Source organism: Hyla sarda, chromosome 9, assembly GCF_029499605.1.
Source record: "Hyla sarda isolate aHylSar1 chromosome 9, aHylSar1.hap1, whole genome shotgun sequence".
Taxonomy (NCBI): Eukaryota; Metazoa; Chordata; class Amphibia; order Anura; family Hylidae; genus Hyla; species Hyla sarda.
In genome coordinates this window covers 133,295,356-133,367,444 of record NC_079197.1, presented here as the reverse complement: position 1 = coordinate 133,367,444, position 72,089 = coordinate 133,295,356, and the positions used below count along the sequence as shown (strand labels likewise).

The window sequence follows — 72,089 nt, the reverse complement described above, 5'->3', positions numbered from 1 at the left end:
CTACAGGTGCTAAGTGCCTCACTATTTCATAGTTTCACATTTGCATCTATTACACCATAGCTATATAGCTCTCCATGTTTTATCTGCATGTTCATGTTTCACTTATATCCTTGTGCTGGCAGTGTGCTGCTGCATTCTTCTGTTGCTGTATATCTAGCCTAGTAGCGTGCACCTGTAGGCCAGGTCCATATAATAGTTTGGTATCAACTAAAGTGCTGGCTGACTTATTCTTTGTCTGTATTGCACATACGGGGGAGTGGCTTCCTCCATGTTGGCCTTGCACCCCACCCACCTCTATCAGGTGTGTATATAAGGTGTCTTGGATGTTCCAGACCCTGCATGCTTACTGAATTGTTCACACAGAGGCATATTCACAGTGTAGGGTCCGTCCCAATGAGGCCACCTTATCGCGGTGGGACGGTCCAAGCTATTTGACCGCCGGCGGAGACAAATTTGCGAGCTAAGTGCCTCACTATTTCATAGTTTCACATTTGCATCTATTACACCGTAGCTGTATAGCTCTCCATGTTTTATCTGCATGTTCATGTTTCACCTATGTCCTTGTGCTGGCAGTGTGCTGCTGCATTCTTCTGTTGCTGTATATCTAGCCTAGTAGCGTGCACCTGTAGGCCAGGTCCATATAATAGTTTGGTATCAACTAAAGTGCTGGCTGACTTATTCTTTGTCTGTATTGCACATACGTGGGAGTGGCTACCTCCATGTTCGCCTTGCACCCCACCCACCTCTATCAGGTGTGTATATAAGGTGTCTTGGATGTTCCAGACCCTGCCATGCTTACTGAATTGTTCACACAGAGACATATTCACAGAGTAGGGTCCGTCCCAATGAGGCCACCTTATCGCGGTGGGACGGTCCAAGCTATTTGACCGCCGGCGGAGACAAATTTGCGAGCTAAGTGCCTCACTATTTCATAGTTTCACATTTGCATCTATTACACCATAGCTGTACAGTGGTCCCTCAACATACAATGGTAATTCGTTCCAAACGACCCATCGTTTGTCGAATCCATCGTATGTTGAGGGATCCGTGCAATGTAAAGTATAGGAAGTTATACTCACCTGTCCCCGTCGCTCCGGACCAGGTCCTCACCGCTCCCGATGCTGTCCCAGGGGCTTCCGATGCTGTCCCGCTGCTCCGGTGTCTTCTTCGCGATCCTCCGGTGTCTTGCGCATCTTCTCCAGGGTCCGGGCCTCGCTTTCTGGTGACGTTATTACGCTGCTGCGCTGGCGCGGCGTGCGTAGTGACGTAATAACGACGCCGGAAAGCGAGGCCCGGACCCTGGAGAAGATGCGCAAGACACCGGAGGATCGCGAAGTGGACCCGGAGCAGCGGGAATAGGTAAGCGAACCTGCCAGGGATGCTTAAACTGCTATCCGACAACAGCTTAAGCATTTTGCGCTGTCGGATAGCAGTTAATGCGATGGCCCCGACATATAAAAGCATCGTATGTCGATGCTGACATCGACATGCGATGGCCTCTGAGAGGCCATCGTATGTCGATTTTATCATATGTCGGGGCCATGGTAGGTCGGGGGGTTACTGTATAGCTCTCCATGTTTTATCTGCATGTTCATGTCTCACCTATATCTTTGTGCTGGCAGTGTGCTGCTGCATTCTTCTGTTGCTGTATATCTAGCCTAGTAGCGTGCACCTGTAGGCCAGGTCCATATAATAGTTTGGTATCAACTAAAGTGCTGGCTGACTTATTCTTTGTCTGTATATATATATATTAAAAAAATCTATTACATAATTTAATCATAAAAGCGTTGAGGGGTTAAAAATGCCTTTAAAGTATAAAACAAGTAATTTAATCATGAACCACAATGGTCAGCTGTCCCTTCCTCAAAAACACTCAATTTTTCCATTTTCACTCGACCCCTGGGCTGTCGGTTTTTCAGAGTTGAGAAATCACACTTTTTTCAGAGTGATTTCACAATTATTCCGAGTGATTTTTCCATTTTGTCGGGTTAACGCCCATTTTTGAGTAAACCATGCCCATTTTGTAGGTTAAATTAAACTCTCCCAGTGTTTTTGAAAATGTAAGTTGTGCGCCTAAATTTTGGGCGCAGATTTGGTCGCACGCGGGATGCGACCAAATTTTGGGCGCAATAACCGAGAAAAACCGTCAGTTCTCCTTTAGTAAATGAGGGCCAACATGTATAGTTTAAAAGCAAAAAGCTGTGTACCAGGACCTATACTACGGTGAAGTACAAAACACAAGCAGGTCAGAATACATGTCAGGATACAGGTTCAGGTAATGGATGCAAACTAGACAGGATAAAACCGACCATAAGTACAGACAGATCACCAGACAGACAGGACAAGGCTAAAAACTAGATAAAAAGGTACAAAATTAGATATCCATGATAAAATCATGGCAAGTCAGAAATATAACCAACAGGACTAAAACCAGAACAAAGCTAAAAATCAAGAGCAAGAGCCAGAAGGCTGAGAAGGAATCAAAAACCCGCGTCAAAAACCCGTGTCTAAAATGAAAGTAAAAGCTTCCTGGCAGCTTAGTTGGGCTGATCAGGACCATCACGGTGAAACCGGGATGTCCCAATCAGCGAGAACGCAAGCGGAGGTCCCCTTACCTGCCTCTGTCACGTCCGATCGGCGATTGATTGCTCTAAGCCTGAGATCCAGGCTTGAGCAATCGACTGCCGATTACACTGATCTTTGCTGTGTCACGGCAATGATCTGTGTATGAGATCGGTATGTGCAGGGAAATAGCCACCAGGGGGGCTATAACATTGCAAAAAAAAGTGTAAAAAAAAGAAGTTGATTAAGACCATTTAATCCCTTCCCTAATAAAAGTAAGAATCGCCCCCCTTTTCCCATTTAAAAAAAATAAACTGTGTAAATAAAAATAAACATATGCGGTATCGCCACATGTGGAAATGTCCGAACTATGAAAATATATTGTTAATTAAACCGCACGGTCAATGGAGTACGCACAAAAAAATTCCAAAGTCCAAAATAGCGCATTTTTGGTCACATTTTATATCATCAAAAAATGAAAAAAAAAGTGATCAAAAAGTCCAATCAATATAAAAATGGTACCACTAAAAACTTCAGATCACGGTGCAAAAAATAAGCCCTCATACCGCCCCATACCCGGAAAAATAAAAAAGTTATAGGGGTCAGAAGATGACATTTTTAAACGTATTAATTTCCCTGCATGTAGTTATGATTTTTTTTAGAAGTACGACAAAATCAAACCTATATAAGTAGGGGATCATTTTAACCGTATGAACCTACAGAATAATGATAAGGTGTAATTTTTACCGAAAAATGCACTGCGTAGAAACGGAAGCCCCAAAAATTTACAAAATGCCATTTTTTCTTCAATTTTGTTGCATAATTAATTTTTTTTCTGCTTCGTCATGGATATTTTGGTAAAATGACTAATGTCACTGCAAAGTAGAATTGTTGGTGCAAAAAATAAGCCATAATATGGAATTTAAGGTGCAAAATGAAAGCGTTATGATTTTTAGAAGGTGATGAGGAAAAAATGAAAATGCAAGAACAGAAAATCCCTGCATCCTTAAAGGGGTAGTCCAGTGGTGAAAAACGTATCCCCTATCCTAAGGATAGGGGATAAGTTTGAGATCGTGGGGTCCGACCGCTGGGGCCCCCTGCGATCTCTCTGTACGGGGGCCAGGCTTTCCGGCCAGATAGCGGGTGTCGACCTCCGCACGAAGCGGCGGCCGACACACCCCTCAATACATCGCTATGGCAGAGCCGGAGATTGCCGAAGGCAGCGCTCCGGCTCTGCCAGACACGCCCCCTTCCCGCGGGCTGTCGGGGTTCCGTTCAGGAGATCTCGGGGGGCCCCAGCGGTCGGACCCCCGCGATCTGCAACTTATCCCCTATCCTTAGGATAGGGGATAAGTTGTTCACCACTGGACTACTCCTTTAAGGGGTTAAACGTTGGCACTGAGAACTCAGATACCCCCAAGACTTACAGAAAGAACGAACCCTACAACATGCAGACAGTTGAAAGAAAAAAAACATACAAAGTGTGTAGCAGTGCCGGCAGGTACAAGTAACAAGAATAGCAATTCACCAATAGTCAATGGCAATTGATGATGAATGGTTGATGGCACAAAAGAATGATGAAGATGGAAGTCAGGAACTGAGCAAAAGATGTTGAACAAGAACAACTACATAAATCACCTAGCTTGCTTTCCTTAGGGGGTTACTCAGGAATAGAAAAATTGAGATAATTTCCTTCAAAAACAGCTCCATGTCTGTCCCCAGGTTGTGTGTGTTATTACAACTTGGCTCCATTCACTTCAATAGAACTGAGCTGAAGAACCACACCCAATCTGGAGACAGACACTGAGTTGTTCTTGAAAGAAATTAGCTCTGTTTTTCTATTCCTGGATAACTTCTTTAAAGGGGTTCTCCACTGGAAAACATAAAAAAATAAATAAACAGTTTTGTAAATTACAGTGACCCCCCGACCTACGATGGCCCCGACATACGATCATTTCAGCATACGATCACTCTCAGAGGCCATCACATGTTGAGGGCAGCATTAACATACAAAGCCTTTGTATGTCGGGGCCATCGCATAAACGGCTATCCGGCAGCGCAGACTGCTTCAGCTGCCACCGGACAGCCGTTTTAGGTGACCCATGTGGTCCGGTGGGTGTCACTCACCTGTACAGGTGCTCCGGACCGTCCTCTTCGGGATCCCCTGCATCGCCGGCGCTCTCCATTGTCGCCATCACGTCATTGCGCACGCCGTCCTGTCATCCAATAGGAGCGGCGTGCGCAGCGATGTGATGACTGCGATGAAGAGACACAGAATAGACAGTCCGGGGACGCGGCGACAGCGATGGAGGGTGACATCCAGGGCAGCGGTGAGCGGCGGGGACAGGTGAGTACTGTATAACCTCCAATGCCAGTGGTCTTCAACCTGCGGACCTCCAGATGTTGCAAAACTACAACTGCCAGCATGCCCGGACAGCCGTTGGTTGTCCGGGCATGCTGGGAGTTGTAGTTTTGCAACATCTGGAGGTCTGCAGGTTAGAGACCACTGTTCTATACTTTACATTGCACGGATCCCTCAACATACGATGGTTTCAACAAACGATGGTCCATTTGGAATGAATTACCATCGTATGTTGAGGGACCACTGTACTTTTTTTTTCAAGAATCATTTTTATTAAGCATTTTCACAATACAAGAAAGAATCGGGCACACCCGAGTAAACCAAGAACACTGTGGTCAGACAGAAAGGAAATTCGAAAAGAAAAGAACTTCCTCTGTAGTATACAGCAGGTGATATGTACTGGAAGGATTAAAATTTTTAAACAGATGTAATTTACAAATCTGTTTAACTTTCTGGCGCTAGTTCGTTTAAAAACAAAATGTTTTTTTTTAGTGGAGTACCCATTTAATCTTTCCCCAGATACCTGAACACTAAACCTAACACCTGATAACCACTAAGCCTCACTGTCCCAATAAATATCACTATGATAGCCCTGATATGAAAACTAACCATAGCAGAGCAACAAGCAGGCGTTAGGACCCAAAGACAAGAGCAAGAAGAGCAGGAACTAAATCAAAGAAGTGGGTCAAATCAATGAATGCAGGTTGTCCCAGTAACCACAAGGACTTACTGAGCAACAAATGGGATTTTGACATTTTTGATCTGTACACATTTTACGTATTCTTCTTTAATACACATATTCACATTAAGCTCTACTTTTTATAGACCAATTTTTGGTCCTTAGGTATACTTATTTCTCAATTCTGGAGCTTTACATTAATTTTCCTATAGGCTGCCCCCTTGCTGTATAGGGAAGTGCACCTTCTTACATGGACATTAGAAGTAGAGGCTTTGTGTGGTTGCAAACCCACAGTCCAAATATTTTAATATTTCAATGAATGCCTCAACAAGTCAAATGCCCCTGTGTAATGTGATATAAAGCCTGCCACTGTTACGAATTTCTTGAGTATGAAGTATTTATTTAGATCTGTAATAATTTCCTCCTCTGGCTGCTTAAACGTAGAGCATTGTTTTCCAACCAAGGTGCCTCCAGCTGTTGCAAAACTACAACTCCCAACAGTGCTGCGGGCGATCAGATCATTCATTGAAATCGCGCACTGCCGCAGATGCCGGGAACTGTATTGATCCCGGCATTTGAGGGGTTAATGGCGGACACCCGCGAGATCGCGGGCGTCGGCATTGCCGGCGGGTCCCTGGCTGCGATCAGCAGCCGGGATCAGCCGCGCATGACATGGGCATCGCTCCGATGCCCGCGGTTATGTACAGGACGTAAATGTACGTCCTGGTGCATTAAGTACCACCGCACCAGGACGTACATTTACGTCCTGCGTCCTTAAGGGGTTAAGCTTCTTTTTAAAGATCCATGGTTTTTGCAGTATGATGCGGATTTTAGTGTATGCTGTGTGATTGTGTTTCCAGTGTTCTTTGTATCTTCTAGTACAATAATCTATAACAGGGTGTACACAAACGTCTTAAAACATAGCTTTTATTATTCTTACAATAAAGGAAACATGTACAAAAATGATATAAATATAGTGATAAAGACAATGCAATCAGTTACATCTGGCCATATATGTATAAGCCCACCACTGTTTGTCCTATACTCTGACCCTGCTGGTCAATAGACCCCCTACCTGTTACTGCAGGGAGGCCTTCCAACAGAGAGCCAACCCGCATCCGGAACCTCCTACCTCACCCTATATAAACTAGGATGGAGGAGAGGTTGGGTGCGGTATAATACAGAGAACAACAGTGGCCTATTAGCTGACTGAAATAAACCTCCAGTGTAAGCACCATGTGAGTATGGTTCATGCAAAACACATGTGTACATATAATACAGTGATCACATAGAACATAGCAGATACATTATTTACAAATATCCAACGCGTTTCGTTGTGTCCGTTACACAGCGGCACAACTCATCAGGGAGAAGTGCAGAGGGACTAGGGGCATAGAAAAGATAAGCGCCTCTGACTCTCCTCTCACAATAGTATATATCTAGATGCAGTGACAAGGAGGTATAGGATATAATTTGTAAGTCAAGTGCCCTCTAGAAAGACTACATGTATACAGTATGTCCATCAGAACCTTGTAGCTTAGATCATGAGATAGAGTCCTAATATATATGTTTTATATACGGTAGGTAGGAGAGAGGAGCGCAATATACTACAAAAAATACCTATAGCCGAGGGATGTTACAATCCACTTTATATTGCCACTACCAACTTGTGTCTCCCATTACGCCAGGTCCTGATATCTGGGGACAGATATAAAGAAGTGTACAGATGTATAAATGTACCATTTTATCGGCAAGGGTAAAGCAGAGAGCGGATAGAGGCATATATAGTGGCCTACCTACATAGGTATGATTCCTTCTCCATGGCATATTATCCTGGTTATGGCATATTATATTATACACAGTGTAGGGTTTGTTCTGAATGATAATTAACCCTACATCGCCCAGTGGGGGAGAATGGTCTTCTAAGATAGCCCTTGGTTGTCATAAAAAGGGGGGGAGTTTGGAGGCATAGGGATAGCAAGCTAATAAATAAATTTGAGGAAAAAAATGTAAGGTCAGTGGTATTCTATATGGGTTTGGACTATCTAAAAGTATGAATGAGGGCTGGAGTGTAAGCAGGATCCATGTGAATATATGGATACTGTAGATGACCTACTTCAGCATGTGAAGCTAAATAAAACTGGCGAAATTCAGTTGTTCATTAAGACCATTCGGATGTACCGTATCAAGTGTAAATATCCACCCGGTTTCTTTTTGTGTCACGATTAAATCTGTATCTCCTCTTCGAATCCCGGGCCTGACTGTTTCCAATACTTTAAATGAGATGTTGATTGGGTCTACATCGTGTTTTTCGTTTACATGGCATGCGACTGGTTTGGCTCTTGTGTTCTTTATATCCCCTATATGTTCTAGGATAAGTTTTTTTAGCTCTCTTATGGTCTTTCCAACATGTCTGGCTCCGCATTTACATATGCAAATGTATACACATTGCATGTTCTGCAGTTTGCGAAAGATTTTGCAGGGAATGTGCAGTTAAGGTGCATATCCATGTATACTGGGCCTGTACTGATAATTCAACAGACTCGGCATTTCCCGTATTTGAAAGTACCCATTTGTCTCCTGTCGAGCCATGTTGAAGTGGTAGGAGGTTCAAAGTGGGATCCCTCTCCTTAGTGGTTTGGGGTGGGAACTTTCCCATGTTAGGAGGGTATTTCCAGCAGTGGGTTTCCAATATGGAGAGATCTCTATTTTTCCATCCATTCCTTCCACCTAGGAAGGGTAGATTGTTCTTCTGTATTTCAGAGGTGAAATATAGTCCGATGTTTAGGGCAGAGAAAAACTCTCTAAAGTTTCCTTTGGTACTTGACCAGAAAATAAAAATGTCATCGATATAACGTACCCATATTATTATCGACTTTCGTTTTTCGTTTTCTTCGGTAAAGACAATGTTGTCTTCCCACCAGCCAGTAAGATTTGCTTAGCTGGGGGCATATGGGCTCCCCATGGCCGTTCCTCTGAGCTGGTTGTAGAATATTGCTTTAAAGATGAAGATATTGTGGGTCAATATGTATTCAAGGAGATCCACTACAAATTTGTTATTTGGTTGTAGATGTCTGCTCCGGGTACTAAGGAAGTGACAAGTGAGATGTAGCTTTGAGGCCAACTTTATGTGGGATAGATGTATATAAGGCCTCCACATCTATCGAGGCCACATACCATGTTGGTTCTAGTACGAGTCCTTCTAGTTTTAGAAGTAGATCCGTTGTATTGCGGAGGTAGGAAGGGGGGCTGTAACAAAGTTTCTTAGGACCTGATCCACATAGATACCCAAGTTTTGGCACATGGAGTTTACTCTGGAAACAATGGGTCTGCATTTCAATGGATGTAGGCCTTTGTGGATCTTTGGCAGACCAAAAAACATTTTTTAACACGATGGATCTTGGGCAGACCATAAAACACGATGGAGACCTAAGCAACATCTCATTTAAAGTATTGGAAAAGGTCAAGACTGGGATTCGAAGAGGAGATACAGATTTAATTGTCACACAAAAAGAAACCAGATGGATATTTACACTTGATACGGTACACCCGAATGGTCTTAATGAACAACTGAATTTTGCCAGCTTTATTTAGCTTCACATGCTGAAGGGTCACCTTCAGTATCCATACATTCAAATGGATCCTGCTTACACTCCAGCCCAGTCCAATCCCATATAGAATACCACTGACCTTACATTTTTCCCCCAATTTATTTATTGGCTTGCTATCCCTATATCCCCCCCCCCCTTTTATGACAACCAAGGGCTGTCTTAGTAGACCATTCTCCCCCACTGGGCGATGTAGGGTTAATTATCATTCAGAACAAGCCCTACACTCTGTATAATATAATATGCCATACCCGGGATGCTCCTAATATAGTATACCATCCCTCCTCTATCAACATCATATGATGAGTTACTATAACAATTTAACATTTCTTTATCCATTTGGGCCTTGTAGGGTTAATCTTTATCCCTTTTTTTTTACCCGGTACCAAGTTTGAGACATCACTTCCGCCCATTATGCGCTCTATACCATGGAACACTGTCTCTGTGGCTTAGAACGGAAGTGACCTCACTTTCTGTGTAGCGTACGCTACAGCATTAGCCACACACGGACTGTGCTCTGCAGCCTGAATACACGCTTTACCCGCTACCTAGGAATGAAAGTGACTTCCGGTGACTTCCGGTTTAGCGTTCACTCCGGCGTGACGCGCAGGACCCAGATAAATAGGACGGGCCGGCGTCTATGGACACCGTGCAAGTCAGTATGCATCGCCCACACCAGGATCATCATGCCTTCAAGCAAGTTTACTTTAAATCCTTAATGACCTTATGGGGCTTACAGAAGCAAACCCAGGTTGTTATGTATCTAATGGGGCTTTCCTTCTTGGTATAGGTATACTAACTATTAGGCTGCCTTATCCCTGGTAACTAGTGTTGCTTGCGAATATTCGCAATTCGAATTTTAATTGCGAATATCGCATATTCGCGAATATTGCCAATATAGCACTATATATTCGTAATTACGAATATTCATTTTTATGCGCATATGCGCATATTCGCAAATATTGAGTCCTTCCTTATCTAATGGTATGGTGAACTATGACTGGTGCATTAACTCTGTGATTTTTTACCCATTGACACCAATAGGCCCATTGTGGTCTATGGGGATCTCATGGCATGTAAAACAGTAAGATAAGCAGGAGTGTCTTGGCAGTACAGTGGGTGGCAGACCACCACTGGTTTGAGTCCTGGGGTGGGACAGAGTGTTGTGGTTAAACTTTACTTTCCTGGAAAAGCTGCTGAGTTTCCCATAGCAACCAATCAGATTGCTTCTTTCATTTTTCAGAGGCCTTTTCAAAAATGAAAGAAGCAATCTGATTGGTTGCTATGGGCAACTCAGCAGCTTTTCCAGAAAAGTAAAGTTTAACCACAACACTGTAACACTCTGTCCCTCCCCAGGGACTGAAGCCCATGGTGGTCTCCCATCCACTGTGCCACCAAGACAGTCCTGCTTATCTTACTGTTTTACATGCTGTGAGATCCCCATAGACCACAACAGGCCTATTGGTTTCAAAGGGCAAAAAAATCACAGAATTAATGCACTAGTCATAGTTCCCTATACCATTGAATAAGGGAGGGCTCATTATTTGCGAATATGCGCATATATTTTCGCATATGCAAAAAAAACGAATATAACGAATGTGTGAATTTCACGAATATATGAGGAATATTCGTCCATATAGTCGCGAAATATCGCGAATTCGAATATGGCCTATGCCACTCATCACTACTGGTAACCTGAAGACTGGAAGGAATCATACTTATGTAGGTAGGCCACTATATATGCCTCTATCCGCTCTCTGCTTTACCCTTGCCGACAAAATGGTACATTTATACATCTGTACACTTCTTTATATCTGCCCCCAGATATCAGGACCTGGCGTAATGGGAGACACAAGTTGGTAGTGGCAATATAAAGTGGATTGTAACATCCCTCGGCTATAGGTATTTTTTGTAGCATACTGCGCTCCTCTCTCCTACCTACCGTATATAAAACATATATATTAGGACTCTATCTCATGATCACCCTTATACCTATCTTATGAAGGGATATATGTATCCTAATCCATTCATCCCCGATCACTCATTTTAAGCCTACATCAAGAGGTATGTTTTTTTAACTATTGTTCAGGGGTGAGATCCAGATATCCACTATACCAATCTATATCAAATATATTTTTCTTATTTTCAGACAAACCTACCACCATCTTTTGCTGTGTATCTATCTTTTATGGACTATCTAAGCAAGAAGGTTCTGATGGACATACTGTATACATGTAGTCTTTCTAGATGGCACTTGACTTACAAATTATATCCTATACCTCCTTGTCACTGCATCTAGATATATACTATTGTGAGAGGAGAGTCAGAGGCGCTTATCTTTTCTATGCCCCTAGTCCCTCTGCACTTCTCCCTGATGAGTTGTGCCGCTGTGTAACAGACACAACGAAACGTGTTGGATATTTGTAAATAATTTATCTGTTATGTTCTATGTGATCACTGTATTATATGTGTTGCAGCCAACATTGGCCACACTAATATAATTTTGATGTGTTTTTATTATGGACTCGAATATATTGGAATGCAGTGGAATTTTCATGGATGGAATGGTGTATGGTGTCTGCAGGACTGGCTTCAAGAATTGTGGTTGATGCAAACAGCTGATTAGACAATCATTTGCTTTCATCCTGTTTAAAGCCATACGATAAGCCTGACACCTGAGTGATAAGAATGGAGGGGAGCTACAGTTCCTGTTGCCTCAAATAATAAGCCATAAAACCAGCCCCTGCCGTGTTGGATACAATGGACTGCAAATCATCCTGTCAGCCCACCAAGGTGTGGTTCTCAAGGAAACTTGGATATCTATCAACACAGTATGGGACAACAAAGAAGACCCCCCCCCCCCCCCACTCAAGAAGACATCAAAAGGACAAGAACTGATTGCAATGCAAATAAACTGTAACTGTTCTGATTGGCCATGGAGATATCTTGGGATGGGCAATGTATGGGTTATGTGTGTGGATGACTGCTATATATGTGTTACTCATAGGATGATGAGTTAGAGAGCACTTCCTGCCCCCTTCCTTTCACCTTCCCCTCTTCCTTGCACCCCTATCCCTTAATTAGTCAGGTTCCCCCTTTGTATTTATATGTATATGTGTAGCTTGTAATAAACCCCCATAAAGATCCAGTTGTCCTCAATCAATTAGTAAGGCACCCCAAAAACAAAGCAGTTTCTACATTTGGCACCCCAGATGGGACTGTGATTTAAAATTCCACAGAGGATCCACAGGAACGAATCTGCTTTGCTCCAAATTTCTAAGAGGAAAAGATCGAGGAACAAGGAATCTGGATCTTGGATACAAAGGAAATCCTGGTGAGTGTATTGTTTCATTTATGTTATTTGTAAGCTGATCCTAGCAAGTTTGGTGTAAATATTAATCAGGTTGTGTATGACATTTTTTGGTAGGGATTAGTTATAGCTTATTTTGTGTTTTTAGAAGTGAGTTTTACATTGGAGTAGGCCGAATATATGTTGTGTGAGACCATTGTTCTAGATAAGTTACTGGACAGGTGAGGCCTAGGTTTTGCTTGTTGTTGTAGGAGTGGTTGTATTGTTAGTTTTGTTTGTTGTATATTACTGTATTGTTAATATGGAACTTGTGGAGAAGTTTGTGGAGAAGCATGCCTCTGCTAAGTACCAGACATGTGCAGATGGATCTCTGGGAGATCAGTTTATGGCATTGAGGATGCAGTGCCAGGAGTATAATGGTAACATTGGTTGTAAAAAGAATAGCAAGAAGTGGAAGAAAGAAAAGTTAGGTAATGAAATCTTATTGCTTATGAAAATTAGGGAGATAGCAGAAGAGAAGGAGACCAAGTGGCAGAATGAGAGGAGGCAGATGAAAGAGAGTTTAGATAAGATTGCAGAGTCTGTTCTTGAAATTTCAGCAGAGTCCAGTAATGAATTGAGAAATTTAAAGGCAGAAATAGAGGAATTAACCGAAAGAAACAAAGGGCTGGTGGAGTTGGCAGAGAGGTATGAGCTTAAGGTTGGCTCTAACAGGTCCCATTTATTGTCTTTAGAGAATAAGATTAGTCAGATGGAGGTGATGATAGCTGATTTAGAAGGGCAGCTGTCTAAAGTAAGATCCCAGCTAGTCAGCCAAGAGCAGCACATTCGGTCCCTTACATTGCATAAATGTGAAGCAACAAATATCTGCACAATCTCATCTATAGATGGGGGCGAGGTAACAGGCATGGTAGCTGATAGTCCTCCAGCTTTGACCATCCAGGACAGACTCCATTTGTGTAAAGTTATTGGAGACTGTAATACAAGCGAGTCACCCATAACTTTATCCAATAGGTTTGAAGCTGTAGTGAAGCAGTATCACCTAGATAACAAAGATGCCTGGTCTCTGCTCCGAGCTTGGCTTCCAGGGACACTGGCAGCGCAGTTAACATCTGCCCACATAGATAATGACTGTAGAGGTGCAGAATTCAGGAGGAAGGAGCTGCAGCATGTTTTGGGTGGGCGAGACATTAGGGGTGAAGATGCCCTAAGAAAATTGCGGTTCAGGCGATGTGATGATCCGGTCATGTTTTGTAACGATTATCTCTCCCTATATAAGTCTGTTCATAACTGCCCAGAAATGTCTCAGGATGATACCAATTTCCTCTATTCCATGGCGAATAGATGTAACGTAGATTACAGCACGAGATTGGCGCTGAGAAATACCAACTCCCATGAGAAATTTATCAATATTTTGAGGGACTGGTGTGAAGGGTCTGGAGACAGGAATGAGACACCCGAAAACATATCTGTTGTGCATAGACCTAGGAGGAAATGGTGGGTTAGATATTGTTACAAATGTGGGAGACCAGGACATATTAAAAGATATTGTGAGACATCTAATGTGTATCCTGAGCCTATAGACAATTCATCACAGCAGGAGGTTAGCAGCATTCAGCCAGAGGGGGAGAATACCACCCAGAATAAAGAGGTCACACAAAGGTGTGAAGAGATGGGTGATATGGAGACTAACCCTGTTACATTTGCATCAAAATCCCCAACAAAACAGTCGCCTAATGTGAATAAAGTAGAGACAAAGAAACAGAAAGACACATCCCCTTGTGAACAGCAAAAGGCAGGCATTAATATCCCAATGTACAATCCATGGGGAAATCTGCCATTTTTGCTATTCTTGAGTTGGTCACAGATTGCTCTACCCCTATTGCTTAATAGCGCAGCATAGTGTGATAATATGTGTTGGTAAACATTGAGGAACTTTGTTGTGCTAGATATGGACATATTGGTATAGATATAAATGACAGAACTATATTTGTTTTACATGTGTGTTTTTGTATTCTAATTGTGTTTGTGTTTCCTTACAGACTGACCACCATTGTCATGTGATGTTGCAGCAAAGATACTAATCTCTATGCTTCTTCAACAGGTTATAAACTGTGAGATGTCAACAAATGAAACTGGTTATTCTAGGAAATAATCTAGTGTATTTGGCCAATTCACTAATTTAAAGTCCACGTGGTTTTATCAATGAGCTCAAGTGTAGAGGGTCAATTGTTTGCAAACAATTATACAAATTAACATCCCATTGTGATGTGGAGGTGTTGTGCTAGACAAGTGTCTTTTAAGTGTCTTTTGTAGGTATATGTTTGTTTGTTTTCTTATGTCTTTTTCCAAACAGATCACAGACTTCAATCATGAGCTGAAGATTGATAATTGAAATGTATGAAGAGCGACCACTACAAATCTGGGATTCCAGTGTGAATGCTATAGAATTGATTAGACCTTTACTCAGAATTACCTAAAGATGCATCATGAGATAGATAAAAGTTGAGTTAATCTATGATATGTTTTATGTTGTCTGTTTATGTCCTGTTCATTGTGTATCTTGTGTCGGCATTATGTTATTTCTTTTATGCTCCAGATGACCAGGAGTATGTTTTTTTCTATTAAGCATATATTTTTGCTTTTGAAACAGCTGTGTTCATTGCTTAGATTTTTTTATTTATTTTTTTGCTTTTTCCCTAAAAATATTTTTCTTCCAATGCATTCTACCTTTTATTTTTTGATTGGTACCATTTTGTTTTTTCCTTTTGGTACCCAAGGGGCGTTAAAATGTTTATTGGTCCCAAAAAAAAAGTTAATTGGTATTAAAGATTTTAATGATTTTTGTGAAACATTTTTCCCATTTGCATGCATTCGGGTTATATATAAGGGAATTGGTGTAAAAAGCCCAATCAGGGATAAAGCGAGTGCAGCCATTTCAGGAGTTTACCTTGCTTGTTAAATCTAGGAAATGTCTTCCTCCCTGTCAGTTATTTAGGGATATGTCTTAATGTTAGACTAGCAAGAAGGAACCCAGCTTGGATCTGGTTATTAGGACACAATGAATGGAGGAGGCACTATATGGACCATGGGTCAGAATTTTTAGAATTATTAGGCAATCAGTGTACAGCAACTGCTTGACAGGTTCTTATGTAGGAAGTTTTGATGTTATGGCATATATTACATTATACTGCTAAGAATATGATACTGCTCTTGTTCTTTTGTTCCCAGGATCCTTTGTGAAGCAAATACAAGATTGGCATGTGCTGGTTCCTGGATGTGTGTATAAGCCATACATGTGATGGCAACTAAATTAATCCCTCTGTCGGTCAAAGATTTTTTTCAAATAATCCTATTAACAATTAAAAAGCAATGGTCTATCTACTGGTCACCAAGAGAGATCAGCTGGTGCAAACATGGCAAATGACATTCAATGGAAAGTGCCAAAACATGATGTCATGGAACATATACCCATAAACTTAATTTGTTCAAAGAAATGAGAAACCAGATGGATATAGTTTCAGCTTATGAGTTTGTTTTATACATGTAATCATGATATTGTCTTTTACTACTATGTATCTGTCAATGACACAGGTAGCTGTGTGTATAGGGGAACATGATATTTTATATAATTTATGTTGTTGGATACCCATTGATAAGAGTGTGAATGTGAGTGAATGGTGCGATGTTCATTTATGCCCAGTCTCTTCAAAATTGTTACCTCTACCAGTATGGCCCTGAGGAGGATCCAGAAGTTAAGTGGACTTTTGTAATCTAGAGGACTGTGCAGAAGACTGTGGACTTCATTTTGGGTGTGGCTCAAGTGTTTGTGTGCCATTCAGGCCCAAAGGGGCGTATGTTGCAGCCAACATTGGCCACACTAATATAATTTTGATGTGTTTTTATTATGGACTCGAATATATTGGAATGCAGTGGAATTTTCATGGATGGAATGGTGTATGGTGTCTGCAGGACTGGCTTCAAGAATTGTGGTTGATGCAAACAGCTGATTAGACAATCATTTGCTTTCATCCTGTTTAAAGCCATACGATAAGCCTGACACCTGAGTGATAAGAATGGAGGGGAGCTACAGTTCCTGTTGCCTCAAATAATAAGCCATAAAACCAGCCCCTGCCGTGTTGGATACAATGGACTGCAAATCATCCTGTCAGCCCACCAAGGTGTGGTTCTCAAGGAAACTTGGATATCTATCAACACAGTATGGGACAACAAAGAAGACCCCCCCCCCCCCCACTCAAGAAGACATCAAAAGGACAAGAACTGATTGCAATGCAAATAAACTGTAACTGTTCTGATTGGCCATGGAGATATCTTGGGATGGGCAATGTATGGGTTATGTGTGTGGATGACTGCTATATATGTGTTACTCATAGGATGATGAGTTAGAGAGCACTTCCTGCCCCCTTCCTTTCACCTTCCCCTCTTCCTTGCACCCCTATCCCTTAATTAGTCAGGTTCCCCCTTTGTATTTATATGTATATGTGTAGCTTGTAATAAACCCCCATAAAGATCCAGTTGTCCTCAATCAATTAGTAAGGCACCCCAAAAACAAAGCAGTTTCTACAATATGTACACATGTGTTTTGCATGAACCATACTCACATGGTGCTTACACTGGAGATTTATTTCAGTCAGCTAATAGGCCACTGTTGTTCTCTGTATTAGGCTGGGTCCACACTACGTTTTGTCCCATACGGGAGCGCATACGGCAGGAGGGAGCTAAAACCTCGCGCTCCCGTATGTGACCGTATGCGCTCCCGTATGCCATTCACTTCAATGAGCCGACCGGAGTGAAACGTTCGGTCCGGTCGGCTCATTTTTGCGCCGTATGCGCTTTTACAACCGGACCTAAAACCGTGGTTGACCACGGTTTTAGGTCCGGTTGTAAAAGCGCATACGGCGCAAAAATGAGCCGACCGGACCGAACGTTTCACTCCGGTCGGCTCATTGAAGTGAATGACATACGGGAGCGCATACGGTCACATACGGGAGCGCGAGGTTTTAGCTCCCTCCTGCCGTATGCGCTCCCGTATGGGACAAAACGTAGTGTGGACCCAGCCTTATACCGCACCCAACCTCTCCTCCATCCTAGTTTATATAGGGTGAGGTAGGAGGTTCCGGATGCGGGTTGGCTCTCTGTTGGAAGGCCTCCCTGTAGTAACAGGTAGGGGGTCTATTGACCAGCAGGGTCAGAGTATAGGAAAAAACAGTGGTGGGCTTATACATATATGGCCAGATGTAACTGATTGCATTATCTTTATCACTATATTTATATCATTTTTGTACATGTTTCCTTTATTGTAAGAATAATAAAAGCTATGTTTTAAGATGTCTGTGTGCACCCTATTACACTGTGGAAAGCAACACAGGTCTAACACTCATCAGATACTCACTTATACTAGTAAAGTAATCTAGTCAAGTTTTGTTCTATCACCAATTGGTTTTCTGCTCTTCTTTGTGAAGTCCTTATCTGTATTTTAACTTACTGATGTAAACTTTAGTTTAACTTGTTGTTTGGTTCCTGCGATTTAGTTTTCTGCTGAGTCTTGCTTTTGTCTTTAGGTCCTAATGACTGCTTGCTATGGAAAGTTTGAAGGCCAGGGATAACATAGGGATATTTGCAGGGACTGTCAAGTGCAATAGTGTCTAGCGTTAAGTTCAGTGTTCAGGGAAAGATCTGGGGAAAGATTAGGGATAACTATAGTCTTCTCATCCTCTTTTCCTTTATTCCTTGCTGTATCATCATTTGTCTATGAGACTTTCACTTAGTGCGTACTTTTCACTTAGTGGAAAGCAGAAACAAAGGGGCACAGTGGTTCTGTCCCTTCATTCTAGTGATTAGTGGGGGTGCCAGCAGCTGGACCCCCCCAATCACAACTTCTGACAAAAACACCACAATCAAAAATGCTATGTAGGTTTCATCTTTCCCTATTGACTCCCAAATAACATCTGTGTGCTTTGTTTGTACAGGTACACCCTAGGAGCCTGATATTTAGCACACCAGGACATACCTGTACATCCGGAGTCCCGCTGCAGCTATGAAGCGATCAGCAGCCAGGGACTTGCTGGTAATGGCAGACATCAGGGATTGCGCTGATGTCCGCCATTAACCCCCCAGATGCCATGATCAATAGTGATCATGGCATCTGCGGCAATGCAGCAGTTCTTATGGCTGATCAGATCACCCACTGCACTGCCGCGGGGATCAGATTAGCTAAGATGGCAGCCGGAGGTCTCCTCACCTGCCTCCTGCCCTCATCATGGGAAGCAGATCGCAGATAACACTGATAAGGGCTATGCATATGCATAGCACTAATCAGTATCTGCAATCTATGAAAAGGTTTTAATAAATGTGAATAAGCCCCTCCCCATATAAAAAAAAATAAAATTCCCATTCCCCCCCGCAAAAAAAAAATATAGTAAAAAATAAAGTAGTAACAGTCACAGCGGTCGGCACTCCAACCCGATGAATTCCTTAACATAAAGTGAACAGTGGAAATAGCAGCAGTGGAAGCGATATGGGGTGCGTGTTTTAAAGAACACAGTTCAAACATAGTCCAGCAATAAAGAAAAGAAAATCGCACTCATGGTGCATGGTGCCAAGATGAAAAGCCGGTTTATTAAATCCAACAAGTAAAATGCATGGTGCTATGCATGGACATAGACGTGGCTCTCACAAACCGGCTTTTCATCTTGGGATGTGGTGACTGCGATTTCATTTTCTTTATTGCTGGACTATAGTGAAATAATAAATCAACATATTCAGTATTGCCACATGTGAAAATGAATATAGTATATTAATTAAAGTATATTAAAATATTATGTTAATGATTTTGTATGGTGAATGGCATAAAATGTAAAAAAAAATACCAAGTCCAAAATTCATGATTTGAGGTCACATTACATCCTAGAAAAATATAATAAAAAGTGATCAAAAAGTCCTGTATATGCAAAAGTGGTACCGAGGAAAACTGCAGTATTACTAAGTATTTTTTAAGTAGCACAATAATAGATAATCATGTAAAGATGGGTATCATTTTAGTCAGATTAACCTACAGAATAAAGAGAATGTGTTAGTTCTGCCATAAATTGCACTGTGTAAAAACAAAACAAAAAAAGTTGTAAAATTGCAGATTTTTTATCAATTTCCCACCATAAATAATATTCTTTTTGTTACACCGTAGATTTTATGGTAAAATAAAAGGTGTAATTACAAAGAACAATTGGTCGTGCAAAAAACAAGCCCTTCTATGGCTCTGTACATGGAAAAATAAAAGAGTTAGAAGTAGAGTAGAAGGTGAGGAGGAAAAAACGAAAACACAAAAATTTTAATTTCCTGTGTCCTCAACGTCAAAATGATCTGTGTCCTTAAGGGGTTAATGAGATCTGATAAAACGAAAGCTGAGCTGTGATTGGTTGTTATGGGTAAATGAGACAATTTGTGATTGTTCTCTTACTGTAGCTTGGGTACAGACATAACAAATTTAGAAGATTTTGGATGTTTTGATGTAATCATTGCGCCAATTTATTTGTTGTCTCTCTTTCATATATGTGAAGCTGCAGCTGTTATCACTCTGTCTTTCCACCCTATATCCAATTCTATGTGTGTTATGATGAAGGGAGCGGGGTCAGAGGTGTCTGTACTCATAGTAAAACGTACAACTTGTGAACGGCTGTCACGATGCCGGCTGGCAGGTAGTGGATCCTCTGTGCCAGAGAGGGATGGGCGTGGACCGTGCTAGAGGATCGGTTCTAAGTCACTACTGGTTTTCACCAGAGCCCGCCGCAAAGCGGGATGGTCTTGCTGCGGCGGTAGTGACCAGGTCGTATCCCCTAGCAACGGCTCAACCTCTCTGGCTGCTGAAGATAGGCGCGGTACAAGGGGGTGGACAGAAGCAAGGTCGGACGTAGCAGAAGGTCGGGGCAGGCAGCAAGGATCGTAGTCAGGGGCAACGGCAGAAGGTCTGGAACACAGGCTAGGAACACACAAGGAAACGCTTTCACTGGCACTAAGGCAACAAGATCCGGCGAGGGAGTGAAGGGGAAGTGAGGTGATATAGGGAAGTGCACAGGTGTAAACACTAATTGGAACCACTGCGCCAATCAGCGGCGCAGTGGCCCTTTAAATCGCAAAGACCCGGCGCGCGCGCGCCCTAGGGAGCGGGGCCGCGCGCGCCGGGACAGGACTGACGGAGAGCGAGTCAGGTACGGGAGCCGGGGTGCGCATCGCGAGCGGGCGCTACCCGCATCGCGAATCGCATCCCGGCCAGAGGCGGTATCGCAGCGCCCCGGGTCCGTGGAACCAACCGGAGCGCTGCAGTGAGAGGAGTGTAGCGAGCGCTCCGGGAAGGAGCGGGGACCCGGAGCGCTCGGCGTAACAGTACCCCCCCCCTTGGGTCTCCCCCTCTTCTTGGAGCCTGAGAACCTGAGGACCAGACTTTTGTCCAGGATATTGTCCTCAGGTTCCCAGGACCTCTCTTCTGGACCACAACCCTCCCAATCCACTAAAAAGAAGGTTTTCCCTCTGACCTTTTTTGATGCTAAAATTTCTTTAACGGAGAAGATGTCCGAGGAGCCGGAGACAGGAGTGGGGGAAACAGATTTGGGAGAGAAACGGTTAATGATAAGTGGTTTAAGAAGAGAAACATGAAAGGCATTAGGAATACGAAGAGAAGGAGGAAGAAGAAGTTTGTAAGAGACAGGATTAATCTGGCGCAAAACCTTAAAAGGACCAAGATAGCGTGGTCCCAACTTATAGCTAGGGACACGGAAGCGGACATATTTGGCGGAGAGCCATACCTTGTCTCCAGGGGAAAAAATGGGAGGAGCTCTTCTTTTCTTATCCGCGAATCTCTTCATGCGTGAAGAAGCCTGTAAGAGAGAATTTTGGGTCTCTCTCCATATGATGGAGAGATCACGAGAAATTTCATCCACAGCGGGCAGACCAGAGGGCAAGGGGGTAGGGAGGGGGGGAAGAGGGTGACGGCCGTACACCACGAAAAACGGGGATTTGGAGGAAGATTCAGAGATTCTGAAATTATACGAGAATTCGGCCCACGGTAGAAGATCTGCCCAGTCATCCTGGCGGGAGGAAACAAAATGTCGTAAATAGTCACCCAAGATCTGGTTAATTCTTTCTACTTGTCCATTGGATTGAGGATGGTATGCAGAAGAAAAATTTAATTTAATCTTGAGTTGTTTACAGAGAGCCCTCCAGAATTTAGACACAAATTGGACGCCTCTATCCGAGACGATCTGCGTAGGCAACCCGTGAAGACGAAAAATGTGTACAAAAAATTGTTTAGCCAACTGAGGCGCTGAAGGAAGACCAGGAAGAGGGATGAAATGCGCCATTTTGGAGAATCGATCAACGACCACCCAAATAACGGTGTTGCCATGGGATGGGGGTAAGTCAGTAATAAAATCCATACCAATCAGAGACCAAGGTTGTTCGGGGACAGGCAGAGGAAGAAGAAAACCAGCGGGCTTCTGGCGAGGAGTCTTATCCCGGGCACAGATAGTGCAGGCTCGCACAAAGTCCACCACATCAGTCTCTAGAGTCGGCCACCAATAGAAGCGAGAGATGAGTTGCACAGATTTCTTGATGCCCGCATGACCTGCGAGATGGGAGGAGTGACCCCATTTGAGGATTCCGAGACGTTGGCGTGGAGAAACAAAGGTCTTTCCTGGAGGAGTTTGCCTGATGGAGGCTAGAGAAGTGGAAATCAGGCAGTCAGGAGGAATGATGTGTTGCGGAGAGAGTTCAATTTCAGAAGCATCCGAGGAACGAGAGAGAGCATCGGCCCTAATGTTCTTATCAGCAGGCCGAAAGTGAATTTCAAAATTAAATCGGGCAAAGAACAGAGACCACCTGGCCTGACGAGGATTCAGCCGTTGGGCAGACTGGAGGTAGGAGAGGTTCTTGTGATCGGTGTAAATAATAACTGGGAATCTTGATCCCTCCAGCAGATGTCTCCATTCCTCAAGTGCTAATTTAATGGCTAGAAGCTCTTGATCCCCGATGGAGTAGTTCCTCTCCGCCGGAGAGAAGGTCCTAGAAAAAAAACCACAAGTAACAGCATGCCCGGAAGAGTTTTTTTGTAGAAGGACAGCTCCAGCTCCCACTGAGGAGGCATCAACCTCCAATAGGAAGGGTTTAGATGGGTCAGGTCTGGAGAGCACGGGAGCCGAAGAGAAGGCAGACTTGAGTCGTTTAAAGGCGTCTTCCGCTTGAGGAGGCCAAGACTTGGGATCGGCATTTTTTTTGGTTAAAGCCACAATAGGAGCCACAATGGTAGAAAAATGTGGAATAAATTGCCTGTAATAATTGGCGAACCCCAAAAAACGTTGGATGGCACGGAGTCCGGAGGGGCGTGGCCAATCTAAGACGGCAGAAAGTTTATCTGGGTCCATTTGTAGTCCCTGGCCAGAGACCAAGTATCCTAGAAAAGGAAGAGATTGGCATTCAAACAGACATTTCTCAATTTTAGCATAGAGTTGATTGTCACGAAGTCTCTGAAGAACCATACGGACATGCTGGCGGTGTTCTTCTAGATTGGCCGAAAAAATTAGGATATCATCAAGATATACAACAACACAGGAGTATAACAGATCACGAAAAATTTCATTAACAAAGTCTTGGAAGACAGCAGGGGCGTTGCACAGGCCAAAGGGCATGACCAGATACTCAAAGTGTCCATCTCTGGTGTTAAATGCTGTTTTCCACTCATCCCCCTCTCTGATGCGGATGAGGTTATAGGCGCCTCTTAAGTCCAATTTAGTAAAGATGTGGGCACCTTGGAGGCGATCAAAGAGTTCAGAGATGAGGGGTAAGGGGTAGCGGTTCTTAACCGTGATTTTATTAAGTCCGCGGTAGTCAATGCAAGGACGTAGAGAGCCATCTTTTTTGGACACAAAGAAAAATCCGGCTCCGGCAGGAGAGGAGGATTTACGGATAAAGCCCTTTTTTAGATTCTCCTGGACGTATTCAGACATGGCAAGAGTCTCTGGGGCAGAGAGAGGATAAATTCTGCCCCGGGGTGGAGTAGTGCCCGGGAGGAGGTCGATAGGACAATCATAAGGCCTGTGAGGAGGTAGAGTCTCCGCTTGTTTTTTGCAGAAAACATCCGCGAAGTCCATATAGGCCTTAGGGAGACCGGTTACTGGAGGAAGCACAGAGTCACGGCAAGGGTTACTGGGAACCGGTTTTAGACAGTCCTTGGAACAAGAGGGCCCCCAACTCTTGATCTCCCCAGTGGACCAATCCAGGGTTGGGGAATGAAGTTGAAGCCAGGGAAGTCCAAGGAGAATTTCCGAGGAGCAATTGGGGAGGACCAAAAGTTCAATCCTCTCTTGATGAGATCCGATGCTCATTAGAAGGGGCTCCGTGCGGAAACGTATGGAACAGTCCAACCTTTCATTGTTTATACAATTGATGTAAAGGGGTCTGGTGAGACTGGTCACTGGGATGTTGAACCTGTTGACGAGAGAGGCCAAAATAAAGTTTCCTGCAGATCCAGAGTCCAATAAGGCCACAGAAGAGAAGGAGAAGGCAGAGGTAGACATCCGCACAGGCACAGTAAGACGTGGAGAAGCAGAGTAGACATCAAGGATTGTTTCACCTTTGTGCGGAGTCAGCGTACGTTTTTCCAGGCGGGGAGGGCGGATAGGACAATCCCTCAGGAAGTGTTCGGTACTAGCACAGTACAGGCAGAGGTTCTCCATGCGGCGTCGTGTCCTCTCTTGAGATGTCAGGCGAGACCGGTCGACCTGCATAGCCTCCACGGCGGGAGGCACAGGGACAGATTGCAGGGAACCAGAGGAGAGAGGAGCCGAGGAGAAGAAACGCCTCGTGCGAACAGAGTCCATATCTTGGCGGAGCTCCTGACGCCTTTCGGAAAAACGCATGTCAATGCGAGTGGCTAGGTGAATAAGTTCATGAAGATTAGCAGGCATTTCTCGTGCGGCCAGAACATCTTTAATGTTGCTGGATAGGCCTTTTTTAAAGGTCGCGCAGAGGGCCTCATTGTTCCAGGATAATTCAGAAGCAAGTGTACGGAATTGTACGGCATACTCGCCAACGGAAGAATTACCCTGGACCAGGTTCAACAGGGCAGTCTCAGCAGAAGAGGCTCGGGCAGGTTCCTCAAAGACACTTCGAATTTCCGAGAAGAAGGAGTGTACAGAGGCAGTGACGGGGTCATTGCGGTCCCAGAGCGGCGTGGCCCAGGCTAGGGCTTTTCCAGACAGCAGGCTGACTACGAAAGCCACCTTAGACCTTTCAGTGGGGAACTGGTCCGACATCATCTCCAAGTGTAATGAACATTGGGAAAGGAAGCCACGGCAAAACTTAGAGTCCCCATCAAATTTATCCGGCAAGGATAGTCGTAGTCCAGAAGCGGCCACTCGCTGCGGAGGAGGTACAGGAGCTGGCGGAGGAGATGATTGCTGAAGCTGTGGTAGAAACTGTTGTAGCATAACAGTCAGTTGAGACAGCTGTTGGCCTTGTTGCGCTATCTGTTGTGACTGCTGGGCGACCACCGTGGTGAGGTCAGCGACAACTGGCAGAGGAACTTCAGCGGGATCCATGGCCGGATCTACTGTCACGATGCCGGCTGGCAGGTAGTGGATCCTCTGTGCCAGAGAGGGATGGGCGTGGACCGTGCTAGAGGATCGGTTCTAAGTCACTACTGGTTTTCACCAGAGCCCGCCGCAAAGCGGGATGGTCTTGCTGCGGCGGTAGTGACCAGGTCGTATCCCCTAGCAACGGCTCAACCTCTCTGGCTGCTGAAGATAGGCGCGGTACAAGGGGGTGGACAGAAGCAAGGTCGGACGTAGCAGAAGGTCGGGGCAGGCAGCAAGGATCGTAGTCAGGGGCAACGGCAGAAGGTCTGGAACACAGGCTAGGAACACACAAGGAAACGCTTTCACTGGCACTAAGGCAACAAGATCCGGCGAGGGAGTGAAGGGGAAGTGAGGTGATATAGGGAAGTGCACAGGTGTAAACACTAATTGGAACCACTGCGCCAATCAGCGGCGCAGTGGCCCTTTAAATCGCAAAGACCCGGCGCGCGCGCGCCCTAGGGAGCGGGGCCGCGCGCGCCGGGACAGGACTGACGGAGAGCGAGTCAGGTACGGGAGCCGGGGTGCGCATCGCGAGCGGGCGCTACCCGCATCGCGAATCGCATCCCGGCCAGAGGCGGTATCGCAGCGCCCCGGGTCCGTGGAACCAACCGGAGCGCTGCAGTGAGAGGAGTGTAGCGAGCGCTCCGGGAAGGAGCGGGGACCCGGAGCGCTCGGCGTAACAACGGCATCTGTTGCATTAACACGTGTTCATATAAAGTGAAACCATATATCATCTAATGAGCTCTACCACAGGTGATGACACAAGTGCTGTACAAGCTAGATTTATACAATGAGACTGTAGACTGCAAGTAATACTATAATATTAAAACGTTTAAAAAAGCATACATATTTGTACCTGAGTTGTACCTGGCCCTGGTGTCTATGGGGACACCAATATTATCATTTGTCTGGGTAGTTCGTCGGTCAGTCCGTCGGGAGGACAGGAGTTGAGCGTAAAAAACAATATTGCATGTCCTATAACTCCTGTAAAATATCAGACACCCGACAGACCCCATTCAAGTCAATGGGATCCATTGGGACCCAGAAGTGTTAGTTGTGCTCCGGTAATGGGAACTTTGTCGGTCAGTCTGTCGGGAGGACAGGAGTTGAGTGTAAAAAAATAAATTGCATGTCCTATAAATCCTGTAAAATATCAGACACCTGACAGACCCCATTCAAGTCAATGGGATCCATTGGGACCCGGCGGTGTTAGTTGTGCTCCGAGCTGTTCCGGGTCGATTCGGTACAAAAAATATATAAAAAGAAAAAGCCAAATGGACCCTGAACGGGTCGAGGCACAATTGAGTGTGAACCTAGCCCTAAGCTATAACCATATCCTAAAGGTTCTAACCACAATCCATTATCTAGAATTAATATACATTATCATTACTCACAAATCAAAGATAATAAAGAAATGGAAGTTGGCACTCACCAGGTTTATAACAGAGAATTTTCTTTATTCAAATACAAATGGTGCAGTGCCAAACATAAAATTCAGGAAGACATGGACTCCGGGTCACCCGGCATCCATGTCTTTCTGAATTTTCTGTTTGACACTGCACCGTTTTGTATTTGAATAAAGAAGATTCGATGCTACGTACCTGGTGAGTGCCACCTTCCATTTCTTTATCATCGCTGCATTGTGGATTTGCCTACTGTCCAGGCTGAGCACTCTATGGTCGACACGAACATCCACACCGGTATCCAGTGTGTACAGGTCCCTAAGAACAGTAGCTGTTCCAAACGCGGTTTCTTTCTCCATGTGTATTATCATTCCTCATACTACATAAAATGATTATAATGTTGTAGGGTGGCAGCTCAATAGTATGGATCTCTATGTGTCACCATATGATGCTTCTCCTGGTTTGTGTATGTTAGAAATATTTTCCCCTAGATATGGAAACAATGGAGTAGGTCGCTATTATTTTGGATGCGCACAATATCGGAAGACTTCAAAGGTATGAAAAGGCTCCACATGACCCTAGAAGTGCTCTGTTATGGCTCTAGTAAAGAAAAAGAAGGGGGAGAAAAAAAGAGGACAGAGCCTCGTGTATTACCCAAGGTACCAGTATCAACAGGGACAGGGTAAGATCGGCTCTTCAAGATGGCCGCTCACCTGATAGGAGAAGAATATACACATATGACCCCAATGGGGTACTGTTGATCATCTGGAGACGAACTGCTGAGCCCAAGGTGAAATGGGAAGGAAGAGAGCTTCTCCCATACAGGATATAGAGAATGTTGCGGAAAAAAATACCTTTTGCGGGCGCTATTCCTGGTTCCAGTAAATTCAAGCAAGATGCTGGAGTATGGTTCAAGTGCTGCAGAGCAATATGTTTATTAAATATTAAAACCAATGACGCATTTCGGAGGGACAGACCTCCTTCCTCAGATTGGCCGATCTGAGGAAGGAGGTCTGTCCCTCCGAAACGCGTCATTGGTTTTAATATTTAATAAACATAGTGCTCTGCAGCACTTGAACCATACTCCAGCATCTTGCTTGAATTTACTGGAACCAGGAATAGCGCCCGCAAAAGGTCTTTTTTCCGCAACATTCTCTATTATGGCTCTGTCTTATAATACAAGCAGATGCATAAATGAGTTATTAGATATTAAGCCATACATTCTTAGTTAGGGTGCTCTATAGAATTAATATAGTAATAATAATAATGATTATGGCGCTACGTGTTTCCTACCATGTGACTTTGTGTTGCCTTCCCTCTACAATGAGCACATTCTAGACAACTGGGTCATTTCCATGCAATTATTTCTGTTATTTTCCTTAAACAAAAGGGCCAATCAGTTCTTGCTTGGATGCCAATAATAATAATAGACAAACCATTGTGAATCCTGCATAGACCAGTTGTTGTAAGCCTCAGCTGTGTGCCTGAAAAAGGCCATTCTATATATGGAAATGTAGAAGCCTACAATTAGGGACGCTTCGGAGGATTGTCATTACGTTGGTCTGTGCCGGGGCTTCAAAAAGCAGCAGCTGATGTCTCCATGTGACCAACATTCGCTCAACTTTGGAAACAATGCCAACATTTCATGCTGCCCTGTGCCTGGTATATGGGATATTTGTGGGGTTTGAACTCTGTTACCTTGATGGACACCTTGATATGCAAGGTCTTAAATCCAGCAAATTGCTTCTAGTGCAAACCACTTACAGGAAGAGTAAAGATAGAAACTTCTTCTGAATGGATTCTACTTCCAGGAAATTCTTTAACAATTGAAGTGTTGCAAATCTCTGCCTTTGATGTTTTATCATTTTAACCTAAATGTGTTTCCACATACACATGTGCCCTATAAATTCTGATCAAAAGAATAACTCAGATCTCCGAGTAGGTTTCCAGAAGTAGCCTGTTGTGTCCTTTATGGGGGATATCATACATGTCAGTGGGGCACTGTCCATTGTTCTATCTATCTATCTATCTATCTATCTCATATCTATCTCATATCTATCTCATATCTATCTATCTATCTCATATCTATCTATCTACCTCATATCTATCTATCTACCTCATATCTATCTATCTACCTCATATCTATCTATCTATCTCATATCTATCTATCTATCTCATATCTATCTATCTATCTCATATCTATCTATCTATCTATCTATCTATCTATCTATCTATCTATCTATCTCATATCTATCTATCTATCTATCTCATATCTATATATCTACCTCATATCTATCTATCTATCTATCTATCTCATATCTATCTATCTATCTATCTCATATCTATCTATCTATCTATCTATCTACCTCATATCTATCTACCTCATATCTATCTATCTATCTATCTATCTCATATCTATCAATCTATCTACCTCATATCTATCTATCTATCTATCTCATATCTATCTACCTCATATCTATCTATCTCATATCTTTCTATCTATCTATTGCACTGATTTACAAAAATAGATAATGTTCAGGTCTCCCAGATTTAATAACACAAATGTATGACCGAAAAAGGGAACCTTAAAAAGTTACTTTTATTATTATAACAGGTAAAATTTAAAATATTAGAAAAAGGCCGCTACCAGAAATCACAAAAATAATGAAAGAAGTGCACAAATAAACAGATATCCCTACTAGGCTATACCACATGTGGGATGAGAATGCACAGATGAGGGCTCATCAGCATGTACGGATAACAATATCACCCATGCATAATAACTCCTCACCAATACCTAGAACTACCCCATGAATATAACTATATGTATTACACACTATTAGTCATATACACACAATGCAGGTAGATTACGTTATCAACACCTATAGCTACCGCATCTGATCAAAAATCATGCATTTAGTGCACGTTTTCAGTTGGTTATGTACACACAAATGTGATTCAGTTGCATCATAAGACATTGACCACGTACGGCCAGACTTAACTGATAATTGCATGGACCACAAATTGTGCGCATTCCAACCATCTGAACTGCTAATGCACAATTATTGCGCTGTTCTGATTCAGATTACCACCGTATCACTAAACAGTTAAACAGTTTTCGCTCCAAGATAGTGGGCCCACATCTGTTCCACCTGAATAGTAAGTTAGTAAGTGACATCAAGGGTCTGTACGTAGCAGTTCACATTGCAGTAAGATACATCTCACGCTTTTACAAGGTATGTACCGTTGGGTTACTTTCTCAAAGTGTCTCCGTGTATACGCTCTAGATCACAAGGACATGTCCATATATGTATTACTCCATATATGTATTACTCCAAACACACAGCTTCCGTATATAATAACACACTCTTTTTGTTATTGCAATCACCTATGGCAACCGTTTTCCACAGTCAATATTAAGGCAGCAATTTTGTTATCATCCCGTTCCACATGCCGCCTATACCGCCCAGAGCACACGTTTCATAACACTTGGTATAGAATATTCAGCTCTGTATGTAATTTAAGTAGTCCTGCTCTTAGGACGTTGCCCAGGGATAGCCAGGTGGCTGCACTTAAGAGATAAAATTGTGAGTCTAGTAGACATGCAGCAGTTATATGCGATCACTCTAGGCAATGATGTCACTGCACATAGCGTTTTGTCTTGTATATGTGACACTTCATTGCAGTATTGCAAGGCATATATTATGTTCTCTATTCACACCGAGTATATTAAACAGCAGCTAATAGTGATGCATTCATACAGGACTAAGATGTATATAGTTCTCTGTCCATAGGATATATCGGATATGCTCCCAAGGTGTGCATAGTGCCTTCAGTTAGTACTAACTATTACCGCTGCATATGAACAAGTCCATATCTGATATCAGTGTAAGTGTGCATACAGTACTTAGCTGGGAGTTTCTGAAGCTGTGGTCGGGTCTCGCTGGGTCCGGGGTAGATGATCCGTTGGGTCCAAATTTACAGGGTCCAACACGTTTCAATAGCCAATATCATCAGGGACCTTTTAATAAAGCTTGGTCTCCTTTCTGTCATTCTTATGCATAAAGCACCTTAAGTGCGGCTCTGATGGCGGCCGTACTGAACTGACCTATCTATCTAATATCTATCTATCTATCTCATATCTATCTATCTATCTCATATCTATCTATCTCTCTCATATCTATCTCTCTCATATCTATCTCCTATCTATCTATCTATCTATCTATCTCATATCTATCTATCTATCTCATATCTATCTATCTCATATCTCTCTCCTATCTATCTATCTATCTCCTATCTATCTATCTATCTATCTATCTATCTATCTATCTATCTATCTCATATCTATCTATCTCATATCTATCTATCTAATACAAACACCTTACCGTGGTGGGACGGTCCAAGCTATTTGGCCGCCAAATTTGCAAGCTAAGTACCTCACTGTTTCATCATTTCATATTTTCATTTATTGCACTACAGCTGTATAGATTTTCATGTTCGATCTATATACTCCTGTTTCATCTATATCTTTGTGCTAGCAGTGTGCTGCTGTATTCTCCTGTTGCTGCTATCTATCTATCTATCTCTCTTTCATATCTATCTATCTATCTATCTTTCATATCTATCTATCTATCTATCACCTATCTACCCATTATAAGTGGCATTTACTTTTATATGGTAATTGCAGACTAATGTTGCTGTCATTTAAAGTAGGGCTACATATCAATATCAATGCCAATAATCCCCATGAAATAGCTGTCCTACATTTTCACTTAGAACACCTACATTTTGCAGCCCCTTTCCCACTGCCATTGTGCCCCATCGGCAATCATCCGTCAGGCACTTTTTTTTTTCTTGTGCCTTAACGGGCGTTATTTTTGATGGGGTACAACTGGAAACAATGGGTCCTGACAGATCCCATTTACTAATAATGGGGTCCTTCGGGAGCCGCTGTTTTCTGGCAGGAGTAGCGGGAGGATAAAACGTTGCATGATGTACAGTATATTTCCCCAACGGACGTCACACTGCCGTATCACAACAGCAGTGGGAAAGAAGCCTTAGGCACCTTTACAGGCCATGCTACAGACCGGGGCTGGCACTTGCCTGTACAATAATTACAGATGACAATTGGACTTGTCAATTTAAATAGTGGACAGGCCAGGAGCAGTCTGTAGTTATTGGTGAACTGTAAGAATAATTGTGAGCCACTATTTAAATAGGCACGTCCAACGACGGTCCCATCTGCAATGCATGCAATTAGATACAGGGAGTACCACATGCTAAGAGGACACTTGTAGCTTCTGGAAATGTGTGAAATATTTGGTAAAATGGGTGTTACTATTCCCATTGGGGGAGATTTATCAAAACCTGTGCAGAGGAAGAGTGGTGCAGTTGCCCATAGCAACCAATCAGATTGCTTCTTTCATTTTCCACAGGCCTCTTTAGAGGCCTGTGGAAAATGAAAGAAGCAATCTGATTGGTTGCTATGGGCAACTGCACCACTCTTCCTCTGCACAGGTTTTGATAAATCTCCCCCCATTGTCTCTTTGATGAGATTGAGCAATTTCAGACTGTGCTGGAGAGTGGCTCATTAATAAGGAGAACAATGAAAGGTTATTAGTAAATTTATTTATACATTTCCAGGAGGCATAACAGAGGACCTGCACAACACAGAGTTTGGGGAAAAACGATACTTTTGCATTGATAATTCATGCAGGGACTTGATATGTCAGGAGAGAAAACAGAACCTCTTTAAAGGGGTACTCCGCTGGGAATTATTATTATTATTATTATTTTTTTTAATCAACTGGCGCCAGAAAGTTAAACAGATTTGTAAATTAGAATAAAAAATAACCAACCCCTCAAGGTTAGTATCAGACAACCTGATACATAAGATAAATATACTACAATAAAGATTAGGATCGTGCTTCAATTTGATGATATAGATATTAAATATTTATTAAAATACACAATTAGTACAATTAAACCTCGTAATACTGGGTAATAAGTGTTAAATAAAATATAATCTAATAAAACATGTATCATAACATAATACACACACCGATATATAGCATCACTATGAGGTATCAAGAGTAATAGATCCTTTGATGCTCCGGCATCAGAAAATAGACTGGTAATCCACAATAGGATATAGTTCCAAGGAAATATATAGTAGATGGGTATATAGTTACCAGCCTGTTGGTGACCCAGCAGATGTTAACACACGTGGACAAATGATGAGGTCCGCAACCTCATTGGATGGTACGGGATGCTGGCATGCGTCGCCGCGGCTGGTTTGCCTGCCACAGACCCAGTTGTAGTGAATGCCGCTTGCAGGATATCCGCTGATAGATGGTGGTATACAGCCTTTGTGTGCAGACCTCGTGGTGTCCTATGGCGTGTGACCTCACGGGCAATCGGCAGCAATGCCTGGATGTTGGAGCTGGATACAGGACGGCTGGTTGATGCCGAGCTGTGGTTGCAGCCCAAATAACTGGCTTGGAGTCCTCATGTTAGCGTGTGGATATCGGGGATGCGGTATTACAACACCTAGACGCGTTTCAGGGCACTAGTTTGTCAAAACGGCCCTAATCTTTATTGTAGTCTATTTATTTTATCATGTATCAGGTTGTCTGATACTAGCCTTGAGGGGTTGGTTACTTTTTATTCTCTTTTTTCAAAGAGGTGTTGGTGTACAACCATCATACCTCGGCTAGTTCTTTTCTTTTTGAATTTATTTTCTGTCTGACCACAGTGCTCTCTGCTGACACCCCTGTCCATATCAGGAACTGTCCAGAGTAGGAAAAAAAACCTCGTAGCAAATCTCTTCTGCTCTGGACAGTTCCTGATATGGACCGAGGTGTCAGCAGAGAGCACTGTGGTCAGACAGAAAGGAAATTCAAAAAGAAAAGACCTTCCTCTGGAGCATACAGCAGCTTATAAGTACTAGATTTTTTTTAAAATAGAAGTAATTTACAAATCTGGTTAACTTTCTGACACCAGTTGATTTAAAATATTTTTATTTTCCACCGGAGTACCCCTTTAAGTAATTCTGAACACTAGGGGGGGACATTTCAACAAAAAGGCTACAAAGCTAAACTCATCCAAAACATAACAGAGCCTTGTGACCTCTTCCTAAGCAACGGGTTCACCTGAAAAGGCCTGAGTGGCTTCTTCTCCGGACAATGGATGGTTGTCTACGTTAATACTGACATTCCAGGAACTCACAGACAGTAAGCGGCTTTTGTCCATGATTTACACGGAAATAGGAACCGCGCTCCCATCATTTCCGCCAAGCCATATAAAGTTGTTACAACTACAGAAGAAAGAAACAGACAATGATTTTCTAGTAAATAGTTAATCGGTCATATGACTTTAGTGGAATTCAGCCTAGAGACATTTTTATCAGACATAGCAGACGTGGAAATGAATTAACATGATTATTTCGGGGCAAATCCTTAGATACGGGTGTTTCACAAGACAAAATATTGTGAATCTGCGTGTGATAAACAAGAGAAGGGTTGTTCTCTCATGTATGATTCATTGGGTAATGTGACCTGTCTTATACTTTAAGTTTATTTCCTCTAATTATACAGATTGGGGATTTTAATGACGTTTTCTGAGACAGAATTTCCTCTGTCATAGAGTTTTTCAACTTTATGATGTACCCCTTGTCTGTACAGTGGTCCCTCAACATACGATGGTAATCCGTTCCAAATGGACCATCGTTTGTTGAAACCATCGTATGTTGAGGGATCCATGCAATGGAAAGTATAGGACAGTGGTCTACAACCTGCGGACCTCCAGATGTTGCAAAACTACAACACCCAGCATGTCCGGACAGCTGTCCGGGCATGCTGGGAGTTGTAGTTTTGCAACATCTGGAGGTCCGCAGGTTGAATACCACTGGTATTAAAAGGTTGTACTCACCTGTCCCAGCCGCACCGGACCGTCACAGCTGCCCTGGATGTCGCCCTCCATTGCTGTCGCCGCGACCCCGAGGTGTCCCCGACGCTCCGGCAAGGCCTCTGCTTCCCCGGCATCCTCGCTCTCCGTCGCCGCCATCACATCGCTACGCACGCCGCTCCTATTGGATGACGGGACGGCGTGTGCAGCGACGTGATGACGACGATGGAGAGCGCCGACAATGCAGGGGATCCCCAAGAGGAAGCGCCGGAGCCCCGAGGACAGGTAAGTGATCGTCAGCGGACCACACAGGGCACCGTAAACGGCTATCCGGTGGCAGCTGAAGCAGTCTGCGCTGCTGGATAGCTGTTTATGCGATGGCCCCGACATACAAAAGCATTGTATGTTGATGCTGCCTCTGAGACGCCATCGCATGTTGAAATGATCGTATGTTGGGGCCATCGTAGGTCGGGGGGTCACTGTATTAATACATTCTTCTGAAGCTGTACATGGAGTGCTGTACTAGCCAGAGCTAGTACTAGCCAGGAGGCCACGGGGTCCCAGCTATCGGAGACCTTCAGGATCAGATACTTATCCTTCATCCTGTGGATAGGAAATACGTTAATTTTCACTAGACAACCCCTTTAAAGGGGTATTCCACTGGAAAAAAAATTTTTTCCAAATCAACTGGTGCCAGAAAGTTAAACAGATTTGTAAATTACTTCTATTAAAAAATCTTAATCCTTCCAGTACTTTTCAACTGCTGTGTGCTCCACAGGAAGTTCTTTTCATTTTGAATTTCTTTTCTGCCAGACCACAGTGCTCTCTGCTGACACCTCTGTCCATTTTAGGAACTGTCCAGAGCAGGAGAGGTGCTCCTACTCTGGACAGTTCTTAAAATGGACAGAGGTGTCAGCAGAGAGCACTGTGGTCAGGCAGAAAGGACATTAAAAAAGAAAAGAACTTCCCGTGGAGCATACAACAGCTAAGTACTGGAAGGATTAATATTTTTAAATAGAAGTAATTTACAAATCTGTTTAACTTTCTAGCACCAGTTGGTTTAACAAAAAAATAATAATTCCAGCAGAGTACCCCTTTTATCTGTGGCTGAAGTTAGCTAAACATATGCAATAACTGTTGACCAAACTTTTGTTCAGTGGAAGGTTATCTATCCCAATTTCCCCATAGACATGGATATTTGGCACACCTGAGCATTTATGTATTGCTATTGGGGAGGGGTAAGCCACAGCCAGACAGGACACCATACATCTTAGACAGTCCAGTCGACTAAAACCACTGAAGGGGCAATCAGTGCAAATTTAGACAAGAATGGCTGAAAATGTGCCAAATTCATAAGAGTGACTCAGTTTGTGCATTTTTGGGACATTTAAGCCATGTTCCCTTTTCTGCTAGGCCTTGCATTCCTTTGATAAGCCACATCCCATTGTCAAGTGAGTCACAAAGGTGTCTAAAAAGTCTTTAAATCACGTGGGAGGTTGTTACTTGTCAATCTTAAATAAAAGCCTCTTGTTTTGACTGATTTATTAAGAAGTCTATGCCTCTTAATACACTTGGCTGACCTCCCCACTGCACTATACCAGCTCTAAGCTGCCACCAGAAACTTTCCAAAAAGACTTATTGCCCTAATGACCCTTATAAAAAAAAAAGTGCTACTTTTTTAGACTTGAAAATCGGCATATTCACCTCAATAAACTGTCACTATTAAAATGCGCGAAAGTCATGTAAGCCATTTTTGTCTGCATATTGCATCACATTTAATTTAGTTTAATTATCTCCCCCATTGTCTCTGACTTTGGCGACCTTTACACAGACAGCTCCGCAGTAAGGTGTAATTCTTCATTTTCCCTCTGGAGGCACTGCAGGAAAAATGAACACTGCTGCAGGATTTTCCTACAGACAAAACTACAGCTGATCATTCATGAGGGGTTGTATAATGCACATTATCTATACGGAGTGCTTCATGGATATCTAAATGACTGTAACTTGTACATAATAGTTCGGAATATCTTGACCTAGATGCCACATTAAGAAATAATGCTAAGTCGCTATAGGTCAGTCATATTTTGCCTTACAAATTATGGCAAAATTATATTTTTGCATCGCTTGTCAATTCAGGGAGGAAATTCCTCTGCACGTTTTTCTCTTGGCACATATCTAGAAGTAAACTTCGTCCCCTATTTTCTCATTTGGATATTAATTTGAGAATGACAAATGCCTCAGAGTGATAAGAACGTCTGAAAATATTTCACGTTCTGAACTTTCTTGCTTTTACAGCAGCAGCTCCTCGTCTGGTTCCTAGTCCCTTCAGCATTTAGTCTAGACATTCGACTGGAAACTTGGTTAAAAAAAAAACAGCCAGTCATCAGAATTAATCTTGTGTAATGAATTCACGGGCGCTGGGTGAAGCAGAAGGGTCAGCTGTAGGCCCAAAATGATCAGATCAACCAACTACATCAAAGACTGTTGACAGCCTGAAGGGAAACTGACAGCCGGTTCAACCACACTAAACCCAATACACAGTGTGGGGGTGAACCGGATTAAAATGAGGTATAACTTACTCTGATTGATGCCGCTGTTCAGGAGATACAAGAAGTATTAGTCTGTTGCTAATATGCTAATACCATCTATTGCTAATATGCTAATACCGTCCATTGCTAATATGTTAATACTGTCCATTGCTAATATGCTAATACCGTTCATTGCTAATATGCTAATACCGTCCATTGCTAATATGCTAATACTGTCCATTGCTAATATGCTAATACTGTCCATTGCTAATATGCTAATACCGTTCATTGCTAATATGCTAATACCGTCCTTTGCGCAATGGAGGCAGGAGCCGGCATAGGGTTTCCCTGCCCTCATCCAATCAGCTCCCATATGCCTTTCAACAGTGTGCTCACATAGGTGAAGGATCCCCCATGAATATTTAAGAGATGGGTGGTGGCTGCTGCTGTGGACCAGATAGTTACATCTGTAGATTGCCGCCAACACACTAGTGTGTAGGGGCACCCAATTTGGAAAGCCTTTTTTCCTCATAGCTATACCTCAACTATGAGAGACATAATGAGAGAAAAAAATCCATAAAATCACATTGTCTGATTTTTAAAGAATTTATTTGCAAATTATGGTGGAAAATAAGTATTTGGTCACCTGGGTAAGTATTTGGGGAACCAGAGTAATAAAGGGAATGGGAGGACTACAGTACCCAGAAAGATTATCAGAATTAGGGTTATTTAGTTTAGAAAAAAGAAGGCTTAGGGGAGACCTAATAACTATGTATAAATATATCAGGGGGCAGTACAGAGATCTCTCCCATGATCTATTTATACCCAGGACTGTATCTATAACAAGGGGACATCCTCTACGTCTAGAGGAAAGAAGGTTTCCACACCAGCACAGACGGGGGTTCTTTACTGTAAGAGCAGTGAGACTGTGGAATTCTCTGCCTGAGAAAGTGGTCATGGTGAACTCTGTAAAAGAATTTAAAAGGGGTCTGGATGCATTTTTGGTGAATAACATTACAGGTTATGGATTCTAGATTTATAGGGACAGAACATTGATCCAGGGATTTATTCTGATGCCATATTTGGAGTCGGGAAGGAATTTTTACCTCTAGTATGAGGGTTTTTTGCCTTCCTCTGGATCAACTCAGTTGGGACTCATTAGGGATATAGGTTGAACTTGATGGCCTTTTTAAACATTATGAACTATGTTACTAAGTTATCATGTTACAAACAAGCAAGATTTCTGGCTCTCACAGACCTGTAACTTCTTCTTTAAAGGGGTACTCCACTGGGAAATATTTTCTTTAAAATCAGCTGGTGCCAGAAAGGTTTGTAAATTACTTCTGATAAAAAATCCCAATCCTTTCAGTACTTATAATACACAGGAAGTTCTTTTCATTTTGAATTTCCTTTCTGTCTGACCACAGTACTCTCTGCTGACACCTCTGTCAATTTTAGGAACTGTCCAGAGTAGGAGCAAATCCCCATAGCAAACCTCTCTTGCTCTGGACAGTTCCTGACAAAGACAGAGGTGTCAGCAGAGAGCACTGTGGTCAGACAGAAAGGAAATTCAAAAGGAAAAGAACTTCCTGTGGAGCATACAGCAGCTGATGAGTACTGGAAGGATTGGGATTTTTTAATAGAAGTAATTTACAAATCTGTTTAACTTTCTGCCACCAGTGGATTTAAAAGAAAATGTTGTCCAGTGGAGTACACCTTTAACCTTTTGGGGATGCAGGCTTACAGGTACGCCCTGCATCCCCGATCCTTAAGGACCCAGGGCGTACCTGTACGACTGTGGGAATTCTGGTCCCCGCCGCTCGTTCACTAAAATGCTGGTGTTAGCCTAAATTTTTCATTTTCACAAGGGAAAATAGGATAAAAGAACCCAAAATTTGTAACCCCATTTCTTCTGACTAAGAAAATACCCCATATGTGGATGTAAAGTGCTCTGCAGGCGCACTACAATGATCAGAAGAGAAGGAGCGCCATTGGGCAATTTGTCCGAAATTGCAGGCCACTTGTGTTTACAAAGTCTCCATGGTGCCAGAACAATGGACCCCCCCCCCCCCACCATGTGACCCCATTTTGAAAACTACACCCCTCATGTAAAGTAATAAGGGGTACAGTGAGAATTTACACCCACAGGTGTCTGACTGATTTTTGGAACAGTGGTCCATAAAAATGAAAAATGTAATTTTTCATTTGCACAGCCCACTGTTCCAAAGATCTATCAAACGCCAGTGGGGTGAAAATGCCTACTGCACCCCTTATTAAATTCTGTGAGGGGTGAAGTTTCCAAAATGGGGTCACATGTGGGGGGTTCCACTGTTCTGGCAACATGGGGGCTTTGTAAACGCACATGGCCCCCGATCCCGTTCCAAACAAATTCTCTCTCCAAAAGCTCAATGGTGCTCCTGCTCTTCTGGGCATTGTAGTTCGCCCGCAGAGCACTTTAAATCCACATATGGTGTATTTCAATACTCAGAATAAATGGTGTTTTGGGGGACATTTTCTCCTATTACCCCTTGTAAAACTGTAAAATTTGGGGAAAAAACTGCATTTTAGTGAAAAAACATTTTTATTTACACATCCGACTTTAACGAAAAGTCATCAAACAACTGTGGGGTGTTAAGACTCACTATACCCCTTGTTACGTTCCTTTAGGGGTGTAGTTTCCAAAATAGTATGTCATGTGGGTTTTTTATATTTATTTTTTGCTGTTCTGGCACCATAGGGGCTTCCTAAATGCGACATGCCCCCAAAAAACCATTTCAACAAAATTTGTTTTAAAAAAGCCAAATGTGACTCCTTCTCTCCTGAGCATTACAGTTCGCCAGCAGAGCACTTGATGTCCACACATGGGGTATTTTCATACTCAGAAGAAATGGGGTTACACATTTTGGGGGGCATTTTCTCCAATTACCCCTTGTAAAATTTTGGGGAAAAACTGCATTTTAGTGGAAAAAAAAATTCATTTACACATCCGACTTTAACAAAAAGTTATAAACCAAAAGAAAAAAGCTAGCCACTATATTAGGATGCACACCACAATTGTACTGTAGAAAGGTATAGAAATCTTTATTAAATCACACAACAAAAGCACAGACATTTAAAACCACTTAAAAACATCAGAAAAAATGGTGGAGGATGATTATCCAAATAACCACCTGCCCCCCCGGGTATACACAATAAGTAAATAGTAAGGGTCCCTGGAATGAAAGCCAGAGAGAAAAAAAAATTCCTGCATCAGTCAAGCTGGAAACAAATAAATAACAAGTATGGCCATGACCTAACATCCGAGTGTACAATGGCTATCACAACCAGCTTATACTGAGCATGGTTAACTAATGGACAATATACATGTGTGCCAGGGGCTACCTCACAACCAAGGGGGGGACACAGCCACACAGCTGTGTCCCCCCCCCCCTTGGTTGGTGAGTCCCTAAGGGGTTAGGAGTTTCCTCTGTCCTCCACTCGTTACCTGTATTAATGGCACCTGTTTGAACTTGTTATCAGTATAAAAGACACCTGTCTACATCCTCAAACAGTCACACTCCAAACTCCACTATGGCCAAGACTAAAGAGCAGTCAAAGGACACCAGAAACAAAATTGTAGACCTGCACCTGGCTGGGAAGACTGAATCTGCAATAGGCAACCAGCTTGGTGTGAAGAAATCAACTGTGGGAGCAATTATTAGAAAATGGAGGACATAAAAGACCATTGATAATCTCCCTCGATCTGGGGCTGCATGAAAGATCTCACCCCGTGGTGTCAGAGTGTTAGAGTTCAATCTCTCCTCCATCTTGCACACTGACCTCTGCACAGGTCACAGCACATGCCTAGAAAGCTTTCCCATAAAAGTCAATAAGGATCCCTCCAGTCTATTGTTTCCCATCAAATATCCATGGGCCTGCTGTAAAGCATACCTCTAAATGCTGTGCAGAAAGCTAAGACTATACGGCTGACCCCTTAATAATATGCAGAAAAAAATTACACTCAAAAAATGGAAACTGAATTAAAAAAATATTATGTTTCAGTTATGGTACTTCATGGTATACATCAACATCACTTTATGCCAGTGGGCCAATGTATACCCTGAAAACACTTGAATAATGTGAACATAGCTGTAGAAGGATACCAAAGTGCTACTCTTAAGATATTAACATCTTAAGAAGTTGTCCGGTTGTAATAAAAAGTGCTCAGGGTGGGGGGACAAATAAAATGACAAGGACAGAGGATAGAGATGCAGGAGGCTTAGTGGAGATGATGTCACTCACATCAGCAGGTCATGTGTGATGTCACCTTGACCTGACACTCATGTTGCTGCCTTTAAAGTTAAATTCTGCTGTGTGCCACTTTAAGCACATGCCCCACAGGTTTGTCACCTAATTCTAAACACTGCGAATAAATATTGTGAATTTCTAAATTCATGGACAATCTTACCCAGGCACCAGCGGGCTTCCATACTTGTCTTTCCTAAATAAATACTTAAAGGATTGCTTCAAATAACTTGCGTGAAGGAATGTTTAAGAAAGTCTAGACATGCCCAAATTTATTTGACTTTTTCATGAGTCATAAGGGCAATTCAAAGCAAGTGATTTGAAATTCCTAAATGTAACAAGATGTAACACTTTTTATATTTCAAGTTAGGGATGAGCGAATCGAAATCTGACCAATCCGAATTTGTTACGTATTTCAGGAAAAATGAATATCGCCATGATTCGATCGCGCAGATTGCTTCATTAAACTCCATTTAGTTTGGTCCAGGCTCCAGGGCATCTAAAATGGCGGATCCACATGTGAGGACATGGGGCAAGGAATCCTGGGAAGGCAAGAACAAGGGTAGGCGGGATGACCCTGAATCACATGCAGCATGCAGCCTATCAGCAGCCAGTCACCCCTGTGATCTCACAGCACTATATAATCAGCAGCCATCTTGCGACCAGTCACTTCAGTCTTTTATTGTAGAGAGAGAGAGAGGGACAGACAGCGCTGTGTGTTGCACAGAAAAGCATTTTTACAGCAGCGATTCACCTCCCAGTCACATCAGCGTTCTATTACAGAGAGGGACAGACAGCAGTGTGTTGCACAGAAAATCATTTTTACAGCAGTGTTTCCCGTCCCAGTAACATCAGCGTTCTATTACTGAGCGGGACAGAGATCAATCTGTTGCACAGAAAGGCTTTTTAACAGCAGCGATTCACGTCGTACTGGAGTGCATTGTCCTCCACCCATTAGTGCAGACCACATACGTACATCTAAATGGTGTACCATTTTGTTCCTGTTAAAGACTTAAAGGAGAACTCCAAAATATAAAAATTGTCTCCCATACTGCCGGCAGTAAAAAAATAAAGATGTACATGCCTTCGTCCACTCCTCCGGGGCCTCCGGTAACCGGCTCCGGTCTCCGCCGCGATCCTCTTCCTGGTTGCTGGTGGTCAGCGAGTCATACTGCGCTCAGCCAATCACCGGTTGCAATGAAGTCCCGGCTCGGCCGGCGATAGGCTGAGCGGCAATGTGACGTTTTCGGCCCCGGCAGCAGGGGCCGGTGTAGTGAAGAATTTTGTGTCTTGATGCGTTCTCACACTGCCGCTCAGCCTATCGCCAGCCGAGTCGGAACTTCACTGCGGCCGGTGATTGGCTGAGAGCAGTATAACTCGCCGACCACCAGCAACCAGGAAGAGGATCGCGGCGGAAACTGGAGACGGTTACTGGAGGCCCCAGGGGAACGGAGGAAGGTACATCTTATTTTTTTACTGTGAAAGGCCAGGCAAAAGTACACACCTGCTGGTGTTGTAGACAAATATTTTTTAAGTGTAGTGGAGCGTATTGTCCTCCCCTCATAAGTGCACACCACATACATACATCTAAGTGGTGTACTATTTTGTTCCTGTTAAAGTCTTTAAGAGTTGACCCTAATTACATCAGAAGTAGAAGGCAAGGAGTAAGCATTCTTTTTACAGTAACAGGTCACAGCAATAAAAGTGAAAGAAAAAGAACCTGTTACCGATACAAGGTGTGGTCATATAGCAGGGATTAAGGGATATCAGATCCTGGGCAGGTATGTAACACCTACACATTTTATGACTTTTTGATCTAGTTTGCCATTGAAGACCACATAAAAAAAATTAACTCAGTGGTGTCGTACTATATCACTAGGTATTGGCACTATTTCCTAACACAGACCTGTAGCAAGGCCTTTTTTTTCATCAAGACCAAATGTTCAGTTTGCTGACCTAGCCCCTTACCCTGGCCAAGAAAAATTAGCTTTTTGGCACTCAAGTACGCCCAGCATGCACGGCACACTTTCTCCCCTAGCCCTTCCCCCCACAGCTCTGCTCATTCCTAATCAGTGAGGGTCTGACCGCTGGAACAACCATGACCCTTCATATAAAAGGTTTGGGGGGGGGGGGATATATTAACCTAATTATGATTTTTAATTTGAAAAAAAACTTGTAATGCTTGTGGTTGGAATCCATCAGTGCATTGTCACTCTTGACACTCACCATTGCCGGGTCTCTGTCCATGCTCATTTCTCTATCCCTAGCCATCGCCATGCTGCTTTCTCTACTCTAAGGCTGCACTTACTTTGTCCTATAGGGGGCAGGTGCCTGTTCTTTTAGCCTGTTTGCTGACTGATTATTGGGCCTATTGTATAGGGCAATATCAACCTGTTGGCCACTGAACAAAGAGGCAGACAAGGAAAAAGTAGGAATAGTAAGCCTTGAACATCTTATCTCTTATTGTCAAGTAAAACACAAGCACTTAAATGCATTCCTGTGGTTGAAAGTAACATCTTTATGCAAGAACTCAAGGAGAAAGACAAGGACAAGTCAGCTAAAATGAATCAAACAGCAATTACAGAGCAAAAATATTTCAGTAATGTAATGATTGTGGTCCAAATATGCTTAGGGAAAAAGCCCAGTGCATTACTCTTTCACCGTATGGCTCCCTTTATCCTAGACCTCAGTTGGGGGCATTTATCGGCTGACTTGGCAGACACAGCACCGAGGGAATAGGTCCAGGGATCAGCCGATGAACAGGCAAATGCTGGATGAACTACCCTACACCAGATGTAAAGTTCATCCAATCACTGCAGGCTGCTCTGTAACCCCCTCCCCTCTTTTTAAAGGCAGAAGTCCGATAGACAAGACAGGAGTGTCCCGCCCTCACTTGCTGGAATTTGTCCCAGACTGTGCTTCAGCTGGGTCAAAAATGATACTACAATCGGACAGGATTATGTCGTTGATGGTATAGGGACCCCTAGTGGTCTTTTTTTTTATAAGCCATGATTTCTGTAAAAAGGAGATAACATGTTTATGAAGTATATTAGAAGGGTTAATGTTTTGCCAAGATGTACGACATATAAAAAGTTTTAGATTCTGCCAGTGCCCATTTTAGATGTGATGTAATACTGGGTGGTAAAAATGTAAAAACTTATATTCATGGACTTTTTGTAGCACCTAGGTGTGTTGTCACCTACTTTCATTGCAGCATCTCCATTAGTTGTGCTATACAGAACCCAGATATATAGTAATAATAATAATATACTGTACCTTGATAACTCATCTCAAACATTGTCTAGATAAATAGTGCCATGTATTTCACTTCGTGCCAAAGTAAAAAAACAAACAAAAAAAAACTGCCACTTATGATGCTGGCAAACCCATGCAGAGAGATTTGCCAATATATAAATATATATACTGCATATATATATATATATATATATATATATATATATAGAACTTACAATGCAAGTGTTGATCTATTTTATATATCCAGTACAAATGGAAGCATAGGCAGTAGAAGAAATATTGTAAGTCTGGAAAGTTTCGTTTTCTGCTACATTTGCTCTACTTTTTACTTCTGTTAAGCACTTTAGTGAAGCCTAATATCTTTTATAGTATGATTTAACTTATACACAATTTAATGTGTGAACATAGTAAATCTCGAGGATTGTAAAACATAACGTATTTTTCGCCGTATAAGACGCACTTTTTCTTCCCCAAAACTGGGGGGGAAAAGTTGGTGCGTCTTATACGGCAAATACGGCGGCGGTCCCTGCGGCAATCAACGGCGGGGACCCACAGCTAATACAGGACATCACCAATCGCGGTGATGCCCTGTATTAACCCTTCAGATGCGGCGATCAAAGCTGACCACCGCGTCTGAAGGGAAAGTGACCCTAATCCAGCTGCTCAGTCGGGCGGTTTGGGACCGCTGTGGTGAAATCGCACAGCTTACAGGACACCGGGAGGGACCTTACCTGCCTCCTTGGTGTCTGCTCCGTGCCGGGATCCCCTGCATGGCCGGCGCTCTCCTTCGTCGTCATCACATCGTCGCGCACGCCGTCCCATCATCCAATTGGAGCAGCGTGCGTAGCGACGTGATGGCGGCGACGGAGAGCGAGGATACCGGGCAGCAGAGACGTTCCGGAGCGACGGGGGCACCCCGGGGACGCGGCAACAGCGATTGAGGGCGACATCCAGGGCAGCGGTGACGAGCAGTGACGGGTCCGGTGCGGCGGGGACACGTGAGTATTACCTCCTATACCAGTGGTCTTCAACCTGCGGACCTCCAGATGTTGCAAAACTACAACTCCCAGCGTTGGCTGTCCGGGCATGCTGGGAGTTGTAGTTTTGCAACATCTGGAGGTCCACAGGTTGAAGATCACTGTCCTATACTTTACATTGCATTCGGTTCAGAATCTTTTTTTTTCTAGATTTTCATCCTTTAAAATTGGGTTCGTCTTATGTGCCGGAGCGTCTTAGATGACGAAAAATACAGTTTATAGGATTAAAGGACTATTATTCATAAAATGACATTTCTTGAAATATTTTTACTTCCAAATTCTTCAGTATTAATTTGTTTTGTTTCTTTTGTAAAAAATTTAATATTACCTTTTCACTTCAGACAGCCCGAGCTCTTGCAGAGACCAAAAAGCTGAGGCAGCTGTAATCTGAGTTCCTATGACACTATTAACCCTGCATATGGACAGTGAATGAGTCAAGTCATCTGCAACAAAAATTCTTCAAGTCTGCAACCTTCATGTTGATTTAGAGCACTACCTCCTCCCTATTTCCACATGCTGAGGAGGGCAAAAACTCCATTATGGGTATGTTTGGTAAATGTTTTGTCTGACCCACTAAAATCTTACTAAGGCTAAGTTTCCACTTGTTTTTTTTTTTTTTCTGGCAGTTCTTGAGCCAAAGAAAGAAGTGTATTCAAAAGGAATAGGACATACAAAGGAAGGACTTATACGTCTTCTCCCTTATGGATCCACTTCTGACTTTGGCTCAAAAACTGCAGTGGCCAGAAAAAAACAAAACAAGTGGAAACTTAGCCTTAGAGCTCATGTACTGTACATGACTGTCTTACAGCTCCTTACCATCTCCAAGTTCTACATGTTGTATGGATATACGTCTACAAGGTTCTTCCATTTACCACTAATATCATGCATACACATACATAAGTCTTTATAAGTTATCCAATAGAAATACAAATATGGCGTGCTCAATTGGATGCATATTTTGTTGGTATTCTCCAGCTTTTGGGAATTAGTAGCTTGGTTAAATGATGCTATACAAGGACATGGACGTTTATGGATACATAATGCAGAACTGAACTGAGTACTTCAGGCATTTTAATGAAGTTTTCTAATGATGAAACCTATTTTTAATTGTCTAATAAATAATCTTAATTTGGTAAATAAAATAGTTTTGCTACCTCTCTGTGGTATTTCATGCTTTCCTTCTATTCGTTTCTTCATTGCCATACTTCCTGTCTGGTCTATATCTTGTAATGAACTTCATTTTTCTGCTGCACACTCTAGCTGGGATTTTAGCCAACTGTTTTGCCCTCCCACTATGTAAGAGTGCTGTGGGTGTAATAGATAGTTATATTGAAAAAAGTGTAGTGGGAAAGAAATATCCCAGCTAGACTATAAAGCAGGAACAGGAAGTTTGTTATAGGATGTACACCAGACAGGAAGTGGGGCAATGGAACACAGCAGTTTGCGTTATGCGCAGGTAGTAAAATCATGTTATCTAACATTATATACTTATTTATAAGACAGTTACAAATAGGTTTCCTCATCGGCAAACCCATTTATGTAAAACTATGCTGGAGTAAGATGTGCCAAATGTATTATGAGGCCCACACCTCTTAATATGTATTGAGAGGCAAATTTATTTGAAAATGAGTTTAGTAAAAAAAAAAAAGTTAAATTCCGAAGGTTCCTTGGTGTCTAACCATAGTGTTTACGTACACCCTTATTGAAGATGCAAAACTGAAAATAAATAGGTGTGAAGGATCCGAAATACATAGCTATACTACAGGATAGATAACTGTATTACTAGGATAGACTATGCAGGGAAGGTAGATGCAAACCATGGCTTAATTATGGCTCACATTATGGCCAAGGAATTGTCAGCTGATCTCTGTATTAAAGGGGTACTCCACCTCAAGACATCTTATACCCTATCCAAAGGATAGGGCATAAGATGTCTGATCGCGGGGGTCCCGCCACTGGGGACCACCGCAATATAGCATGCGGCACCCACCTGTTACTGCTCCGGAAGCGCTGGAGGGTCTGGCTCTCGACCACGGGAACGGAAGATTGTGATATCACGACTCTGCCCCCGTGTGATGTCACGCCCCGTCCCCTCAATGCAAGTCTATGGGAGGGGGTGTGACGGCCCCTCAATGCAAGTCTATGGGAGGGGGCGTGACGCCCCCTCAATGCAAGTGGGCGTGATGTCACATGGGGGCGGAGTCGTGACGTCACGATCTTCCGTTCCCGTGATCGAGAGCCAGACCCTCCAGCACTTCCGGAGCAGTAACAGGTGGGTGCCGCATGCTACATTGCGGGGTCACCAGTGGCGGGACCCCCGTGATCAGACATCTTATCCCCCTGTCCTTTGGATAGGGGATAAGCTGTCTAGGGGTGGAGTACCCCTTTAAGGCATTTCTAGCACACCAAGTACTGGAAATACAGCTTACCAGGTCTAAATAAAACCATATACATTACAGAGGTATGACTAATAGCACTAAAGTTCTAATCGTTCAGAAAGAAAGAAACTGATGATACCATGTTTATTGTGCACCAGTATATTTTGAAAATACGTGAACCATCTATATATCATGGCTTTATTGCAGGATTACAGTCAAAGTTGGGTGAGTGAACTTTTAAAGATGCTGGATGTACTACCCTACACCAGATGTAAAGTTCATATACAGAAGCTCATAAAAGAAGTCTGAGTATGTATCCCTTATGTGATCAGACTCATGTTACGTGAACCATGTGGTTTCTACATTATACAGGACCGTGAAGTGGCTTACACTGCTGGTCATATAGGGCCTCAAACAGTTACCTGGCGCTAGACACTGGCTGAGACTATTGACTCATTTGCCAAGCGCCTGTAAGGTTGAATTACATTCACTAACATAGATGAAAAAATGACTGGAATTGTTACTGCTATGTTCTGGTTTCAATGAACCTTTGCTGTGAAACATTACACTGGCCTTTAAAGAGTACCTCTCAGATCCCACAAAAAAAAAAAAAAAATATATATATATATATATATATATATATATATATATTTATATTTATATCTTATTTGATACTGAGAACCTAATCCTGACCATGTACATCTAATGTTTATGCCTCTATCACCTATATTTATTATAAAAATACCTCTTTTCATTATCTCACAGTGTTACTTATTCTCTCAGGGGAAGGGGGCGTGTCCCTCCCTTGTGGTGGTGGGAGGGGATTGGTGGGTCTGCTCACACAGCCTTGTCCATGAATCATCTCTTGCCCGTGACTCATGGACAAGCCTGATGCTGCTGCGAGAATGCTTAGTGTCCCGGTAGGTATGGGGACCCCTAGTGGTGGGATTTTAAGGAGCTGTTCTCTTTATTAAATATTCAAAAGTTTTAAAACAACCATATTACAAAAGGTCTTTAATTTTCATCAGTAACAACATGTAAAAAGTTATATATAATGACCTATGCAGAGAAACTTTTCCATAAAACCACCCCTCATTCAGATGTTTTTTTTTCTAGTGATACTGTATCTGTATCCCCCCAAAAATACCACTTTTTGGTTCAATAATCTTTGGGTGGTTCACTGTCTAGAATAAGAATGCAGTGCTGTATGTGATTGTAGTTGATCACGATCACCGGGATGTGTCCCCAGCGCTCTCAGTCAGGTGCGCATGTCGTCTGCCGGGAGACGACATGCACTCCATTCATACCTATAGGAGCACCGATGATGCCCGAGTGCTGTACCCGGGTCTTTTCGGCGCTCCCATAGGAATGAATGGAGCGGGTGCTGGCTTCAGCATGTGCTCCTCACTGAGCGCCAGAGTCCCATCCAGGTGATCACAGGGGGCCCCAACGGTCGGACCCCCTGCGATCAGCTACTTATTTCCTATCCTGTGGATAGGGGATAGGTTTTTTTTTTTCACCGGAGATCTCCATAACCTCTGATCAGCTGTTTAAATGGGAAATGTCTATGAAAACGGCATAAGAGGTTCCAAAAATTATAGACAATCTCCTCTATTTTTAGGTAATTTAGAAAGCTTTTTAGTGTCATTAGAATCACGAGTAAAAACATTGTGTGACAGCTGAAGGGTAAGTTCATAGAGATAAATGATGAATAAGATAAAGGGGTCAACACCTGCCCCTGGAGACAGAAGTGCAATGACATCTGGGTTCTGCGCTCACCACCCTTGTACAGCTGTTGTATGTCACTTAGTGAATAAAGTAAACTATACATGCAATATATGCTGAAGACATCAAGGCTTCCTGGTCTGCAGATACACGGGATTTTCTGAAAGTGCTAACAAGGAATAGACAGAGACTACTACTATGCTTCTCTTCCAGAATGGTTATCTAAAATATAATAATGGACTCCACTCTTCTGGACAATTACGAGTCAAAAAAAAATTAAAAATTACTACGTGAGTAGATTTTAGAAAAGTGCTTTGGAATACGCTAAAAAAAAATCTACTACGGAGCTTGATAAATCTCCTTCTAAGTCATTCAGATTGTTTACATGCCTTTTTTTTTATGTGTCTAGCTTCTGTATCTGTCTCACAAAACCCTCTGTTTGATGCTCACTCATTCTGACATACAATGCTCAGGAAGGGGCGTGTCCAAGGAAAACACTGAGCTCACTCTCACTCCTCAAGCATTCACTTCCTCTCTGAGTCTGCTGTGCTGTGTTGGGTTTTTCATCCAATCACTTTTCAACCCCCTCCACTTTGTTTTATTAGAAAGGTTGATATTATACCAAGATGTACAACATATAAAAAGTTTTTGATACTGATAGTGCCCATTTAAGGCTGCAGCTGGTTTTGCACTGCATAGACTAGGTTGCAGCAAAGTCTAACATGGCCCATGGGTATAAAAGCTATCTGTGATTCTATGCAGGGAACTACTGTTCACAGCATTACTAAAGGGAGAATGCTGTAACTTACAGGAAATGTATCGCCTAGATTTATTTTTTATTATTCATTATTTTTTTTATTTTTTTTACAGATACTTAAACATGTTCTTTTTTTCTAATTGGTTTCTATTTTCTGTTTTTTTTTTAATTACATTTCTTGTTATGGGGCCCACCATCCTGCCTGAGTTGTTTTATTTTAATTTAGAGAAATGCTTTACTGCAAGCCCCATAGACATAAGCAATAATATACAGGATCTGTCTCATTGATATGAATGGAAAAGTGTTGGGCATGCTCTGTGACTTTTACAGAGGTTATTCCACTAGGAGAGGGAGGCTGAGCTCTGAGTTTAAGCTATTGTGAAGATACTGCCTTATCTGTATGCTGGTGTCACCTTTTGCGGTAATGATAAACAGAACACTTTCCAGCAGTTTCCTCCTTATCATCACAGACAGAACAGGAGGCCTTAACTTAGTTTTAGATCAGCAATAATAAAGTGAAAATTAAAAAAAACAAAAACATCACCAAAAATTCTTAAAAATAAAGTGTTACTGTCATCACAAACAACTTTTGACATGTTGCTTAGACCGGCGGGGAGCTCAATGCCGCCCGCTTCTTCAGCTGAACTGCTAAATGCAGCAGGTCTCACGAGAAAACTAGTGCAGTCAACAACTTTTGACATGTGTGTGCAAAATGTCAGAAGGTCTTTCTTTAACGATAGTAACCCTTTAATTGGGCACTGTCAGAATCAAAAGCTTTTTTATATATTGTAAATCTTGGCAAAACATTAACCTAATATACAGTACTTCATAAAAAAATGTATCTCCTTTATATAGAAAACATGGATTATAAAAAAAAAGACCACTAGGGGGTCCACATATAATACGGAACATAATTCTGTCAGGCTGCAGCATTATCTTTGTCCCAGTTGAAGCACAGTCTTGGACAAAATCCAGGAAATGAGGGTGGGCCTAGCACACCTCTGTGCTCACTCCTGTCCTATCAGACTGCAGCAGGAAAACCGAGAGGGGTTACAGGGCAGCCTGCAGGGATTGGATGAAGAGACACAGCACCGCACAGCAGACTCAGGGAGGAAGTGAATACATGGTGAGTAAGGCTTGCTTGGGACACGTCCCTTCCTGAGCAGTGGATGTCAGAACGAGTGAGCAGCAGAACAGAGGGATTTTTGAGCCAAATATAGAAGCTAGACACATAAAAAAGACATGTAAAACACAGGTTAATTCAGTTCAATAGAACAGCATTGATCTGTATGAGGGTTACAATGATTTTTCCTGAATGTCACCTAAGGAGACCAATAAGTTCGAAAAAAAGGTTAATAAAGGCTTAAAAAAAAAGTTAACTCTTTCTATGTTAAAAATTTTATTCACTCCCCTTTTCCAATTTTCCATATAAAAAAACATATAAACATAAAAAAATAAACATATTTGGTATCACCATGTGTATAATTCTCCAAACTATTAAAATATACAGAACCCAAGAATTTTGGGTTTTATAATGACATCACATGCCAGAATAAATTAAAGAAAAAGAGATTAAAAAGTTATATGTGTCAGACAATGGCAATCTAGTTTAGAATAATTTAAAATTAGTAAAACATGATAAAAACTATACGAATTTGGTATTATTGTAATCTTGCAGATCTAAAGTATCAAGATAACATGTAAGTGAATGGCATAAAAAAAGAACACCCCCTTAAAAAAAAGAACTCCCCCTAAAATAGCAAACTTTGGTTTCAAAGCATGTGTTATAGAAAATGAAGGAATTCATTGCAAAGTATAATTAGTCCTGCAAAAAACAGGCCCTCATATGGGTGTATAGATGGAAAAAATAAAAGAGCTATGGTTATTAAAGTGCAAAGAGGAAAAAACGAAAGTGCAAAAAAATAAACAAAAAAAAATGGCCCCCGGTCCTTAAAGGGTTAAGACAGCAGAGAGAAAAATATTGCCTGCATTATGGTGCTGTAAAATCTGGTATGTGTCTGGTTACAGAACTTTGTGATGATTGTTATATATCTCTAGACATGTAAAACCTCACGTTTCCAATAGAGTATATTGTCTTTTCATCTTCCTATATGGTCTTCCTTATTATATCAGTACTGATTCATTCCTGCCGTAGTAAAATCATGTGACAAGCAAGTGTCACTAATACAAAGGATCTAGGAGATTTGTCTTGGCATATGGGATCGCACAGTATGTAGTGTTTCATAGTGTTTTGAAATCATTTTCATCTAATAAAAGCATGGATGAGGAATGTGATGTAAAATCTATCTGTTTCTAATTGAGCTATTTCTAATGAAACAAGGCCGGAAAGTTTTCTGAAATCCGTCAATATCTTCAAAGTAATGATTTATGTCAAGACTTTCCATGTGTGCTGTACCTTATTCCCAGCCAAGGTATCTCTTATATCCAAGAACTAATGTTTCCATTTTACTACTCATGATACTGTGGTGTCCCAGTACAGTATTGCATACCGTACCTAGTGTAGAGGTCCCCAAAGTCAGAGTAACTATGTTCAGGTAGGGTTCCTCAGGTGGGACAGCCCCTAGTCGCCTCTCCTCAACTCCATCTTTAATAATAATATATGTGTATATAGTTAATAATTATATATATATATTTTATAGTAATGTCGGTCATGTGACCATGCTAGCCACCTCTATGGCATGTTGGAGGACCTTTGGAGGTCCTTGGGTCATGTGTTACCCACAAATCTCTGTAATAGTGATTGACATCAGTATGGACCAATTAGCATTAGTCCAGCCCCTGCCCATATAAGGGAGCTGCGTCCAATTATCGCTCTCTTGGGTTGCTGCTCTTGTGGATGCCGGACTAACAGGACGGTGCTACACAACTTTCAAAGACACGCTAGGCCTCAAAAACCTGCCGGCCTCAGCTGAACCAAAACCGTGAGTTCAAACCTAAATCCCCGCTAATGCTAGCGTGACTACTGGACCGCAACTAACCCCTAAATCCAGTGGAACAGCACACAGTACTAAAAGACTCTAATGCTAAAGTCCCAACCTTTGTCAATCTCCAAGGAAAGCTGTCGTTATGCTGAGAGACTGTTATGTTATTGAAGCTTGCATAAAACCTTCAGTAAAAGTTAATACTGTTTCAGAAACTCTCCGGTTGTGGACAATCTATTCTTATTATCTACCTTCATATCGCTCTTGGGAAGGGTGGCGGTAGGAAAAGCAGTATTGAGGAGCCCTCACCCTGGCGTCACGAATAGCAAGGGTTAACAAGCACCCTTTAATTACTGCACAGCTAAACTCCCCATACCCTACACCCCCAGGCTATCACAATACAGTCAGCTATTGACTCTCCATGCTCAGTTAAAGGAGTACTCCGCCCCTAGACATCTTTGGATAGGGGATAAGATGTTTGATCGCGGGGGGCTCATCGCTGGGACCCTCGCAAGCTCCCTGCAGCACCAGGCGTTCATTTAAAACGCCGGCTGTTGCATCGGAGGCTCGTGACGTCAGGACCATGCCCTTTGTGATGTCAAGGCCACGCTCCTTCAATGCAAGTCTATGGGAGGGGGCGTGATATCATTATTTATGTTGCACGTAAAGTGATCAGCAGTTATGTTAGGCCACGTTCCCATGTGCCTCCACGGCCGGACTGGGACCAAAAATAGGCCCGGGCAATTTAGATAAAGCAGCCCATTTTGGTCATAGTTTGGTTATAGTTGGGTAAAATAGGGTATATATAGGCATACATAGGTATATATACATAATTATAAACATTAACATAGCTAAGACAATTTCCCATAGTTAACACATGTACCTTTGAATAAATCATATAGTTACCAAATAACAGTATATGAAGAGGAAATATTATCACTATACATATTACCATCATACTGATACTGACTAAATCCTATATACTGAGACCAATATTACCAATAACCAATTACCAACCAGTATATAAGGAGGAATAATATCACTATACATATTACCGTCATACTGTTACTGACTAAATCCTGTATACAGACTAATATTACCAATAATATCAGTATATAAGGAGGAATATTATCCCCATACACATGACCGTCATACTGTTCTGATCAAATCCTGCATATTGAGACCAATATTACCAAAAATACCAGTATATAAGGAGAAATATTATCACATACATATTACCATCATACTGTTACTGACTAAATCATGCATATTAAAAGAAACATTTCTCACTATATAGTGACCTTATAATGGTAGATATCAGCTGTACACAGGCTCTGCAGACCATATAAGTTATTACATACAGTTACACCAGGTGACATCTTCCCTTATTGGAGTCGTTCAGTCTCCCTTTTCTTCTCCATCTGGCCCAGACCGTCATGATGATTTCTTTAAGCTACAACTCCTTTCCACAGAATCTGCCAAACAAACATTTTAGCCTCTGCACTTTTCCAGCACCTATAGTGCTCCATAATGGAATAATAATCCCTTTGTGTCTCACACAGTAGAGTAGATAGATATGTGTGTGGGGAAGAGAGTTAGGTCACTCCAGTAAGTAGACAGACCCCTTTAACAAGTTTTCCCCAATACACAGGTGCCCCAAATAGGTAGGTCCCCCTGTAGATAGTTACTCCTTGTAGATGTAACCCCCTTTAGGTAGATGTAGTGCAGCAGCCCCCTTTAGGTAGTTAAATTTCAGCAGCCCCCTTTAGGTAGTTGAAGTGCAGCAGCCCCCTTTAGCTAGCTTTAGTGCAGCAGCCCCCTTTAGGTAGTTAAAGTTCAGCAGCCCCCTTTAGGTAGTTGTAGTGCAGCAGCCCCATTTAGCTAGCTGTAGTGCAGCAGCCCACTCTAGGTACTTGTACGGCAGCAGCCCCCTTTATGGGCTTGTAGTGGCAGCCTCCATTGTAAAAAACATACTCACCTGGCTCAAGTAGTCCACAGCATGGCCTCTTTTCTCTTCCGTCCTCCGGTCTGTGCTCCGCCACATGACAATGACGTCATTCATGTGCCGGAGCGCAGAGGAAGGATGCACTGCCTCTTGGGGCCGTCCGCGATATCGAGAGTGATTGACAGGACGGGGAGCCAACGGCTCATCGTTCTGTCAAACAGCTAAGCACCGCATTTAACTATAGGCGCGTAGTGCTTTTTTTTTTTTACTTCAGTGCCTTCTATCTGAGGTTTATGCTGCAAAATGCTGCTACATGTATATTGAAGGACAACTGCAGCGGAATTACACTTATCCCCTATCCAGCAGCCCCCATCATATCGCGTCGGTCCCGACGCTCATCAACGGCCGGGACCCGCGGCTAATACCACACATCGCCGATCGCGGCGATGTGTGGTATTAACCCTTTAGAAGCGGCGGTCAAAGCTGACCGCCGCTTCTAAAGCGAAACTGAAAGTGACCCGGCTGCTCAGTCGGGCTGTTCGGGACCGCCGCGGTGAAATCGCGGCGTCCCGAACAGCTGACCGGACACCGGGAGGGCCCTTACCTGCCTCCTCGGTGTCCGATCGGCGAATGACTGCTCCGTGCCTGAGATCCAGGCAGGAGCAGTCAAACGCCGATAACACTGATCACAGGCGTGTTAATACACGCCTGGGATTTGTGTAGAAGATCAGTGTGTGCAGTGTTATAGGTCCCTATGGGACCTATAACACTGCAAAAAAAATGTAAAAAAAAGTGTTAATAAAGGTCATTTAACCCCTTCCCTAATAAAAGTTTGAATCACCCCCCTTTTCCCATAAAAAAAATAAAACGCGCAAAAAAATTCAAAAGTCCAAAAAAGCGTATTTTGGTCACTTTTTATACCATTAAAAAATGAATAAAAAGTGATCAAAAAGTCCAGTCAAAACAAAAATCATACCGATAAAAACTTCAGATCACGGCGCAAAAAATGAGTCCTCATACCGCCCTGTACGTGGAAAAATAAAAAAGTTATAGGGGTCAGAATATGACATTTTTAAACGTATATATTTTCCTGCATGTAGTTATGATTTTTTCCAGAAGTGCGACAAAATCAAACCTATATAAGTAGGGTATCATTTTAACCGTATGGACCTACAGAATAATGATAAGGCGTAATTTTTACCGAAATATGCACTGCGTAGAAACGGAAGCCCCCAAAAGTTACAAAATGGCGTTTTTTCTTCGATTTTGTCGCACAATGATTTTTTTTTCCGTTTTGCCATGCATTTTTGGGTAAAATGACTAATGTTACTGCAAAGCAGAATTGGCGACGCAAAAAATAAGCCATAATATGGATTTTTAGGTGGAAAATTGAAAGGGTTAGGATTTTTAAAAGGTAAGGAGGAAAAAAACGAAAGTGCAAAAACTGAAAAACTTAAGGGGTTAAAACAGCCATAAATTAATTTCTTCCAGGAATCCTAATGACTGCTGCTTTGTCTGACAACACTGACTAATTTCCACAACATTAGCAGCTGTCCAAACAGTGCATGTAAATGTATATAGTTTCAGTATAAGCATAGTAAGTGTTACGCCTAGCGCTCCGGGTCCCCGCTCCTCCCCGGAGCGCTCACGGCGTCTTTCTCCCTGCAGCGCCCCGGTCAGTCCCGCTGACCGGGAGCGCTGCACTGTCTTGGCCGTTGGGGATGCGATTCGCACAGCGGGACGCGCCCGCTCGCGAATCGGATCCCAGGTCACTTACCCGTCCCGGTCCCCGGCTGTCATGTGCTGGCGCGCGCGGCTCCGCTCTCTAGGGCGCGCGCGCGCCAGCTCTCTGAGACTTAAAGGGCCAGTGCACCAATGATTGGTGCCTGGCCCAATTAGCTTAATTGGCTTCCACCTGCTCCCTGGCTATATCTGATCTCCTCCCATGCACTCCCTTGCCGGATCTTGTTGCCTTGTGCCTGTGAAAGCGTTTAGTGTGTCCAAAGCCTGTGTACCTGAACTTCTGCTACCCATCCTGACTACGAACCTTGCCGCCTGCCCCCGACCTTCTGCTACGTCTGACCTTGCCTCTGCCTAGTACTTCTGTCCCACGCCTTCTCAGCAGTCAGCGAGGTAGAGCCGTTGCTAGTGGATACGACCTGGTTGCTACTGCCGCAGCAAGACCATCCCGCTTTGCGGCGGGCTCTGGTGAAAACCAGTAGCCTCTTAGAACCGGTCCACTAGCACGGTCCACGCCAATCCCTCGCTGACACAGAGGATCCACTACCTGGAAGCCGAATCGTGACAGTAGATCCGGCCATGGATCCCGCTGAGGTGCCGCTGCCAAGTCTCGCTGATCTTCCCACGGTGGTCGCTCAGCAATCGCAGCAGATTGCCCAACAAGGACAGCAGCTGTCGCAGTTGACCGCCATGTTACAGCAACTTCTGCCTCTGCTACAGCAGCAACCATCTCCTCCGCCAGCTCCTGCACCTCCTCCGCAGCGAGTGGCCGCTCCTAACCTCCGCTTGTCCCTGCCGGACAAATTTGATGGGGACTCTAAACTCTGCCGTGGATTTTTGTCTCAGTGTTCCCTGCATATGGAGATGTTGTCGGACTTGTTTCCTTCAGAACGGTCTAAGGTGGCGTTCGTAGTAAGCCTTCTTTCAGGAAAGGCCTTGTCTTGGGCCACACCGCTCTGGGACCGCAATGATCCTGCCACAGCCACAGTCCAGGCCTTCTTCACTGAACTCCGGAGTGTCTTCGAGGAGCCAGCCCGAGCTTCTTCTGCCGAGACTGCCCTGTTGAACCTGGTCCAGGGTAATTCTTCAGTGGGCGAGTACGCCATCCAATTTCGTACTCTTGCTTCCGAGTTATCATGGAATAACGAGGCTCTCTGCGCGACCTTTAAAAAAGGCCTATCCAGTCGCATCAAGGATGTGCTGGCCGCACGAGAGATTCCTGCCAATCTGCAAGAACTCATCCATCTAGCTACCCGCATTGACATGCGTTTTTCTGAGCGACACCAAGAGCTCCGCCAGGAAAAAGACTTAGATCTCTGGGCACCTCTCCCACAGTATCCGTTGCAATCTACGCCTGGGCCTCCCGCCGAGGAGGCCATGCAAGTGGATAAGTCTCGCCTGACCCAGGAAGAGAGGAATCGCCGTAGGGAAGAAAATCTCTGTCTTTACTGTGCCAGTACCGAGCATTTCTTGGTGGATTGCCCTATCCGTCCTCCACGCCTGGGAAACGCACGCACCCAGCTCACGTGGGTGTGGCGTCTCTTGGTTCCAAGTCTGCTCCTCCACGTCTCACGGTACCCGTGCGGATTTCTTCTTCAGCCAACTCCTCCCTCTCAGCCGTGGCCTGCTTGGACTCCGGTGCCTCTGGAAATTTTATTTTGGAGTCGTTTGTTAATAAATTCAGCATCCCGGTGACCCGTCTCCTCAAGCCGCTCTACATTTCCGCGGTCAACGGAGCCAGATTGGACTGCACCGTGCGTTACCGCACAGAGCCCCTCCTCATGTCTATTGGACCCCACCTTGAGAGGATTGAGTTCTTCATTCTCCCCAACTGTACCTCTGAGGTCCTCCTCGGTCTGCCTTGGCTCCGGCTTCATTCCCCCACCATTGATTGGACCACCGGGGAGATCAGGAACTGGGACTCTGCCTGCCACAGGAAGTGCCTCTCCCCCCCTCCCAGTCCCGTCAGGCAAGCCTCTGTGCCTCCCCATGGCCCCCGTCCTGGTGTCACACTGCCCCGTGCCAGGCCTCGCCCTCTGCCCTCCCTCCCCATTCCCACTCCTGCTGTACTGCCTTCCGTTGAGGAAACCCTCCATTCTTTCCCGGTGTCCTCATCCCAGGGGAGGCAGTTACCGGACAAAGAGAAGGGGAGACCTAAGGGGGGGGGGTACTGTTACGCCTAGCGCTCCGGGTCCCCGCTCCTCCCCGGAGCGCTCACGGCGTCTTTCTCCCTGCAGCGCCCCGGTCAGTCCCGCTGACCGGGAGCGCTGCACTGTCTTGGCCGTTGGGGATGCGATTCGCACAGCGGGACGCGCCCGCTCGCGAATCGCATCCCAGGTCACTTATCCGTCCCGGTCCCCGGCTGTCATGTGCTGGCGCGCGCGGCTCCGCTCTCTAGGGCGCGCGCGCGCCAGCTCTCTGAGACTTAAAGGGCCAGTGCACCAATGATTGGTGCCTGGCCCAATTAGCTTAATTGGCTTCCACCTGCTCCCTGGCTATATCTGATCTCCTCCCATGCACTCCCTTGCCGGATCTTGTTGCCTTGTGCCTGTGAAAGCGTTTAGTGTGTCCAAAGCCTGTGTACCTGAACTTCTGCTACCCATCCTGACTACGAACCTTGCCGCCTGCCCCCGACCTTCTGCTACGTCTGACCTTGCCTCTGCCTAGTCCTTCTGTCCCACGCCTTCTCAGCAGTCAGCGAGGTAGAGCCGTTGCTAGTGGATACGACCTGGTTGCTACTGCCGCAGCAAGACCATCCCGCTTTGCGGCGGGCTCTGGTGAAAACCAGTAGCCTCTTAGAACCGGTCCACTAGCACGGTCCACGCCAATCCCTCGCTGACACAGAGGATCCACTACCTGGAAGCCGAATCGTGACAGTAAGTTAATATGGTAAGGATCAGAAGGTTATTAGAAGGGACCACTAATGTATAAGACAATAGAAGACCCAATATTTCCCCTATTTTTCCTTTCCCTGTTTCCTATGTTGTACTAGATTATAATGTTGGTCTTTTGTATTTTATATGATTATAAAACTATCCACTTGGATTCCTCATCCTGAGATACTAATCTTCCTAATACCATATAGGTTGATATCTTTGGGAACACGATTTCTGAGTAAAAAGTAGTGTTGAGCACGAATATTCGTAATGCGAATTTTTATCACAAATATCGGCACTTTGTAATTTCATGAATATTTAGAATATAGTGCTATATATTTGTAATGACAAATATTAGTTGTTTTTTCACATGCAAATTGATATGCAAATTTTCCATGCGAATCTTCGCATGGAAAAAAAAGTGAACGAACATAGCGAAAATGCGAATTTTGTGAACATAGGATGAATAATCGTAAATATATTTGCAAAATATCGCGAATTCGAATATGACCCCTGCCGCTCATCACTAGTAAAAAGCAGAGTAAATCCTACAGAACTTCTGGAAGAGACAGTGGGAGTCCTGGTTATCTCGCCCACACACAGAGATTGACATATTTCCCTGTATCAGTGCCTATGTGGTGTCCCGGTATGGAACACATTACACTGCCTGTCCTGTCTGGTAGATGTCGTGCCAGGTGTCCGTTCTGGCCCAAATCTCCAGGGAGGGGAATGCTTTGTGAGGTTGTATTGATTGTGGTTTGATTTATGTTATTTATGCCTTTTGTATAATTAATTTATGTTCATTATGCCTATGTACCAATAATGTATAATTATTTGGACTGCTGTACCTTTAAGAGGGACCTGCAGAGGAGTCATGTGATCAGCTGTGGCCAATAGGGATCTACTGCCCTGGGTTTAGTGACCTGTCTAAGCAGGGAGGAGTCCAGTTGAGTGTGTGTAGAGGAGAGAAGTCAGTTAGTGGAGTGCTGTACAGAGTGAGGCGAGGAGTTGCGGAGTCTAAGTTCTGCGGGGGAGCAACAACACTACCACTACAGGCGTTCCACCATCTAGGAAAAAGTCTAAGTCCTAAGTTGGGGAGAGAAGAAGCAAACGTGCCGACAGGGACCCCCGTAGCACAAGTCAGGAATCAGAGTAGAAAGCCTTAGGCAGCTCCAGTCCAAAAAATCTAAAGTCCAAGCCTGGTGGTAGGCTAATTCCTTTGATGCACTGTAGTGAATCTCAAGTCAGTGTCAGTTGTCTCAAGTCTAACAACCAAAGTCTCCAGTAATTAAGTTCAGTCAAGTCATGTTACATAAAAGTAGTGTATACTACAAGTTCCTGTGTGCCCGGCCATTTCACTACTGACTATCTCAGCATCTCTCTGTCCTACCCTGCTTGGGAAAGACTGTATTGCTATGGCTATAACATCTGCCTGCGACTTTTTCCAGTAAACTCCTCAGTGGTTTTCCATAACCTCGCATCTGATGTCTTTATTGCCCAGCACCTGGCCCAGAAGAACTGCTTCAACTTGGAGCATGGTAAGTTACGCTGCCCTGGCATCACAAGTGATTGTCTGTCTGTCGCTGCACCCCAACACTTACATTACATCATGCCACCTTAGCCCACCACACCTGCGCATGCAGAAAAGATTGTATTGGTATGTTATCTGAGCACCCATAGAAATTGTTGAACTCCATTCCAGAAGCATGAAGGCCTGGAGATTGTTACCCACATTTTCATCTCTTATATGATCTTTTAGAAGAGCAAAGTGACCCAAGAGCAAGGGTTTTATGGGTTGTTATATGCAGTGTATATGGAGTGTAAAGGAATTGTAACCATGTAAGTGTTTGTGCAACAAAGTTATAGGCTGTCCGGATATGCTAAGAGTTGTAGTTCTGCAACAGCTGGAGGCACCCTTGTTTGGAAGCACTGGTTTAGGACTGGTTTAGGTGTCGAAAGATTATAAATGGAGGACAGATATAAAGGAAAGCCTGAGACTTCTCTTCTTTTTACATCTATTCTTGGCTTTTGCTAAAAGAACTGTATCAATAAAAACCTGTAAGCGCACCTTTTCACAATCAGAAGACCAAGGCTGTTTAATATGAATCCGCATCCTTACACAATTTTAAGAGTGATAAAATATAACTTGATTTTTTGCTGTCTCAATTTCATGGTTCCTAAAAACTACTCATACGACACATGACAGAAATACATTTTCCACGGTCAGCATCAAAGAGTGCCGGGAAGTTTATCTGGTGAGTATCGACCATGGTAAGAAGCATGTGTTCTGCGGGTCTCACTGAACAGCTGCTTTATTACAGGGATAGCAGCTGAAGTGTAACACAACCTCTCCTGTAAGACATCATTCATAGAAGAATTAACAATGTAGATCAGACTGAACTGATAAGTAACAAAATAGGAAGCTTGACGTCTTCATAGATACAGATCACATCCACACAGGCAATGCAGATACGATAAACCACCGGAAAACTTGACCCACGTGCAGAATAACACTGTTATAGAGACCATTGGATCCTATGAAAGATGTTCCTTAATAATGAGAACATCAGTTGTTTATAAAAATTTAGGTAAATCAAAAGTTATCTACCAAAATTTATGTACAAAAAATAAAGTAGGCTGATATAGGGAAAGTAGGTGTTATGGCTAGACTGTCGCCAGGTTACCTTCTACCATCTGTACTACAGAATATACACAATACCAATTAGTCTTGAGCTGGACGTCTAGGTCATTCTAGACAGACTGGGGCTGCCGGTAAGGGTAAATTGTCTAGAAAGTACAGCCTTTTGACCTCCTTGACCTATGTTAAGATTTTGAATGCCATGTCCCCTCAAAGAGAATCAGTCACTACGAAAATGCTATCTAACCTATCAACTTCATGTTATAAAGCCGGACGAGCTGAGCAATTTGATATGTAGAGAGAGAGAGAGAGAGATAGGAGATAGTGGAGTGCAGCACGCCTTAAACTAAAAGAAATTTGTCGGTGCAAGCAGCCAAACGGACCGCGGTCACTGATCCCCAAATGTAGGTAAAAAACAAAGCGGTTGCAGCACTCAAATCAAGGGAAAAAAAGATGGGTAGCTTTATTCCATCAAAAAATACAGATGCAATGTTTCGGCTGCCTGTGCTGCCTTTTTCAAGCATGCTTGGTCCCAGTACAGATCCCTGAGGTCCCCACTGGTAACAAGACCTTGCTCTGAATATTTTCCATTGACTACAACCCTCTGTTGTCTGTCACTCAGCCACTGCCTAATACACTCAACAATATGGGAGTCCAAGCTCAATGACTGCAGTTTATTGATAAGTCTTCTATGTGGGACAGTGTCTGAAGCCTAAAAACTAAAATCTAGATATGCAATGTCTACTGCCCCTCCGCCATCTATTATTTTAGTCACCAAATCAAAAAAATCAATAAGATTTGTTTGACATGATCTCCCTGAAGTAAACCCATGTTGTTTTTCATCTTTCAATCCATGGGATTTTAGATGTTCCACAATCCTATTCTTTAGTATCCATTAATTTCCCCACTATTGATGTCAGACTTACTGGCCTATAGTTGCTTGATTCCTCCCTACTACCTTTCTTGTGAATGGACACAACATTTGCTAATTTCCAATCTTCCGGGACGGCTCTTATTACAAGTGATTTGTTAATTTAAAATATAGATCAATCTGCTTAGGTCCTCCTGCTCTATTACATGATGTCAGTAGATCAGACTACATGTACAATGTGACAGATTCCCAAACAAAAACACATGTCTAAAGAACTTCATATTCTTCTATCAGCAAACATCTGGCTGCTGCATTTTGGCAGCAAATCAAGAACACTTATAAAACACCTTGTAAAACGATCCAAATCTGTGCAAATCCAGATACTGTCTCAACATTAAACCCCATTTTTATATTAAGCTTCAGAAAGCCCCTGTGATCAGTTGTTATCACCAGGGACAGCTCTCACTGTCATCATGTGCAGTTTTATATAGCGGCCATTCAAATGTAGGCCTCTACATTTAATACATGGATTGGCCAAGTCCACTGGCGTTAATAGAGGCAGGTCCCAAGCCAGTCCCCTCCATGACATGGAGGCCTGTCCCTAGTGAAAAGCTCAAAGCTCCATGGCAGCCTGTCCCTTAAAAAAAAAAGTTCAACACTGAAATGTCACTGAGCATAAAAAAGAAACAAGAGGGGGGTATTACTGAAGAGAAAAGCCAGCACCACTGTGGATAAGATCTTCTGTCTTCCCTGTTATAAATCTATTAAAATCACATATAATGCAGTATGCAGAACACTCACAGACTGCAGCATAGCCAGGATCAATGAGGCCTGGAACTACTCATGTCATGTTCAGTCTTTTAAGAAATAAAAAAAAAAGGCGCTTCTGGTGTATTATCATTAGGATGGAAAAAAAATAAAGAAATTCTAATTTCCAACATGCTTCCCCATTGTGACTGCACTTACTTACAGAAGTTGGTCGAGCAAATAGCAAAATAAATGAACAGAATCTGGCAGATTTTCAATGGGATTCTGCTGCACTGTGCACACATCGGAATTTCCTCGTCTGAAACGGGTTCATTGTCTCTGTGGATTCTGCTCGGAAATGTATTGCTGTGTATCGAGACATTTCCAATCGGTCCTAGCGCCTACATGCAAATCTGCAGAATGTACACCTGTGTTTTCCGGGCGGATATTTCGCACATTTTCCTGGCAGCTGGGGGCCCCTCTGTTTGACAGGCAGTGCAGGGCCTGGAGCTGGACCTTCAAAAGCTCCAATGATGATTTGCCGGGTGGTCAAGATCTCCAGCACGACGCACCTCCATGTTCAACGAACTGCATGTTGGACACCTCGGTTTAGTACAAAGGGCAATAATGCTAATTTAAATGCTCTATACTTATAAGACACAGTCCATTATACATAAAATGCAATAGTCCAAATAACAAATGGGCAGAAGGATTTTAATGAAAGTCCCATACCCGAAGGATTGTACCAATCTTGACACTTTTTAGAAAAGCCATCGTCTTCTATTTCATGGGAAATACAAATACATACCAAGACATACATATGAACATACATTCTTCTTTCGCACTCCTTACAATATTGTTACTTTTATATTTTCATAGTCAGGTAACCATTAACCAGCCTTCCCTTAGTCTGGTATGTCGTATGCTATTACCGCTATCACATAAAAAAGCAGAACATCTCATGACAGTAAAACCTTTAGAAGAAGTTATTCTCTTTGATTTACAGACATATCAGTTCTGTATTTCTCAATGGAAAAGGGAAGAAGGGAAAACAATAATTGATTCTTCAAATAATAACACATTACGCTAATGAAACATAACATATTAAAGATTAACTCTAAACTGTATTTTATGGAACTGGCCACCCTGCCGGTCAGCTGTGTGGCAAAGTTGTGGCTCCGGCACATACCTATTGTATAGAACATTAGCAGTTGGCTCAGTTCATTATGTAATGATGGTGCCAGGGCTTTTGCCCTGTTTATTGTGTGTATGCCAGAGTCGCGGTACCGCTGAACCTCACCGTGGGTGAGGGGATGCTACGGCACCCTGCAATCAGGGGCGAACTGACCGGCCAGTCCGATTGGACGTTGTCCGAGGGCCCTGCCAGGTTAAGGGCCTGCTGCCGCTGCTACTGAGGACCGGGACACTCATCCCGAATCCCCAGCAGACAGCGCAGCCTTCTCCTGTATGTGCGGTACACGCACATACAGCAAAACGCGTCTCCTCTGTTTGAGCCGCATCTGCAGCTTAACACAGAGGAGACGTGACCTCCCCCCCATGCAACACGCAGTACAGGTGCCGATGATGTCACTCATCGGCACCTGTACTGTGGAGAAGAGAAGACGCGGGCTCCTGCTGCTGAGGAGATCGCTGAGTGGGACATCAGGTGAACATAACATAGTAACATAATAAAATAGTAACATAGTTAATGAGGTTGAAAAAAGACCAGAGTCCATCAAGTTCAACCTATATCCCTAATGAGTCCCTACTGAGTTGAGTTGATCCAGAGGAAGGCAAAAAACCCTCATACTAGAGCATTATTATTTTTTTCTAACCATTCAAGGGGTGGGGGGCTTAACTGCTGCCTATACCTATGGGGGGGGGGGGATTAACTGCTGCCTACTATACCTATGGGGAAAGGGGGGAATAACTGCTGCCTACCATACCTATGGTGAAAGGGAGGGGGGTTAACTTCTGCCTATACCTGTGGGGAAAGGGGGGGGATTAACTGCTGTGCTACCTATACCAATGGGGAAAGGGGGGGGGGTAACTGCTGCCTATACCTATGGGGAAAGCGGGGGTTAACTGCTGCCTATACCTATGGGGAAAGGGGGTGGGTTAACTGCTGCCTATACCTATGGAGGGAAAGGGGGGTTAACTGCTGTCTATACCTATGGAGGGAAAGGTGGGGTTAACTGCTGCCTATACCTATGGGGAAAGGGGGAGGTTAACTGCTGCCTACTATACCTATGGGGAAAGGGGGGGGGATTAACTGAAGCCTATACCTATGGGGAAAGTGGGGGGGGGGGAATTAACTTCTGCCTATACCTATGGGGATAGGGGGGTTAGCTGCTGCCTATACCTATGGGGAAAGGGGGGGGGGGGTTACTCTGCTGCCTATACCTATAGGGAACGAGGGGGGGGGGGTTACCTAACTTTATACCTGGATGCATAGCTGCCCAACTACCTAGCTAGCCCCCTACCTACCTACCTGGCTAGTCACCTACCTACATATCTGGCTTTCTGTTCTACCTACCTTGTTACCTATTTACCTGGCTACTTACCTACCTGCCCTTTTACTGTGCAGGACACCAAGGAGGGAATTATTACAGTTTATAGGCCTATAGATGGGCAGATTTTGTAGAGGAGGGGAGGACACTGAAAAAATGTAGAGTCTGATATGTTTGTCCTGCAGATGTCAAGAGATCCACATAGCGGTCTGATCTGGACAGAAATACGTAATTGTAAGTCCCAAAATGTAACTGTAATCACTTTTATGGTATACACATCCTGTGTACAGCTGATATCTACCGCCATATGGTTCTGTATATAATCACTTATATAGTATACAGATCCTGTATAGTAAACTGGTCTGCATATAGTTGTTTTATTCAGTACAGTATGGCAGTATTATCCAGTTATTGTGTGGTGGTATATATTTACTCCATGTATACCAGTTTTATTGGTCATGGAAATTTACCTACGTTAAAGCATACCTGTCAGATCCAACAACATTTTTTTTTTATATATCACTCAGTACCTAATCTATGTACATAATTTTTTTGTGTCTAGCACCTTTATTTATTTATTTTATTACACTTTTAATTTAACTCACTAGTCTGAAGTCCTCTCAATGGTCTCACTGTGCAGGGGGCCCTTGCCTTTTTTTGGTCCGGGGGCCCATGTGTTGCCAGTGTTGTCAGTCTGCCCCTGCCTACAATCACATATTGATGGCCTACAGATAGGTCCCCCAATATAAAGTGCCCGGAAAACCTTATTAATATACTTCTATTATGTGAATTTCTTCATTGATTGTATTGTGAACTAGTTGGTATATGTAGATATATGTAGATACACAAGATCCTGGGCACCAAGGCTCTTGTGTATCTCCTGTTTTATGCAGTTGTTTTATTAGTAGTATGTATCATTATCTGCATCTTTTATCAAATATTTTATCTATAGTCTATAGCAGTGGTCTTCAACCTGCGGACCTCCAGATGTTTCAAAACTACAACTCCCAGCATGCCCGGACAGCCAAGGAAGGGATGCGTACCTTGTATGGCATAATGATAAATGTCTGTTTAACTGCATCAGCGATTGGTGGGAATATGTTAAAGTCGAGCTTCGTTGTTTCTTTCAGGCAAAAGGCAGACAACAGGCGTGTGAGAAGTGGGACTTCAGGAGACTGCAGCGCAAGCTGATGTCACTGCAAGACCTGCTCCAGTGCAGCTGGAACGTCAAGGAGGGGCTGGAGGAGACCAAAAAGAGCTTGAAAAGGCACTTTGAGGAGGAATCCAAGCGAATTGTCTTTCATTCCAAGGTGGAGGACCTGGAAAAGGGTGAGAAGTGTAACTCTTTCTTTTTCAGGAAGCTCCATGCTGGCCACACACCCCTGACTGAGCTACGAGATGAGACCAAACACATGAGGAGGGGCAAGGAGGAAGTGATGGGGGTCGTCTCAGACTTCTACAGCAACCTCTACGCCCCAAAGTCATCCGACCCCGAAGCCGCCGAGAGGTTCCTGTCAGGTATCACTAACATTGTTGATCCCGCAGGTGCAGTGGCTATGTACGATCCCTTGACGGTGGGGGAGCTGCTCTCTGCAACTAAATCCTTTAAGCTCGGCAGGACCCCAGGCAGTGACAGTCTCCCGGCCGAGCTCTATGTAGCGCTGGGTGACCTGATCTGTCCGGACCTGTGTACGAGGAGATGGTGGAGGGGGGCAGAATGCCGCCGTCATTGAGGGAAGGGATAATCACGATCTTGTATAAGCGGAAGAGGGAGAGATGTGACCTGAAAAATTGGCCTCCCATCTCTCTCCTGAACGTGGACTACAAGATCCTCGCCAAGGTGCTGGCCAACAGGCTGAAATCTGTCATCGGGCAGATCGTCCATCCGGACCAGACCTGCGGCATTCCTGGTCGCAGGATCGCCGACAGCCTTGCCCTTGTGTGAGACACGGTCTATTACATCCAGGACCGTCAAGCCCGCGGTGCCCTGGTTAGTTTGGATCAGAAGAAGGTGTTTGACCGTGTCTCCCACACTTTCATGGGCAGGGCTTTGTGCAGGCTGGGTCTGGGGAAGATGTTTTGCTCTTTTGTTAACGTCATATATTTTGATATTTGCAGCACTGTGTTGGTGAACGGCTGGAAGACTGACCCTTTTCCTGTTCTTTCAGGGGTTAGACAAGGCTGCCCTCTTTCACCTCTTCTTTTTGTTTGTGTTATAGAGCTCTTCACTGAGTCTATCTGGCAGAATGGAGAGATCAGAGGGATCACCGCACCAGGCCCAGATCACTACGAGGTCAAGTGCTCCCTCTAGATGGACGGCGTGACCGTCTCCTGCGATGACCAGCGTTTGGTGACTGCACTCATCCAGACCTGCAAGGACTTCGGCAAAGCTTCGGGGGCAAAGTCAACTGTGGGAAGTTGGAAGCTATGCTCTTCGGGAAATGGCACCTGGCTTCTTCCGCCCCCTTCCTCTTTACTGTTAAACCAGACTTCATTCAAATCTTGGGAATCTGGTTCGGGAAGGAAGGAGTGGCCCTTAAGTCTTGGCAAGATGGACTAGCAAAGATGAATTCTAAAATTGGACTGTGGAGCTCCAGAAATCTCTCTTTGGAGGGCAAAACACTGGTCCTGCGGAGTGAAGTTTTGCCTGTGCTCCAATATACCGCACAGGCCTGGCCTCCCCATGCCACCATTTGCAAGGCCATCACCTTGTTTCGCTTCATCTTGGGCAAAATGGACAGAGTCAAGAGGACTGTGATGTATAAGCTGCTCCGTAAAGGTGGGAAGGGAGTGCCCGATATCCCCACTCTGCTGATGGCCTCCTTTGTATGTGTCAGCGTGCAGCAAACTCTTGTTGAAAAGACTGGCTCAGTGGGCAGGTCCATGTCCCGCTTGTTTCTCATGCCCCTCTGGAGACAGCTCGGCTGGGACAAGTGGGACAGCTCCATCCCTTACAACTGGAACACTCCCTGTTTCTATGGGGATTTTTGAGGGAGCACCATCTGGAGGAACTGAAAACTGACCTATGAAAGCCAAAGACAATCTACAAGCTCATCCGAGCTAAGGACTAGTTGGAGCTCGTTCCGGGGCTCCCCGCGGCCACGGCAGAGACAATTTGGACTAATGTGGCTTCAAAGCGGCTTACCAATGGACAAAAGGACTTGTCATGGATGGCCATTAAGGGAGGATTGTCTCTCAGGTCGTTCATGCATGCCTGCGACCTGTGAAGAACCAGGTACTGCCGCCGGTGCCTCTTTGTGGAGGAAACATCTATGCATGTGTTTTGGCAGTGTCCCTTTTGCGCAGGGTCTGTTGGATGCCCTGGAACACGAACTCAGAGACTCTGTACCCAGGAACTGCTTATCGTACCATTCAGTGCTTTACGGTCTGTTCCCTGGGACCCATGACATGGGGGCCATCCAGGAGGCCTGGCGCCTTATGAACTGTTTTAAGGACGCAGTGTGGCTTGCCAGGATCCGCCTCGTGATCAACAGGGAGAATATGCCCATCCGGGACTGCCGCAGGTTCATCAGGAGCCTGCTTAGAGACTATTCCATCTTGGACAGCCCGGCCGTCGATGAAGAAGAAGAGTGAAGACTCCCCTCCTTCCCCCATGTCCCCCTGAAGATATAGCCCAGTAGTTTGGCCCCGTGATTCGACCTCCCCCTACCCCCACATAGTCGCCCACTCCCCCACACCCCCAGCCCCGCCCCATAGCTCATGCCCGTATCCCGATCACAGATTGCATTGTTTGTATTTTCGATTTCTTGTGCTTTTCTCTTACAGGACTGAGCGGAGTGTTAGAGTAGCATGATGTACGATGTATAGCTTAGGGAACCTTTGCTGTGTATCGTACTGTCATGCTTTGTGTGATTGTAATTTATTGTATGACTTGTACTGACTGAACGAACAACCATGCTCTTTCAATAACTATTGATTTCATGAACGCTCCTTAGGCTCCAAAAATAGAGCTATACATCAAATAGTCGCACATACAGTAACATTTCTATACTTACCCATACAAGAATATTGTCCGAAATCATAAAGGGCATCATGATTGTAACAAGTAATAGACTAACCGGTCACATTAGTGATGAGCGGCATAGGCCATATTCGAATTTGAAATATTCCGCAAATATATAGACGCATATTCGTATATTTGCCTTCTTTGAACCACAAGCAGGAAGCAGGAAGGGATCATCATTGTCATGTGTACTGTGAAAAATAAAAAAACGAATATTCGTCATAATGAATATAATTTGCTATATTCTAAATATTCACGAAGTTCCAATAAAAATTCGCTATTCGAATATTCGCGCTCAACACTAGTCACATAACCACATCACTCATTTAAACACACTGCACTTACATTGGGCCAAAGAAACCTGTTTCTTAATGGAGAGCTGTCTGCAGAAGCAGCGGCCTTGCCTGGATAATGCATGATCCTATTGACCATCTCCCCTCCTGGGTATATCCTGGAAGTCGACAATCCAGATAATATGCCAGCTGTGGTGACTGACGTTTCCTGGAACAATAAAATATGGCCGTGACATAAATCAATAGGTAAAATACAACCCTGAAGCAGTGGAGGCCTGAGACATGTCTAACTGAGGAGTATATCATTGAATCATAGCAAAGGGCCATATGACAGGCTGCAAAATACAATATGTTTCTAATAGATTCCAATGAATTAGAATTTATGTGTGATAGATAATACTTTTTTTTAAGATACAAAAAAAGAGCTGACAACATAAAATAGTAAAGTCATTTCTGTTGAATTATTATGTTTCCGTCATTTTGTACTGTATTATACTATGGGAATTATTTTGAATATGGTGAAGCTCCCAGGAAAGAAAGAGCCTGGCCAAGCTGAATTTATTTTCACATATTGTATACATTGTATATACGTTTTTAATACGCCTCATTGCACTTTGTTGCTTTTCTTTTTTCTCTTTTTTTGGCATTGCCATTGGCATTATTCTCAACTGTCTTGTCCCTTCAAGCTGGAATGCACGTCCGTAACTTGATGGACTGTCTATAAGGGACCTAATTAGAGGTTGGAATCTTGGTCTTGGCTAAAACCAGCGATATGGAAAAGTATATCCCCCCCACCCAGCTGTCAGCTATTGTTGTACTATGTTACAAAAACAGAATTTTACATTATGAATGTCAACATTGTGATTCCCTAATGCAAGCGGCTACTATGGCTGTCTAATATTGTAGTCTTGATAACACAGGGGTATCCTTAGCTGCCACCGATCCTGTCTGATAAACTTGCCCTTAAACATTACTTGCCACTAAACTAAACTTTTAATTTATTGTTATATGTAATTATAAGGCACTTTTCTATTTACTTGCTGTTTAAATTCTCAGCCTTTTTATG

At 43.5% G+C, this 72,089-nt stretch overlaps 2 protein-coding genes across 3 annotated transcripts; both read left to right on the top strand.

The window, feature by feature from the left end:
* The first annotated feature begins 12,822 nt into the window (after positions 1-12,822).
* Positions 12,823-14,916, top strand: LOC130291917 (posterior protein-like). Its single transcript, XM_056541351.1, has 2 exons — positions 12,823-14,316; positions 14,878-14,916. The coding sequence occupies exons 1-2, from the start codon at positions 12,823-12,825 to the stop codon at positions 14,914-14,916; spliced, it is 1,533 nt and encodes a 510-aa protein (XP_056397326.1).
* A 17,242-nt stretch (positions 14,917-32,158) lies between these two features.
* On the top strand, positions 32,159-71,462 carry LOC130291504 (uncharacterized). Of its 2 annotated transcripts, XM_056540273.1 has the most exons (4): positions 32,159-32,180; positions 45,919-46,120; positions 67,837-68,224; positions 68,926-71,462. In XM_056540273.1, the coding sequence occupies exons 2-4, from the start codon at positions 46,091-46,093 to the stop codon at positions 69,015-69,017; spliced, it is 510 nt and encodes a 169-aa protein (XP_056396248.1). In that variant the 5' UTR covers positions 32,159-32,180; positions 45,919-46,090; the 3' UTR covers positions 69,018-71,462. The 2 variants fall into 2 exon arrangements, with proteins under 2 accessions (XP_056396248.1, XP_056396247.1); XM_056540272.1 differs by having other exon boundaries at positions 67,837-71,462.
* Positions 71,463-72,089: the final 627 nt, after the last annotated feature.

Bases quoted from the DNA above. Each gene is read 5' to 3' on its own strand.
- LOC130291917 (XM_056541351.1), top strand. From the start codon at position 12,823: ATGGAACTTGTGGAGAAGTTTGTGGAGAAGCATGCCTCTGCTAAGTAC. The intron at 14,317-14,877 runs GCAGGCATTAAT...TTTTCCAAACAG, and splicing joins CCCCTTGTGAACAGCAAAAG to ATCACAGACTTCAATCATGA.
- LOC130291504 (XM_056540272.1), top strand. From the start codon at position 46,091: ATGCTGAGGAGGGCAAAAACTCCATTATGG. The intron at 46,121-67,836 runs GTATGTTTGGTA...TGTTTCTTTCAG, and splicing joins GGGCAAAAACTCCATTATGG to GCAAAAGGCAGACAACAGGC.